We start from the raw sequence: 71,176 nt of genomic DNA, 5'->3' as shown, positions 1-71,176 counted from the left end.
GGGCGCAGAGTAGTCCGTCCAGACGCTCAAAACAAATAAACCTGGGCCTTGTTCACTTTGCAATTTTTTTTAAACCCGATGAATAGTATCACTTTTGTCTTATTTGGTAAATATTGTCCAATCATAGACCAACTAAGTTCAAAAGATTCATCTCGTGATTTCCAACTAAACTGTATAATTAGTTATTTTTTTTACCTACATTTAATACTCCATGCAAACGACTAAAAATTGATGTGATGAAGAGAGAGTGAAAAAACTTAGAATTTGAATGGCTTCTAAACAAGGCCCTCATGGCTTGTGGTTTAAAAAAACACGGGCGCACGGAGAGGTCCTCTGTCCGGACATCCGTTCCTAGCATTACCGTAAATAATAATGTATATTTGTGTGGGTGTGCCTAAGACCTGATTTTAGATAATAAATTCAACATGTAATCTGATCCCGACTAAAGTTTCTAGATCCGAACGTTTCCGTTGAATTTTTGTCCATATTTGTTCATTTCATTACCTCCGCATATTCGGCTCTTCGGGACCCGATCCTCGGCCTGTTCGCTGGGTCGTAAATGATCGTAAATTTTCAGCCAGAACAATATTTTTCTCACACCAAACCAGCCAGCAGTAATAATCCACGATCGTATATGATCGTTTCAGCACCAGCCGAATAGGCTGCCTGTCTCCGCCAGAAAATATAGAAACGGTCCGCCCGTTTCCATCCGTTTTGCCGCGTGGATCAGGTGTCTGAGTTGCCGCGGTTGCAATGGTTGTAAGAAATGCTACGGCCTACGGCCAAGCAAACAGCAGTTCCTGGTCCAACACAACTGTTCACAGAGCACCGGTGGTGACCTGCATCAGTACCAGCAAGATGCACTGGAAACTGCAAGAGCCGGCAATTTAACCAGCAAATGCACTGCTAATGATGATTAGGGGTAACATCAGATACGAGGGAACTCCAACAAAAGGAAAAAAAAAAGATGAACCATCAAATATGGTGGCAGCTTAGCAGGGTTTAGGCAAATTAAAAGAGCACAAACTTATGCACAAATCTGTGGAACTATTTCTTTGCCCTGTGAGAGCAGATGCGCAGTCCCAATTCAACAATTTGCGGGAGTGGCTCAGTGATACAGTGCACGCTACAACAGTTGGAGCTTTTGCTAAACTGAACAATAACCAGCCCGGTGCATCAATCTTACTCTGTGTGTGCGTGTGGTGGTGGTGGTGGGGGGGGGGGGGGAGGGGGGCATATTGCTTCTTTTTGTTCCCTCACACTGAACCAGATAGCCTACATTCAACCATAGATTTCATCAAAAGTTAGTTAACAATATGAAAGTGATAAGGCTAAGATATGTTCAGCTTGCCATGACGACTCTCGTGTGGTGTTACCTAACTAAAGATTGCAAGATCAGAGTGAGCTACCATCCGGATTTTGTCAGCCTACTCGTCCTCCTCCGACAATACACTCCAGATCATCCTGGAGACAAACAACCAAGTGGCAATTATTAGTTTCTCGTTTGGTAGATGCAGACTTGCAGTGACTATCAAATAATCGAGGTATCCATAGCGAACTTACCAGAACAAGGACAGGAAGAGGAGAACTATGAGACTAACTATCTTAAAAAGGCGGCGCTTCTTCTCACGGCCAAGTTGATTAAATATCTCTGTCACATCTACCAGATGTTGCCGCCGCTGGTACCTACAAAAGCCATAAAACATATAAACTTATCCATGGCCAGTGCTGAAAGGAAACTAGAGTTGCTTGTTTCCAACTTTCCAAGTAGTTTAATTTTAATAACTAATTGATGGTTACTGTCTGAACAAGAAAAGGTTCTGAAAAGTGAAACTGGACAGCTTAGTGGCCATAAATAGCAAATTATCGAGGAGGAGAAACTACAGTAACGATAGCAAAGTTAATAACCACTGACATGGTACTCTCTGTTTGTTGCAGTTGTTATTTCCTTTTTATGTGGTTGAGGAGAATGAAAAAGGAACTTTCTAAGCTTGACAAGTCTAGCAAGGTAAGGTATAACCCAAAGCAGCCAGAAGAAGAAAGGTATCCAGCCAGCTCCCGGTTATAGTATCAACTGATAAGGTTGAGCTTTAACCACCAGCTATAGAAACCTAATGGTACCAATTTTGAAAAACGGTCAGGTCATATCTGCCACTCTTCGTTCTTCCTTCAACATTGAAAAAAACAGAAAGACTAGGAATGTTTTGACCAACATTTCAATGACATAATTAGAAGCTGTGTAACTCCTCTAAAGTTCCATGTCCTGTGATAGGTACTTCTTGCTTATATTCACTAACATCAACATGTGTACAGCTGTGCCATACTGATCACTAACTAAGTTTGGTATTAAGAATATGGTGATTTGGTTCAATAAAATTAGAAATTAGCTGCATCAGTACTTATGTAACCACCAAGGTCACACAACACATATGAGCAGAGACAGCAAAAGATAAGGGTACAGATTGTGGCCTTATGTTGGCTGCAAAAGAGATATTCTTTTCTTCTCAGATGAACTACTCTATTTTAAGTTAGAATACAAGTTATGCTTCCTGAATAGTTTACAGAACAAGATGGTTTTGCAGATACTTTTGTTTCACCCAATTGTGTGATATTTATAGGTTGTTCGTTTAATGTGTTTTAGAACCTTGTCTGCTTGACTAAAAAAAGGTAGACATAGACTGTCTATTCGATCACTCACCAAGCACACCCAGCGTAAATTTAACGAGAACAGCACAACAACACAAAGCACCTAAACAGAAGTGAATAATTAATTAATTAACTATGTAAAACTGTGTCCCTACTCCCTACACACGTCCAATGCTGATGAGATGTTAAGTTTGTAGCAATTCGAGCCAGCTTGTGAGCATATATGAGTAGCATTTGTGTTAGAAAAATATAAGAAAAAGATCTGCTATATATTATACCCCATTAATCATGTAACCATATTCAGTATGTCGTGTGTAAAGTACCAAACAAAGAGTTAAAAGCAGGAGACACAAGGCCCTTAACATATGATTATTTCAATCCAACAATTTGTGACCCAAAAGCTCAAAAACAGTTAAACTCAGTTCCGAGTACATATTTCCTCCTTTTCTTTTGATTCTTAGTACGAGTAGCCAGCACAGTACACTTTCCAACTTTCAATTGCATGTTTACTCTATCCATATTAGATCAATAATTTAGCAACAATGCAGAATCAACAAGCTGCCAATCCCATGACATCAAATTAGTTAAGAGCCTACAGGATCATATTCCTAGTTGCTTTAAAAGGTAGTTACAAGACAAGCGACACTTACAGCGTATAATTGTAGTACACCAATGGGAGAGAAAGTAAGAACATCGCCCAATGGCCAGATAAGAGGAACAGTACGCTGAGAAGCGCTTGTAACACAAATTCCGGCATCACGACTTTATTTATTCGAGAGGATGAATCAAATGGGTTGATATAGTCAAACTCTAGATCTGCCAAGCACATCAGCTGCAAAGAGAAACGGAAGAACTAGATTATCAGTAACAGTTTAAGGCCAAGTATGCTTATATCAGTTAAAATATGAGGAAAAAGCATCCAAATTCCTCCAAAAGGTAGCAACTGCGAGGCTAGAAAGACAAGTAAATTTGATCCTGGTGTGAATTCTTAGCAAAGGTCACAAATTTACAATGTATAAAAGGCACAAAACAAAACAAAATGCATCGGGCATCAAACACTACACATCCACCACCAACTAGTTGAAACATTCACTAGAACGCAGCATCGCAACCAAATCCTGAGTCCTTCTCCACCAGCCAGACAAATAGACACCTCCAGGCCTAAAATTTCTCGGATTAACTACTCGCTCTAGACCCCAGACCACTGAGGATTGGACCGAGAAACAACGTGTGAATCCGGAACCCAATCCTTGAAACACAGCACGAGCCGCATCAAATTTGGCGGGGAATCGGCCACAGTAAGATCCTACCGAGCCCAGCGCGGCTAGGGATTATTTCGGAGCACGGGGACCGGCGCTGACCTGGTAGATGACGAGCACAATGAGCGCGACGACGAGGAAGAACGCGGTGAGCCACACGAACACCATCTCCGTCTTGGCCCCTCCGGGCGGCCCGGTTGCCCCGCTCTCGCTTTCGTTAGGGGGCGGAGGGAGGCGCCGCGGGAACCCTAGCCGAGCACCGTGGCGCCGCTGCGGCCGCCGGCGAGGTGGTCGTCGGGGGGCGGTGAGCTGGAAGGCGTGGTTGGGAGGCGAGCGGGTGGGGTCAGTCAGATCAGATGCGTAGGAGTAGTTTGTTGCGAGGGGCTCCTTCCAATTCCAGTGACCGCACATGCCCCGTGAAGCGTGAACTGTAAAGTCGTTAACTGATACGATTCATCTCTTTTTAAAGAATTTTCTGATGTGAATTTTATATAAAGTATTAAACTGGTATACAGGGATGCCCCCCATCAACGAGGGAATCTGATGCCAAGAGGATAGGCACCGATTCGACTGTAAATAAATTACAAATGCAATGGACTCAAAGTCATAACAGACGAATGAAGGAGCAACCATTTGTGTTTTATTAGGTAATATTACATTTTTTGTCTTGACAAATTTGATAGGAAAATGTAAAGCGATATAAAGAACTTTCTTCTTTGAATACTCAGTGAGTGAAGGAGTTGCGTTAAATATACAAAGTATCATGTGATGGCCATTTTCAAGAACAGTGTTAAACATTTTGGTTGGGATTTAGATGAGGTGGCATTGATATCACAAGTGACCAACGATATTGTAGATATCTACTCCCTCCAGTCCCATAAAAAATTATAATTATAGGACTAGATGCGTAAACTAATGTAGCTGCCAAATTACAAAAATACCCTTATCCTCAGTCTCTACTTAGTCATCCACGTATTGATATGGCTCCCTCGTACAGTTATGCTGGAAACTAGCCTGTGCTAGTGTGACGTAGCCTTTTGAAAGAAGGTGTGCTACTGTGACAGAGCCTTTTAGAAGAAGGTGGGCACTACGTCCTTGCAGGGCTTGCAGCTGATTTTTTTCTTCAAGTTATGCAACTTTGTTTTTTTACAGGAGAAAAAACAATGGTGGGACACATCTTACGGTCTTATTACAAGTGAGTCCCATAACTTGACACCTAGCATGTATTCTGGATGTGTAATTTCTTTGGGACATAATTTAAACTGTAGAGTTGCGGTTTTGGGATGGAGGGAGTAGTGTCTTAGGTTTTGCGTAACACTAGACTCTAGTAGCCCTAGCCTATACCTCCAGTATCTAAGGCCTCGTTTAGATCCAGCGTGTAAAGTTTTGGGATGTCATATCAGATATTATATGAGGGTGTCGCATGGGGTGTTCGGATACTAATAAAAAAATAAATTATAGAATCTGTCAGTAAACCGCGAGACGAATTTATTAAGACTAATTAAACCATCATTAGCACATGTGTTACTGTAGCACTTTATTGTCAAATTATGGACTAATTAGGCTTAAAAGATTCGTCTCGTAAATTAGTCGTAAACTGTGTAAGTTAGCAGTTTCAGTCAAAATTCATCCAGCCGAACGGGGTCATAACCTCCAGTATCTAAATCATCAGTTGATAGACTTGGAGGGTCTCGGGACTAAGGATACCTTGCAGGCAAACAGCTTCACACCTAGGTGCATTGTGCAAATGTAGAACCTAGTCATACATTCCCCAGGTAAAGCAAAAGTTAGTTTTTAGCTTTAGGTACAGACGATGGAACCTTATTAAAATGAGTAAGTTGTCTTTGCTATGGGAGACTTGTAGCTACAATTTTTCTCTATCTTTGTTGGCTGTAACTACGATGTTGTTATTCTCTGTTGGGCATGCCCTTAATGGTGGTTTGTGGAGATGGCAGGCGAGGTACGTCATAGAAGTTTCTTTCTCTTCTCGTCACATTTCTTGGCGATTTTCTTTTGTTTTGTGGGTGCATGTGTGGGGAGGGTTCAACGCTTGAGGTTTCTATACCCAAAAATTAAGGACATTTCTTCTATTGGCGGTTGATTTTCTGAAAAAAAAATGAGTGTGTAAAATCAAATTACTACTACATTAATATGGCTTGGATTGTAAAGAGAGATGTATCTGTAGTCCTTTTGATCTCAATGTCTGTAGTCCTGGTTAGGTAGTACTTATCAATGCCAACATCTGGAATTATAAAGAGAGATGTATCTGCAATCCTTTCGATGATGAAACTTCTGGCTCTTCTAGGATTACAGATACATGATGTGCAGATGCAGGCTCAGCAACATCAACCATAAGGTGCTCAGACCTGAAGGCAGGGGTGGATCTAGTAAAGGGACATCAGACACTATTTTTTGCAAAAAGTTAGAAGTTGGTAGGCATCGAATAGCCAAATAGCTTGAGGTTAGAGTTTGAGAACTCAATTTAAAAAAAAAGGATTTGAGAACTCAGTTTCGCACAGTAGACACTGGAAGAGAGTGTGGTGTGGGAATACTTGGTGGGCCCTCTTCGCTAATGAAGAGATCGGTGAAGGCCTTGGCACCTAGCATAGGGTGGTGGCGGCGGTAGCCCACCCGGTCGTTGCAGACAGAGAGAGAGAGAGAGAGAGAGAGAGAGCAAGGGAGAGAGTGCACACACGGTGTGAAGATGACAGATGCAGCAGTGGTTGTTGCCACCCAACTAGTTCCTGATATGTGAAGAGGGAGGATCGGTCTGGATTGAGTCATTGTCAGTGGTGTGAGCCAGGCAGCGACAACGTCAGCAGTGGGAAACAGACGAGAGGAGAGCAAGGAGGGAGACAGAAACGAGGGAGGTGGCAAGTAGTTGGGCTTGAGATGGATTTTTTTATTTGCTACTCTTTTGTTCCAAATTGGACTAGAGAGTAATGCACAATAAAAATAGTTAAAGCCTACTAATATAGATACACTTATAAAGACTACATGAACTAAATTGGGCTTGAGAGTAATGCATAATGAAAACAATTAAAGTCCACTGATGTAGGTACACCTATAAAGACTAAATGAGCCATGTATATTGTTATTGGTATTTATCCTCATAACAAGCTAAAAGCTCGGCTTTGCTCATTTGCTACCTCGATTCAGCTCATAATTGGTGAGAAAGGAAAAAATACATAATCAACAATGGAGCATGGTCAAACTAACAACATGATTTTAGAGAAGAATAGAAGGAGCAAGCTAATATGAATCAATATATGCACGTGCACATCTGGATCCATATACAAACTTACATCAAGTGATGAAGTATTGTATATTGAAGTATAAGTGGATTACCCACCTCTTTCTAATGGTTTAAGCTTTTGGGTTCATCTAATTGGTGCATGGAACCTAACATGGTATCAAAGCCAGAGGTCTTGAGTTTGAGTCCCGACAGAGACGTCATTTAAGTCCTCCACTCCTTTTATTTCCATGTTTGAGTGGGAGTGTTGAAGTATAAGTGGATTGTCCATCTCTTCCCATTGGCTTAAGCTTTTGAGTTAATCTGATTGGTGCATGAAACCTAACATGTACATATTGCTCATGGAGGACTTGGTTAGGACTGAGAGTCGGGATAGTGCTAGATTTCAATATTTGGTGGTAGATTGGATCTCAACTGACAATGAATCAATGTACACACACTTGAAAGGTCCTAATATGGCTAGAGGGGGTGAATAGCCTATTTAAAAATCTACAAACCAACTAGAATAATTTGGTTAGTATGACAAACGACAAAATACAAACTTGCTCTAGCTCTACAAGAGTTACAAGCCACCTATCCAACAATTCTAGTTACTATGATCGCTAGGCACACAAGAGGCTATGTTGCTACTCACTAAGAGCTCTCAAACTTGCTATACTAAAGAGCTCCACTAGATGAACTTAAGCTACAAAGCACGCTTTCAAATCTAGCTACACTAAAGAGCTTGCTACAACTAGTTTGCGAAAATATAAAGGAGTGAGCAAGGTGATTATACCGCCACATCGAGGGATGAACCAATCACAATATGATGACAACCAATCACTGGGAGAAATCCAATCACACAAGAGACACAAGATTTTTCTCTCAAGGTTCACGTGCTTGCCGGCACGCTAGTCCTCATTGTGTCGACCAACACTTGGTGGTTTGGTGTAAGAGGTATTGTACGTACCTCATCCACATAATTGGACATCGCAAGAACCTACCCACAAGTGAGGTAACTCAATAACACGAGTAATCCACTAGAGTTACCTTTTGGCTCTCCATCAGGGAAGGTATAAGACCCCTCACAATTACCGAAGTCGGCCACGAACAATCACCAACACATGCCAAAGCTCCTCCGCTGCTCTAAGCCATCCAGGTGGCGGCAACCACCAAGAGAAACAAGAAATCCACACCACAACGATCCACAAGTGCCACTAGATGTAATCACTCAAGCAAATGCACTTGGAATTACTCCCAATCTCACTATGATGATGAATCAATGATGGAGATCAGTGGGAGGTATTTGCTTAGGCTCATAAGGATGTCAAGTATGTTAAAGTGTCAAAAAAGTAAGCCAAGAGCCGGCCAAGACACTTAAATAGGGAGCCTAAACAAATAGAGTCGTTGGCCCCCCTGCTCCATGTTTTCTCGGCCTGACCAAACATGCAGGTGGATCATGACCGGACGCACGCACAAGCATTCGGTCATCCGTAGCCATCCACATGTCATCTTCCTTCAAACCTTAGCAACAGATCTTCAACGGTCAAGTCACAGCGCTTCACGAGTTAAGGGATGATCGGACTCGCTGCAAGAATGACCTAACGCCGCACCACCAGAGTTCGGTCAACTCCAAAGACGATCCAGAGCGAGTAATTAGCGACCAGACGTGTTCGGTCACACAAGACCTAATGCGCCCATGCGTCCGATCAGTACACTCCTTCCCACGCGTAGACCAGGCTAACATCATCGTACGTCACACACCACCTAACCCAAACACCAGCTCTCAACATGTGACCGGACGTGCCGGTCAAGCCTGGCCAGTGTCCGATCGAAACTCAGCACACTCGGCCAACTATGCGCCAAGTTTTAAAATTGACTGGACTCGGCTGGCCAGCACACACCACAATCTCTTTGCCCTTGCTTCTAACATGCTAACCACAAAGTATAGAACTTTGTGTGCACATGTGTTATCATTTTTCAAAGCATTTTACCAGGGTCAAAGTTAGCACACTAGATCCCTAAATGCATATGCAAAAGTCATGTCACCTAATGGTACTCGATAAACCGTTTAGTCAAAGATTTCCCTTATTTATAGTACAGCTATCAATCATAAATCACTTACACCCTCTATGGTGTCTTGAGTGCAAAAAACCTATCTTATACCTTTGCCTTGATCACCTTAGTTTTATTTTTCTCTTTCTTCTTTTCCAAGTTGAGCACTTGATCATCCCCTTCTCTTGAGTGCCACCTTGCTTCATACTTGGATTGCATTAACCTAGCTCATATCATAGCTCATGACAAAGGTTAGTGCATAGATTTCATCAATTATCCAAAACCAAACTAGGGCTTTCAACACTACCATTAGCTAGGCTTGTGGTGGATTTTCGAGTAGTGGCATGTTGTTGCAAGGCGAGTAGCCATTGTGGGAGCATGAAGGAATAAGACGAGGAGGGCAATGGACCTACATGCCATGGGCAATGAATAGGGATGTAGGGAGGCAGCACCGGTTGGAGAGGGGGGAGAGAGGGAGAGAGGGAGGTGGAGGTGATGGTGTTGAGAAAGGAAGTAAGGAAAAGAGAGGTTGAGCCTATTATATGTGAGCTTTTGTTAATGCATGGGCCCAAATTACCTAAAAACCATCAAAATCAGGTTGAGAGGCCAAAATTGAATGGTATGAATAATTGAGTGTAAAATTTACCAGGTTTTATTGTAACACCCTAAAATTTGCCTCTTTTGAAAATAGGTTTAAAATGATTTATTTCTAAATTTTGTGCTCATGAAATATAGGAAAATAAAATTTTTCATTAAATTAAAATTCATCATAAGGTTAAGCAACATGTTTGAGCATACATGCCCTTGCATTTGGTTTATTTGGTTGAGTGGTTGAAAATTTAAAATGATTTGAATTGCGTTTGGAAAGAAATTAAAAAATGGTTGTGAAGGAAAAGAAAAGAAAGAAAAAGAGAATTTGAAAATAAAAGTATTTTTTTAAGTTGTAAAAATTATTTTTGGAACTTACCCAAAATTGTTCATTTTTATTTGAACTGAAAAATGTATTTTAAACCCTATTCCAATTTGACTTGATTCATATTTGAATTTGGTTTGAAAATGGAAAAGGAAAAGAAGAAAATCCTCTCTCTTCTCTTTTGGCCCAGCTGCCTCTTCCCGGCCCAGTTGTTTTTTTCCTGCATGGCCTCTCCCTCTCTTTTTGAGCGACCAGCCGGCCTGCTCCTTCACTCCATCAGCCGAGCTGGCCCACTCTGCCCTGTTCTCTCTAGCGCTGGCTCATTGCCCTCGGCCCATCTTCCGTGCCCGCTCCGCACGGCCAGCAACGCGCACCTTGGCCCAAGTCTGCGCCGCACCCGTGTCCCTTTCCTCTGCCCCGTTGATGCGCTAGGCCTAGCCGTTAGGCACTCCTCCCTCCTCCATGTCGTGCCCAAGTCGGACACCGTCACCACCGTCCGTGTCCGCTTTCCGCTACATCGTGGTGCCATGCCGACCAAGTCCTCGCCCTCATAAATACCGCCCGAGCCGCCTCCCTATCCAACCCCAGCTCTAGCTCCACAACTTCCGCCTTGCCTAAGAGCCCACAACCGCCTAACCTAGTGTCACCGCAAGCTTGGAGTGTCGCCGTTGTTCGTCGAGCGCCGTACCATCCTCCGTTGGTTCACGCCCGCTTATCTTGGGTTCGGTGAGATCCCCATATCCTCCGCTCTCTCCCTGTGTCTTAGGTGAGTTCAACCATGCGCTGTAGGCCGAACACCAAGAACTCCGGTGAGCCAACAATGGCGCCACCGTGCTATCTTTTCTGGCCAGCTGTCGTCTTCTCCCCCCCGGCATGATCTGTTTTGGCTCATTGGATCGGGATATAACGACCGATATTTAATGATACCGGTTCGGATGGCCAATTATGCAAATAGATCCCTCGTGTTTTTAATTATAGAACCCGCCATCCCTAGCATCTTTCTAGTTTCTATTTTCTTCGTTTGAAAGTGTATTTTGGTTCGGTTAGTTTGAAAATATGTTTTCAGTTATTTATATATTTGCCACTGATTTTGTTTTAGCCATAAAATCTCTGTTTTAACTCCGATTTGACCCGTTCAAATTGCGTTAGGTTCGTAATTTCATAATTTACATGCTTATACTACTGTAAGATATGTTTTCAACTTTTAAAATTTGAGGTTAGATTTAATCTATTATTTTATTAAAGGAAATCTTGTTTAAATCATATCTTCTGCGTTTTAGATCCGAATTGACCCATTCAAGTTGTGTTAGATTCATAGCGACAAGATCTACGCGTTAGTAATAGTGTTTATCATGTCACTAATATGGGAATTTTGTGGTTTGAATCATATCTTAAATAACAATTATGCAACTAGATTTTATAAATAAAATATTCTTTGTTTCACTTTAGTTTTATTATTCAAATCTAAACTTGACTTAAATTATAATCTCTATAAAATATCTTATATATGTTTTTATATAATTAAAACACATGAAGCTAATAGTTTTATATTTTCTCCTATGAGCAAATCTTTCGGTAGATATATCTTTTTCACTGTAGCTCCGATTAGAGTGCTTTTCGCATCTGTGTGTTCGTAGCGAGTCGTAGATTCGTTTTATAAACTTTTCATCTTGATTTTATGTTTGGTGTACTGTTCTAATTTAGATCTATTGTTTGCTTCATGTATGATTGTACGAATATTTGTGTGGTGCTTTATGATTATGTCCAGTCGGTGAGATATATGTGGCGATCAAAAAGGAGAAGAAGAAGACGAACGTTGAAGATTAAAGCTTACCGAAAGATCAGTGTTTAAGGCAAGTATAGCATGGGATCTTCCTTGTTGTTCTATACACCTTTAATCATTTAATTCATGCTGCATGTGTCTACCTTGACCGCCACTAAGGATATCCTAGTCTTTTGTACTTGTACCTTGATACATTTGGGTTATTGTATTGGGTAGTATGATGCTAGTGCTCCACTACAATTATGATCTTGTAACTTGACTAATGGAATATGCAATGAACATTAAAAGATGCCTTTTAGCAATATAGAACAAGGGGGCTAGAGTAATGGGCTATTTTTATGGTGCTCTAGATTCCTCTTCCTAAGGACTTATCTGTAAGTGATCATTCGGGACTTATAGTACAACTATGAGGGCTATATAGCTCTGGCTTTAACTCAGTATGAGAACCTTTTCTAGCTTGTTAGTGGTTACCTTTATGGCATAAGAGGGGTGTGTTTTGGGTTGGATATAGTGCGGCCTCTGTCCATCAATGTATAGGATGCGCGTCATTGTGCCTGTCGGAAGGGGAGCTCTACATTTGCAGGCCACAGAAACCTAGCGGCCCTAACTTGTTAGACGAACCTTTAAAAGGCTTCATAGTGAACCCTGCCGACCTTCCTTGGTAGTGGGTCAAGAGGCTGATCACCTCGGGCGAAAGGGTAAATTATGACTCATAATGAAAGTGTACAACCTCTATAGAGTGTAAAACTAGTATATCAGTCGTGCTCATAGTCACAAGCGGCCTTGGAACATTTACAGAATAGATGATCACTAATGGTTAATGATGATGAACACAGATGATACTGATGATGATGATGCTCACTAATGATTCTTGTTTATTCTATACATTATTCATGTTTACCTGATCATGTGTTTATGGGCTTATGATAACTTTATTGCCACCCTATTGCTAAAATCATGACTCAATAAAAGCTGATCACAGTTAAACCAATGTCAACCTTTTGAGACTCATGAACCCCATGTTATATTTGTTGAGTACGACATGTACTTACGCTTGCTTTACTTTTAAATCTTTGGATGAAAATCCCGGATGGGTACTAGATTGCTAGAGTTTGGAGGAATTAGACTTGTGATCAACCAGTCAGTTGTTCCTATAGATTGGAGTCTTCGCCTGAAGATCAGAGTTGTCTTTCCGTTGTCTATACTCTAAGGTTATAATCTTTATACTAATACGCTATGTATTTAAGCATTATCTTTTGATATTACCCTTATTTATAGCTATATGTGAGATTTGACTTCTAGAACTTACATATGGTGTGTATCTAGTTTTGTTCTTAAAACTGGGTGCTACATTTATAGTCTAGGCAAAAAATAGAAAAACAAACAAGAGTTAAGGAGAAACAAATGGGCTTGGTCTAAATAATAATAATGTGTAATTGAGGAACTAGGGATGTTACCCGTCTCACAAGCCACTACATGTCCCTTATCAAACATTTTTTTCTATATATAGAATATTTTTATTTACCCTTCATTGTGGAACATTTATCTTGGTTGGGCATAACTAATTGTTCTAAAAGAAGAAAAAATATTCTACAAAGAGAAAAGAATATCCTCATAGAAGAAAAAAATGTCCAAGGGTGTGACAGGGTTGCGTAAGTGGTAGAAAAACATGAGATGTGGTTGTCATGCTTTAGGATGAAATGGAATATTCTATATTTAGATATTTTGTACTCTCTCCGTCCCAAAAAGAATGTAATCCTAGGTTTCAAATCTTGTCTAAAAAATAATGTAAATGTAGACTTAGAATTAACTTTTCCAATAGGACCCACCTATTAAAAATACTACTACATGTCTAAAAACTATCATATTCTATTCATCTATGAGAAGAACATTCCGGAATGTAACCATTGTTTTTTAGTTTCTAGAATGATAGAGTAGGGGTAAATGCATAATTTGGCACTACACTAATCTTACCTCAAAAAGTGAGATTTACATTTTTTTTGGGACTGAGGGAGTGTGATGGTAAATATCTAGGAAATGAATAAGAATGAGAAAGATTCTATAAATATAGAATGTTATGAGGGTTGCTAAATAGTAACACCATAAAGCCTATAAATACCTATAGGTTCAAATGTCCATTCCATACTTACCAAGCTGTGATAAGTTAGGACCATAAGATAGAGAAGTAGTTCACCATGTTCCTGTGCTAAGCGGCACCAGGTTCATCATTGCATACGCGTGCCCCTCACATGACCATCCACACCTTCTTCTGCACTCATCTATCACGTGACCAAACCCGATAAAACTTGTCTAACCCAACAAAAGTCCAATTTATTAGAACATTGTGCATATTTGTAAGGGAAAAATTAGCCAACCTGAAAAGTCATGAGGTTCTGATGTAAACTAGGCCCGATCTTCCAAAAGGTATGATAGCGTCGATTGGCGGAGACTCGACGTTCATGACCTAGGCTTCGAACCAAGACTAATTCAGATCCTCACAACCATTACACCACTGTTTCGTTGGTTATCAACCACACGAACGCGATTGACCTCGCTGAGAAGGCTTTCCCGCAAGCGAATCGAGAACACAAGCAAGAACGGGATGAACGCAATCTGAAATTACAAATAAATATGAGGCTTATAATAATGAGAAGGAGTTCAATTCTTTATTCGAAAGGACTAATCGCCATAGGTGAACAAGATCAAGAACTAGGGACCTGGTTCACAGCAAGCAGCCTTGGCGACACAGTTGCAGCAAAACGATGTCTGTTTTATGAGAAAATCAAGAATTAAACAAAACCCAAACCCTAAGGAGAGCAACGGCTGCTATTTATAGAGTTTTGGGTGTCACCCCCTGGACACGCCCCCTAATGGGCCAAAACACGATACACGGTATAACAGACCAAAAGACGGTGTCGCAGCACCCAGGTAGATTCTGAATGCTGACTTATTTCAACTATTTCCGTTGATTCCAAAGGTCTTTTGATGTGAAACCACTTGGATTGGCTTCCTTATCAAATTAGCTTTCCAGCCATATATGGATCGTTGAAAACAGAGTCCGGATGCGTCCTCGGTGACCAGTTTAAGGAAGACTAGTTCTGGAACCCGAGATGGGCTCCAACTTCAGTTAGACTGGGCTTCCACCATGAAAAAGATGAATTGAACGTCCACATTAGACCTCCTCCTCTCCTTGGCTTGTATGCGATGAAGTAGTGATGTCCTTATTATCCTCCCTTTCTTGAATTGAAGTCGTCCTCGACTGAAGTAGATCGTCTCCTCCATTGGATGATAGCAACGATGGTTCTAGAAGAAGACGTTCATCTTGGTGCCCCATCCTTCGCAAAGGCGACTGCCATGGTGGCTTCCTTGTTGGGAATTCATCCTCCTTCTCCTGCAAAAGATTAGTACCAACAAGAGGCATAGCACTAGGAGTAGGACCAAGTGGACATATAGACGATGTATAAGTTAGAGCATAACATGGTTCATCATGAATAGGAAGAACAGATTTTAGAGCAAATAAAACTTCTTTCATATTACTTGAAGGTTCATTTAATGGTTTGCTAGAGTCGTTATCAAGGCCTTTCTTTTTCTTTTCAGCAAGTTCCTTTTCATATTGCATAATTTCAGCAGGTGTTAAAGGAAGTAAAGCAATGGTCTTTCGTTTAAACATAAAAGTATATCTATTTTTCCTACCATGATGTACAATATTATTATCATATTGCCAAGGACGGCCTAACAAAAGTGAACAAGCTTGTATAGGCACGACATCAAAATCAGTATAATCATGGTATGACCCGATAGAAAAATGCACACGAGCAGATTGTGTTACCTTTGCCTTACCACTATTGTTGAACCACTAAACATGGTATGAATGTGGAAGAACACGTGTAGATATACCAAGAGTCTTGACAAGCTCAGAACTTACCAAGTTATTGCTGCTCCCTCCATTAATTATGGCACGAACACGGAAATTATTGACAATGAGGAACATTTGAAACAAATTATGGCGTTGTAGCTTGTCTACTGGCTCAACTTGTGTACTCAAAACACGCTGAACAAGGATTGATTTGTAGTCTGTAGTGCATGCCTCACTATCAATTACCTCATCAGGATTTTCAGCACTATTTGCAAATTTATCTGCATAAAGATCAGTTGCAAGTGCAAATTCATTCTCTTCATCACTAGCACTAGCATACCCACCATCATCAGTAGCAATATATGCGCGTTTGCTGGGGCATTTTTTAGCAATATGTCCCATGCCCTTGTAGCGGTGGCACATAACTTTAGAAGAGCTGCTAGAGGAAGGTGTAGCAGATCCACTAGAAGAAGGTGTGATAGAAGAACTCTTCTTTACAGGCGCTGGTGGTGTCTGCACATTAGAAAATTTACTCACCTCAGTTGGATGTGAAGGAATGGATGGAGTCACAGATGGAGTCGTGGATCGCCTAGGTTGTCGTCATTGTACTTCCCTTTCAGCTTTAATAGTATAATGATATAATTAGGAAAATCTAATCCATTCTTTATAGTCAAGAACATCTTGTATTTCACGATGCAAACCTCTAAAAAATCTAGAACACTTATCCATTTTATCCTCTTATATGTTACTACGTGCTAGACCAATTAAAAGCTCCTGATAATATTCCTCAACAGTTTTACTATCTTGATTTAAACGTTGCAGCTTTAATCATAGATCATGCTGATAGTATGGAGGAACAAATCTTGATTTCATGCGTTGTTTAAGTACAGTCTAGGTTTGAGGTATTTGAGCATTAGCATTAGCATTATTGCAAATATCATTCCACCAAAAAAGTGCAAAACTAGTAAACTCACTAGTAGCAAGTCTAACTCTATATTCTTTAGGTACTTGATGGGAGCTAAATTTTTTATCTCCAACCATCTCCCAATCTAAATATGTTTCAGAATCAGCAGAACCAGAAAAAGGAGGTATCTTAAACTTAGTTTTAGAGAAAGGATCATTATTACCTTGGTTGTTACCTCCCATACCACGTCGGTTAAAGTTCAACCGATTATGGTTACGTGCATCCTCAGCACGTCGTTGAGCTTCGGCTTCAGCCTCCACGTCACCATCGTCCTCCTCAGAGAGATCATCATCATCATCTTCTTCAGGACATGGTTCAGGATGTCATTGTTTAACATCTTCAATCCTCTTAGCCAAATTGGTGATTTGTTGAAGGATCTCATTGAACTTGTCATCAAGAATGGCACGAAGCTCATTCTTAGAAACACAGTCATTGAAATCTGTAGGTGCGTCCTCGTTCCCTTGGTCGCTACCTCAGGTTTTTCCTGACATGGTTAGTAGAAAAGAAAAGACAACACAAATAGTATTATTCATACCAACTACTTAGGTTGTGGATGAAGTGACAGTGACGCCTAAGAGAGGGGTGAATTAGGCAACTTAAAATTCTAACTCTAAACTATGGCCTCTTTTTCGTACCCTAGCAAAACCTATGCAATAGATAAACTATCTAGATGTGTAACTATGGTTTTGCTAGTGTATTGCTATCTCTATCGTAAACGTAGTAAAGTAATCAATGTAAATGCGAAAGCTAAAGAGCAAGGTAGAGATATGCAAACTCTCATCGACGACTCCGGTATTTTTACCGAGGTATCGAGAAGCGCGCAAACTTCCCCCTAGTCCTCGTTGGAGCCCCTCGCAAGGAATCCCTCGCAAAGGCTAAGCTCCTAGTCGGGTAACTCTATGGATAGCATCGAGCCTTCCCCACGCGCAAGTGGGTCTCCGATGTGCCTCTCGGCAAGCCTCTCCCGGATGCTTTCCACCGTCTTCACTATTAAGCTTCTGGCCGAAGCACCGCAGGCCTTGTTCCCTTCGGTACACGGTAGCGGCCACACCACAAACGCGGTTGGTGTGATCTTGCAAGACTTCAAGCCCCTCCGATGTACAACACTTGTGCTCGCAAGCACGGGGTGGCAAGAGGTATGCAAACCTCACTAAACACTAAGCATACACCTAGAGCAAGTGCATAAGTGGTGGTCTAATCCCCTAAGCACTTCGCAAAGCACTTATGCTAATCACCTAATAAAATACTAAGCACTATGCATGTGGAGATCACTAAAATGGTATACCAACACCCTTGGTATATTTCCTCAGCTCCACACATGTTAAATGGCCGGTTGGGGGTTGTATTTATAAGCCTCACTGAGAAAGTAGTCGTTGGGGTCGAATTCCTGCGAAACTACTACTGACCAGACGCTGAATCGTCCTGACCGGACGCGTCCGGTCGTCCCGACCATTGAGCCAGCAATATACTGATCGGACGCTGGCCAGCGTCCGGTCACCTGCCACTAGACGCATCCGGTCGCAGATTTGCCGCTCTAGAACCTTACTATAATTGATCGGACGCTGTTGTCCTACGTCCGGTCGGTTGCCACCAGCGTCCGGTCTAGTGTTTGGTCGCCTGTCTACCGAGCCACTCGCCCAGCGTCCGGTCGCAGCATCCGGTTGCTTGTCCAGCGTCCGGTCCTGCATCCGGTCACCATAGTGAGTTCATTTCTTCATGATCTTACATACGGCTTGGTTCCAATCTTCATGCTTAGACTTTGCTTGATCTCTTGGGTCTTCTCTTGTGCTCCTAAGGTCTTGCTTGAGGTGTTGATCATCAGATCATCACATCACCTTCGTCCAAGTTACGTCTTGCACCCTATTGAGCTACAAAACAAACACTTGCAAATTCATTAGTCCAATTTGGTTGTGTTGGTCATCAAACAACAAAATCCAAAGTAAATGGGCCAAGGGTCCATTTTCCTTACAATCTCCCCCTTTTTGGTGATTGATGCCAACAAGACCAAAGCAAGCAAATAATAAGAATTTGGAAGTTAAAAACTACCTACTTGCTAGGATGCAATGCAAAGGGTAAGGTTACATGATACTAATTGACAGATACCAATTAAAACTTTACTTAAAAGCTTGTCTTCTCCTTGCAAATGTCCCCATGTGATATTGTGGATTAAAGCCTAGCTTTCTAAAAAAAATTCTCCCATTACTTAGACTAATCCATAAATCACTTTCCTCCCTTTCTCGGACCATTACCACTTATAGACATCAACTTGATGCTTGCCTTTAGTCCTTTAAATTCTCCCCCTTTAGCATCAAACACCAAAAAGGAAGACATTAGTAGCACAAGGGAGGGTCAAAATTCGTGATCCTTTGTGAATAGAGTGAGATGGATCACAAAATTTTACTCTCACATTATATAGACTAAGCTCCCCCTAAATATATGCATGCATATAGTAGAAAGCAAAGCATATGCATAATTAGCAATTTATTTGTCGGATACCGTGAGAAGGGGTACCCTAAGCAAGATCCAAAAAACGACTGCTTAGACTTCGTAAAGATCGAAACCAGCCAAACGCTGCTGGCCTCGGCCGATCCTCTGACTCGCCCGAGGCCCCATCGCCGCGGGCCTCGGCCGATTCTCCGATTCGCCCGAGGCCCCATCGCCGCGGGCCTCGGCCGATTCTCCGCCAAAGGCCTCGGCCGGGCCACCGACCCTCTGTCTCGCGCAAGGCGGGCTCGGCAGCACTCTGCTACCTCCTCCTTCTCCCGTCCCTCCGGCAAAACGTCGTGTCACGTCAACTCAGCCAACTGCTGCCCCTGACAACAGCCGCACGCCCGGCACAGTACAGCAGAATGGCCGATGGGACAGGAGGCAGGACTGGGCAGGGGTTACCCGCCACTGTACTAACCACCATGACGCCCATGCCTCACTATGCTGCCAACTCCTGCACCGAGGACAATGCAGCGTGGGGAGCCACATCTGGGCTACTGTAGCCTCGGAATCAGTACCCAAGGCCAATAACTCCCCCCAAGGCCTCGACAGTTTGCTTCACGGGCTCGGCAGCCTGAGGGTCCATGACCACCGAGCTCCCCACGATGGCTCGGCCTCGGCATCTGCAGAGCCGCTGCCCCCTACGACGTCATTACACGGCAACCCGCACGTCGCCCGCCATGTCCTGCATCAAGCCGTACTGGAGCCCCACGACGCACAAGACCGAGTACGACCAGCATGTCACTTCCGCACGTCCCATCGAGGCACTCAACCACTCCGACAAATCACACGACGGCGCAGTGCAGCGACGTGGCAGACCAGACGTCCGTCACGTCAGCACCCTGCCATCCACGACGGGACTGTGCAAGGGTTACCGACTACTGTGCTGCCTAAACTCCTGCACCAAGGACGGACACGACGTGGGGAGTCAGAACCGGGTTCCTGTGACCTCGGGACCAGCGAACCGACCGCTCCGCCCCGCTCGAGACCCCCGATGAGCCTCGGACGAACTAACCGAGTTCCGCCTCGCCCGAGACTCCCGGTAGGGCCTTGGGCGAACTGGCCATGCTCCGCCTCGCCCGAGGCTGGGCTCGTCCCGCAATCTCGTCACCTCCGCCTCAAAAGTCACTCTGGCAGGCTATCGCATCCAATTAATGCACCCAGCTGCCCTCACTACGTAAGCCACGATCGGCAGTATGCCGCGACAGGACAACGGTCAAAATCGCCTTTTTACCATCCCTTACTGACGATACAGGGCACCGTATCCTGTAGACACATGTTCGGCACTGTTCCGCCTAAATCAACTATCGACGATGGCCGCCCAGACCTCACATTGCCACCCGCTAAAGGCCTCGGCACAGCAGGCCTCAGCACAGCGGGTCTCGGCCTCAGCGCGATAGGTCTCGACACAGCCTACTACAGCAGCCACCAGGCCTCGGCACTTCACCAAGTCAACAAAAGTACAAGAGCGCAGCATGTCGTCAGCCTTGAAGACCATACCGACTAGACATCGATGGGAACTCCCACGACGCCATACTGCTTCTGGGAGCGGAATACGTCAGCAAATAGTAGCCTTCTCATGTACCTCTCGCTTCCTCCTTGTAACTATAAAAGGAGGTAGCCAGGGCCATTTCCGGGGGGGCGGAAAGACAAACACACCGATAGAACCACGCACTTCCACGCTGCTTGGGAGCAACGTCCCAAGCAGTTCGCACCACCCTCGCCGAGACCTGGGGCTAGCTCCCTCTCTCACTCAGCTTGTAACCCCCTACTACGAGCACTCCGGTGCAAGGAATACAAGATCAATCTCTCAGACTAGACGTAGGGCCTCGATTGCCCGAACCAGTATAAACCTTGTGTCTCTTTGCATCACCATCCGAGATTAGGGACACGCAGTACAAATTCACTCGTTGGTTGAGGGCCCCCCGGTTCCAAAACACCGACATTATTATACAAGAGAGTTTAATCTATATAATACATGGAGAAAGCATATAAATATGAAATGAAAACAACATGATGATGTCAATTGAAGAATGATGCTTAACTCTGGGGACTCCAAATTCGTTACAATGAGACTACTACACATGTGATATGTTTGAAAAAAAATGATACCATTTGAAAAAGTGTTAGTCTCAAAGCATCCAATCTTGTAGATTAACCTCCCCCTAAATTTGTGCACACAAGTATTGAATACTTGTAAAATTTGTGCACATTGATTTAGGTATCAAAATACCACTTGAAAGATAATATTTGGGAGAGATTATCTACAATTTGGTCTTTGGCACATATTAGATAAATAATTGTAAAACAAGCTATGTGTCGTGCTCCTAAACAGTTTTAAACCATGTAGGTTTGCTCCAAGGGTTGATAATGAAACCGAGCAAGCCTACCATATGATATACCTATTAAATGCATGACAAAAGGTTTAAGCATGTAAATGCAAACATAGGCATGAAAGATAACTAGATGCTTTAAGAGTATATCAATTGAAAAATAAACAATTGAAATGAAAACTAATTGAAAGTAATGACATCTAGTTACCTAACATGGAAAGGGGAATTTGGGTCCATAGTATCTACTAACCTACTTGGCAATTACTTTGTCTATTATGATGCACCCCATGAAATGCACCCATACTTTGCCAACTCTCCAAATTCCCCATTGTCCGATGGACTTCTTACTTCCCTTTTAGGATCCAAACCTTCTTGGTGCTCTTCATGTTTGAAATGATTTCCTTTGGCACCCAAAAGCATTTGACCCCATTATTGGTTTGCTTGTTCACCTTGATGGCCACCACCTTGTCATTTTTCTTCTTCTTCAAGAGATAAGGTGTGGAGGCCTTCTTGTCCACCTTGTTGGTGTAGGTGTTGGAGAGCTTGCTTGTTTGCTTTTTCTCCTTCTTCTTTGCTCCTCCCCCATTCTTCACCTTGCACTCATAGAACTTGTGACCTTCCTTGTGGCATACATAACAAACCACGGTTTGTCCTTCATCAAGCTTCTTCACTCCCTTGATGGTGTTATCTTGATGAAGTTGGGTTTGCTTTGCCTTGCCTTTTACTTGAGTCAAGTCCTTGGTGAGGCGAGCTACTTCTTGCTTAAGTTGCTCATTCTCCTTTGCAACCTCTTGTGTGCATGTATCTATAATAACTTTCTCAACACAAACTTGGTTGTACAAATGTGAGTCTAAACATAAATCATTACAAGAAGTAGAGGCATCCTTTTTAGATAAGTTAAAGATAGAACTTTTCCTTTTAGATACCTTGATGGGGTTGCGCTAACGACTTCAAAATTAGCAACTTTATTAGTTAGCTCATCACAATGTTTACACATGGTTTCCATTTTAGCAAGCAAACTATTATATGCTTCTTGTGAGCTAGCTAACTTTTCTTTTAATTTTTCATTTTTCTTTAAGAGTTGCTCATCATTGATTGTGCATGCATTTGTTGTTGCACTAGTCTCAAGTTTCTCAATTTGAGTAGATAGTTCAACATTGAGATTAGTAAAGTTCTCATATTGTTCAAGCAAGGTTTTGTATGCTTTTTGTGAACTATCTAGCTTTTCTTTTAAACTTTTGAGCTTCTTTTATTGACTAGTGCAAGCTTTAGCATAATTAAGATTTTTTTGCACAAGTTCATGATAAGAAGGCATATCATCATCACTATCACTCTCATTAGAGGAAGAGCTTTCATTACCTCATGCCATAAGGCACACACGAGAAGAGCTTGATGATGAGTGCTTGCAGCCTCGCCTCTTGTGATGGGGTTCTTCTTCACTTGAAAAATCATCCCATGATTTTATTGATGTGAGGGCTTGGTTCTTGCATGCCTTATTCTTTGTCTTGGGTGTGGGCTTGTTTGGAAAAACTTCTACAAAGTGCCCCAACTCGCTACATCCATAGCATCCTCTCTTTCTTTGCTTGTTTCTTTGATTAGTGAAAACGAGGTCTTGAATTTGGATGGGCGCACCCTTGACATTGAGCCTTACGATCATTTTCTCCACCTTTTTGATAAGTTTGATTGATTCTTCATTAAGGTTGGAGCTGGAGCAGAAAGATTGATCATCATCACTTGATTCTTGTTTATCATCATCATCATCCTCATCTTCTTCTTCACTTGAGGAGCTTGAGCTTGACTCAACTTTCTTGCCCTTCATCTTTTTCTTCTCGCTACAAGCGAGAGCTTTGCCTTTACTTGATGAAGATGCTTCTCCTTGACCCATCTTACATGACATTTTAAATGCCACTAGCTTGCCAATGACAATGCCCAGGGTCATAGTGCTCAAGTTCTCCATGTTGTGAAGGATGGTGATGATGCTTGCATATTTCTTTTGTGGTAGAACGGAGATGATCTTCCTCATAATGTTCGCATCATCTAGCTTTAATAATCCTATTGAATGGAGCTCATTGATGATTAGATTCAATCGAGAATACATATCACGAATAAGCTCATCATCATTCATAGCAAAGGAATCATAATTTTGCTTAGCTAGACAATATTTTTGCTCACGGACATTACTTGTGCCATCATGGAGCTCTTGGAGTTTTAACCAAATTTCATGTGCCATATTTAAGGTGAACACTTGGTTAAACACATCCATGCTAAAAGATTCAAACAAGCAGTTCTTAGCTCTAGCATTAAAATGCATTTTTTTGTCACTCTTTGTGGGCTTTTTGGGATTCTTAATGGGTTTTATCCCATCACGAGTTACTCTCCATACACCTAAATCAACCGCCTCAAGGTGGCAAGCCATTCTAGCTTTATAGCAAAGAAAGTTAGTGCCATCAAATTGTGGAGGCCTAGCGGTATCCATCCCAACCACTCTACAATAGCATCGGCTCAATGGCGGTTTAAGCCAAAGGTCCAAATATGAGCCAACCGGCTCTGATACTAATTGAAGTGACCATAGCGCCTAAGAGGGGGTGAATTAGGCAACTTAAAATTCTAACTCTAAACTATGGCATCTTTTTCTTACCCTAGCAAAACCTATGCAATAGATAAACTATCTAGATGTGCAACTATAATTTTGCTAGTGTATTGCTATCTCTACCGTAAACGTAGTAAAGTAATCAATGTAAATACGGAAGCTAAAGAGCAAGATAGAGATATGCAAACTCCCGTCGATGACTCTGGTATTTTTACCGAGGTATCGAGAAGCACGCAAGCTTCCCCCTAGTCCTCGTTAGAGCCCCTACAAGGAATCCCTTGCAAAGGTCAAGCTCCTAGTCGGGTAACTCCGTGGATAGCATCGGACCTTCCCCATATGTAAGTGGGTCTCCGATGTGCCTCTCGGCAAGCCTCTCCCGGATGCTTCCCACCGTCTTCACTATCAAGCTTCCTGCCGAAGCGCCACGGGCCTTGTTCCCTTCGGTACACGGTGGCGACCACACTACAAACGCGGTTGGTGTGATCTCGCAAGACTTCAAGCCCCTTCGATGTACAACACTTGTGCTCACAAGCATGGGGTGGCAAGAGGTATGCAAACCTCACTAAACACTAGGCATACACCTAGAGCAAGCGCATAAGCGGTGGTCTAATCAACCTAAGCACTTCGCAAAGCACTTATGCTAATCACCTAATAAAACACTAAGCACTATGCATGTGGAGATCACTAAAATGGTGTACCAACACCCTTGATATGTTTCCTCAGCTCCACATACGTCAAATGGCCGGTTGGCTGGCAATATACTGATCAGACGCTGGCCAGTGTCCGGTTGCCTGCCACCAGACACGTCCGATCGTAGATTTACCGCTCTAGAACCTTACTATAATCGATCAAATGCTGCTGTCATGCGTCCGATCGATTGCCGCCAGCGTCTGGTCCAGTGTTCGATCGCCTGTCTGCTGAGCCACTCGCCCAGCGTTTGGTCGCAGCGTTCGGTTGCTTGTCCAGCGTTCGATCCTGCATCTGGTCACCACAGTGAGCTCATTTCTTCGCGATCTTGCATACGGCTTGGTTCCAATCTTTATGCTTGGACTTTGCTTGATCTCTTGGGTCTTCTCTTATGCTCCTAAGGTCGTGCTTGAGGTGTTGATCATCGGATCATCACATCACCTTCGTCCAAGTTACGTCTTGCACCCTATTGAGCTACAAAACAAACACTTACAAATTCATTAGTCCAATTTAGTTGTGTTGGTCATCAAACACCAAAATCCAAAGTAAATGGGCCAAGGATCCATTTTCCTTACAGTGGACAAGGAAAAATAAGGCACTCAACTCTTAAGCGTCTTACCATGGTCTTACAAGTATTTTTACCAAAGCAACAGACGGTGCAATTGATCGGTGACTGTGATACCGTTGTAGCTTGAGTGTAACAGTTGCAAGGCGAACCTATACTTGGTTAGAAAAAAGTGAAGCTTGGACAGGCACAATATAGTAGTAAGGAATAGCAAAATTCGCAACTGAATAGCAAAGCTGAATAAGTATCCCAAGTACTTGTCTTAGTTGTCGGCCTACTCATGTTTCAAGTACCAGATGTATCAAGTGATGTGAACAGCAAGAATATGATTTGGGACAAGGTAGAAATCAACACACGTAAACACAGCTCAAATGGTGCTCTCTATGTGCTCCTCTAGATATTATTCCTCTTTTGCCCCTCTTTTTTCTACATTTTTGGGTTGTCGTTGTTTTTTTGAGAAATTTTGACTTTTTATTTTTATTTTTTTGATATTTTTTCTTTACTTAGGAGCACAAAAGAAGTAACCATAGAAAAATATGAGCTTAAACAAGTGAAAGACGTGGCCTGTGGAATTTTCAGAAGATGTGCTCGAAATCGACAAAAACCTTATGACCACGAAAAGAGGATCTTGTGACCACTTTTTGACCAAAATAAAAATCTCCAACCCCGACAAAGCGGGGATGGATGGATCTGAATTTTTTTTATCAATTTTGATATATGAAACGTCAAAATCTAAGTTCGTATATGAAAACTAGACCAATTTAAGGAAGACTGGTCCTGGAACCCGAGATGGGCTCCAACTTCAGTTGGACTGGGCTTCCACCATGAAAAAGATGAATTAGATGCCCACGCTGGACCTCCTCCTCTCCTTGGCTTGTATGCAACGAAGTAGTGATGTCCTCATCAGGTTCCATATACGGATTTCTCCGTCTTCTCACCGAGTGATGATTAAAAGGGTCAGGATAAAAGCAAATAGTTAAAACATTGCTTTCATGGCTTAGTATCTGAATACAACTCTTTGTTTGATAGTTCTAGACCTAATGCACATATTTGAACTATATTAAATTTTGTTGTTACAACAATGAAAATTATGTAGCAGGGTTAGTGTGATGTAAACCCTCCTTGTATCTAATCCCCATATGAGTGGGGTTAATGTATGGAGATTGTTTTTTCTCTATGTAATACAAAGAAGGGCAGCTCCTGCGTTTTTGAAAAAAAAAAACTACAAAAAAATATATACTAAAACAAAAAAAAAATAAACCTTAGTAGTACTGCCATCAGATCCTGTGATCATATATTGCTTGTTAAAACTTAACACTCCGTGAAGAAATCAAACGAATTAACTGATTTTGCATGTGCATCAAGAGTAAAAGTTGGAGTTTGAGACTCCACACATGGATAAATATAGGGGTATTTACCTGTATGCCATTATAAAAGTTCGAAATGAGCTATGTACCATTGAAATTTTGAAAAGTTTCTCAGTACCCTTACCCAAAGTTTCTTTTACCTACGTGCCACTTTCATTAGTTTTCTGGGTAACAGCAGTTAACGTCCAGTGGAAAAGACGATTTTGCCCTCAGTTATAGAATGCATCAAAATTTTCATTCTTTCCTCAGGTGCCACTGTAACTTCCTGTGATTCAAAAAACTTCACTTTTTTCTCTGTACCATTATGAAAAAAATCATGGTAACAGCTTGTACGTGTGCATGTGAAAAACTTTAATAATTATAATAAATTCGATATGCATCCAAAATATTCGATAATTGTGACAACCACAATAAGTATTTTAACTAAACACATTCAGACATAAACGAGGTCCAAATTTATCATGAATGTGTTTAGTTAAAATACTTATTGTGGTTGTCGCAATTATCGAATATTTTGGATGCATTTCGAATTTATTATAATTATTAAAGTTTTTCACATGCACACGTACAAGCTGTTACCATGATTTTTTTTTCATAATGGTACAGAGAAAAAAGTGAAGTTTTTTGAATCACAGGAAGTTACAGTGGTACCTGAGGAAAGAATGAAAATTTTGATGCATTCTATAACTGAGGGCAAAATCGTCTTTTCCGCTGGACGTTAACTGATGTTACCCAGAAAACTAACGAAAGTGGCACGTAGGTAAAAGAAACTTCGGGCAAGGGTACTGAGAAACTTTTCAAAATTTCAATGGTGCGTAGCTCATTTCGAACTTTTATAATGGCATACAGGTAAATACCCCATAAATATATAGGTCTGCATCAACCCCAATCTAATTTTTCATGTCACAATCTTTGCTGAAAAAACTGAAAACAAGGTAGACACTTAAAGGATATATAATCCCGTATGACGACACACACTAGGTCTTTTTTTGAAAGCACCACTTTATACGGCCTTCACAGGATTGTTTACCACGAATCATAATCCATATAGGGTTTAGGGGATGCAAAGAATCATAAAAATAGTTGAATGAGTAAAACTGTTTATGAGCTACAAAATTGTTTCCTAATTCATTGAGAATTTTAACAACAGATGTACTGTGTAAAAGAGCCATAAAGAATCGACATTATAGGAGAAAGCAAGTGGTTAATCGATGACTGCAGCATGCATGCATGTAGACATGCAGCCGCCACTCATATTTTTGATAATGCAGACATGAAGGATTAGTATTGATGCTCCTCAAAATTTTGTCCAGGTAGGGAGGGCCAGAGTCAGTATGTCCCTCACGTGGCTCCGCTAGTGTCTCGGCGGTCGACGCCTTTGGCTAAACTAGAAGGAGGATTATGGCATCGCCGGAGACGAAGACAGGGAGTTGGGGGCAGAGGTCGGCGCCTCTGTCTGAACTGGAAGGAGGATTACAGCATCATCGGCTGAGGGTAGAGGAAGACAGGGAGTTGGGGGCAAGGATCGGGGAGCTAGGGTTTGGTGGCTGACTGGCTGCAAAGCCCGATGTTTGCCACCGAAGAACTAGATCATAAACAGAAAAGGATGAAAACACAAGAGAGGTGATGGTAGTCTTATGGTGGAGGCGACAGGTGCGGGTCCTCGATTTCTGTTACCATGGCGAGTCGGCGACAGGGCTCGCCGGGCTCTCCGAGGACTGGGTCCATCTCCATCCTGCGTCGCCTCCAGCGGCGACATGTCTCCACCGCGGCACCACCAAACATGTGAGCGGGATTTGCAGCAATGCGGGTGGCGAAGACCGATGGTCGGGCGGTGGTCGGACTCCCGTGTCCCGACCTCAACTCCAAATTAAATCAATTTCTAGAGTAACATTTGTGTTAAGTCAAACTGGTTTAAATTGAACTAAATTTATAGAAAGAGCATCAATATTAATAATAATTAAATTATATATCATGAAATGTATTTTTATAATGTATTTGTTTTATGTCATAGATATTGTTAACTTTTTTCTAAAATAGGATACTTTAACTTAAATTGATTTGGAAAAGTTCAAATTACTACTCCAAATATCCCTTATGTTCAGATAACCTTTCATCCAACATTTGCTTCGGTTTACTTCCTTTAACTATTTTATTAGTCGGTCCAATTTACCTCTTATCAATATTTCTCTACGTACAAGTACAAGTTGAATTTTAATTTTAAATTTTGTGAGGTTATAGTGGACACCATAAACCATTTTTAAAAATACATTACCAATTTTATATAGTATATTTAATATAATTTTATATTTCTAATATTAATTTATTATTATATGTCTGACCTATCAACATAATGATGATAAAAATTATGACATTTTTAAACATATAAATTATGGTGCTAAATATCCCCTCAAAAAATAAATTAAAAATAAAAAAATTAACTGGAATGTGGAGAGAAAAGACAAATCTTTGTTGATGTGTAAATTGGAGCAATTGAAGTGACTGAGGGGACTAAACTGAACCAAACATAGTATTTTGGACCTTTTTCTAATTAACTTATTTTGGAACAGAGTATATATTAGTTATTTCGAATCACTTTAGGATAACGGGATTTGCACGAATATAGATCGTAAGTTGTAACGACGCGTCTTGCGTACATGCTCTGGTTTCTTCAGCAACTCTGGTCATGTGTCCTTGATTTTTTTTGACACGATCTCCTTGAAAAATTCTATAAAAAATTAAATAGGCTTTTGTTTTTAAAGAAAAGATGAATAATGATATGAAAGATTTAGAGTATGTTTGGTTCAAGGCCGGCCAGGTAGCGGGATTCATCGGGTCCGAACGTTCAGACCCGACCCTCCGACGAAAAGACTTTCCTACGCGCTGGAAACAAGGATCAACGAAGCGACGACGTGCGGGAACAAGGGCGCGACACCCAAGCGCGGGAATCGACGACTAGGAGCGACCCAAGTCAGTTACGTTGGTTTCTTTTTGTTTTTTTCTTATTCTTCTTATTTCTTTCTTTTCTTTTCTTTTTTCTTTCTCTTTTTTCTTTTCGTGCTTCATTTTTTTATTTTCTTTTATGTTTTATGTGATTTTTTTATTATTCTTTTCATTTTTTTATTTTGTATGTTTTTAATTTCTTTTTCCTTTCCTTTTCTTTTCTTATTATGTTTTTATTTCTTTTCTTCAATTTATCTTTTATTTTTTGTTTCATGATATTTTTCATTATTATTTTTATTTTTTATTTTGTATGTTCTACCACACGTATTTTCCTTTTCAACTGCTTATTTTCTTCTTAGTTTTTCTTTTTTATTTCTTATATTTATTTTTTCCTTTTCCTTTTTATTTACTTATTTTCTATTCTGTGTTATTTTTCCTTAATTATTTTTATGTACATATTTATTTCTTATTTTCCTATATATTTTTTTATTTGTTATTCATGTTTTATGTGTGTTTTCTCTACTTTGCTATTCTTTTATTTTTTATATTATAATTTTTTACTATAATTATTTATTTTGTTTACTTTATTTTACTTTATTTTTATATTTTACTTTTATTTTGTATTTCTTTCTTTTCTCTTTTGTCTTTATGTTTTCTATATATTTTTCTATTTTTAACCTAGTTAATTACTTTTTCATGTTTAATTTTTTTATTTTCTATATTTCATGAGATGCTATGTTCATACAATATAAATATGATGTTCTATGATGTATTTTGCGATGTTCGCGGGGAATATAATGTCATGTTCTATTATTTTTTTGTGATGTTTATGTATTCTATGATTTTTTATGATGTTCACGTGTTATATATGTGATGTTCTATATTTTTTTTGTATTCACGTGGTATACATGTGATGTTCTATGATGTTTTTATGATCTTCGCGTAGTATACATGTGATGTTCTCATAGTATATAGGTGGTGTTCTATGATATTTTTTGTGATATTCTCGTAATATACAGGTGATGTTCTATGATGGTTTTTGTGATGTTCACGTAAATACATGTGATGTTCTATGATTTTTTATGTTCATGTGGTATACATGTGATGTTCTATTAATGTTTTTTATGATGTTCGCGTAATATACATATGATGTTCTCGTAGTATACATGTGATGTTCTATGATGTTTTTTGGTGATGTTCACGCAGTGTACATATGATGTTCTATGGTGTATTTAGTGATGTTCATGTAATATATGTGTGTGTGATGTTCAATAATGTTTTTAGTGGTGTTCTATGGTGTTTTAGTGATGTTCACTTAGTATACATCTTATGTTCTATAATGTATTTTAGGATGTCTGAAGAGTATCCATGTGATATTCTTTTAAATTTTTCTCTATTACGTGTTTTTTTATTTTTTTTCCTTAAGCATTGCTCTAGATTTTATTATTTTATTTATGTTATGTATTTATCCATTTTAATGTATATTATAATACCAGATTCATGAATCTAAAACTAGAATATTATTCTTCTAAACAGAAAATATTTTCTTATAAAGATAGAACATTGTTTTTTGAACCTAGAACATCTTATCTATTCAGCGCGTGTTTAATTTCAGGAAGTTGGAATTTGGGGCTACTGTAGCACTTTTCATTTTTATTTGACAATTAGTGTTCAATCATGAACTAATTAGGCTCAAAACGTTCGTCTCGTAATTTCCCACCAAACTGTGCAATTAGTTTTTTTTCGTCTATATTTAATGCTCCATGCACGGGTCGTAAACATTCGATGTGACAGGTACTGTAGCACTTTTTGGGAATTTGGGGTGGAACTAAACAAGGCCTCAATACAAAAATGTTCTATTTGTATAAGATAAATGTTCTTATTAAAATTTTATCTAAATGTATCCATGTGGATCTTGTTTTGAAAGATTTATTGTACAAAATGCGATAGTATAATTGGAATTTAATTTGGATCTTTGGTTTAACTGATATTACTTTTATTAGTATGTTGAAAGTTATGGGCATGCGTGAGCGGAGCTGACTGGTGAAGTGGGCCATGCTCCGGGACCAGCATGCGCCCAGGCCAGCATCCACCTGCGCACGGGAAATTTTGGCGCCCCCTTCCACCAGCGCGGTACCGGCCAGGCCACCTGCGCGCGGGAAATTTTGGCGCCCTTCCGCCGGCGCGGGGTACCGTCCGATTGGGTGGACTCTAGCAGCCCCCGCCAGGCAGACCACCTCTCATGCAACAATCTTAGCCGTTAGACGATCAAAATTGACGGCCTGAGATAGCTGCCGGACCACACAACTCTGCCCAGGCATGAAACCAAACATACTCTTTTTTAGATAAAAAATTCCAATTGGTTTGAATAGAACGACTCGCTTGAACCCTGTGTCATCTAAAAAAAATTGGCGCCAGGAGAGAACGGGGGCGCCCCTCCGATTTTTGGAGACGAGCTTTTATCCCGAATCTAGGGAACAACTCCATCCCTATTTCTCAAAACCAAACAGCGAGACAAAATGAGATCTCATTTCACCCATGTTCTGTTACCAAACCAAACACCACCTGAGTTTCTAAGGGCGAAAGGGTTTACAATTTCAAATCTGAAAAAGGTATCTATACAAATGAAAGGAATCACATACAATACATAACTATAATTTACACATTTCAAATATCTTCCTAGAAGAATTACAAACATGCCAAATGTACCGTGAAGCCAGGACATTTGTCATAGAAAAATCCAACCACAAACTGCGAGGAAACAATATAAAGCCATCATTGGACAACATGTCAACATTCCAAGCTAATCCCAGCACTGCAGCAATCACATTATCAAGTACATGCTAACACTATTAGCACTTCCATCGCAAACTATATGTCCATACATAGTTATCTAGAACGAAATTAATCTAGAACGAAGGGAGTACCAGTTACCCTTGTCACCTTCCAGAGTAGATAGCTACATGTTGCTGTTTCCAATACCGTTGTCTCATGCAATAGCTCGATAGCCACCTTCATCCCGTGCCTTGTCAACGAAACAAGCAAAAGCTAGATTGTTGGCAGTGGCACAGTACCTAGCACATGCACCCTAAGTGACAGGTCACCCTCTTCCTCTTCCTCGAACATGAAAGCACACACGTGTCCTGCTTCGATACGGTGGTTCTTGACGAAGAGGGGCCATCCACCAAGAAGCCTTAGTTCTCCATGGACCATTGAGAAGTTGAGCTTACTACCGAACAAGTCTCTGCCTGCAAAAACTTTGGTCTCAGACCCATAGGTACCCAGACGAGCGAATATGTATCGCTTACTAAACTGTCTTGAGAATGCCTACAAAACAATACCAGAGGAGGCATAGACAATCAGCACCAGGTCATGTTTTGGCATGCTTAGGTGTCGCACACAATGACACAACGTACCATCTGTCTCTTGACAACATTAGACTTCTTCATGGTGCAAATGTATGCTGGAATGCCAGAGCCACAGGTACTTGACAAACCAAGTGCAGCTTCTTTTTGCTTCGGCGCAAGTCTTGTGCGGTCACCATACCATAGCTTGGGTTCCACAACTACAAAGTCAAAGGTGAGATCAGTTCTGCATGTGCATAGTCTACTGTCCTCTTGTTTCTTTATATAGATATGGAATAAATATTAAAACCAAACCTAGGTCCTTTTTTTTTTGGAAAAAGTCTAAATTACTCCCCTGCATAGGGAAGTTGTCTGGATTACCCCTACACAATTTTGTGTTCAATTTACCCCTACAAATCTTTTACTTGATCCAATCTATACCTTAATAAGATTTGTCTTTTTTGTTTCTCCCATAAAAGTTGATCTTTTAGTTCAAAAATTTTATAGGGTGATAGCAAATATCATAACTTATGTTACAAAATACATTATAAATTTTTCATCATAATGTTTTCGTATAGTTTTGTATCAATAGAAGGGCAGGCCTGGTGCAGTGGTGAGAGCTGTCTCACTTCGAAGCAGCCTCTCCGCAGATTTTGCGGGGGGAAGGTTTGCCTCGGTTTTTCCCTTCCCCAGACCCCACTCATGTGGGAGCCTCCGGCACTAGGTCTGCCCCCCTTTTTTTTTGTATCAGTAGAGTAAATTTATTACTAAGCTATCCAAAACAATGATGAAAATTTCATAATGCATTTTCTAACATAAATTATGATATTCTATCAGCCTACAAAATTTGAGCTCGAAACTCAAACTTATACATGGAGAAAAAAGAAAGAGAATTGGGTAGGTTGCACCAACTGAAACATCCGGAGAGGTAAAAAGAACACAAAATTAGTTTAGGGGTTATCCGGACAACTTTCCTGTGAGGAGTAATTCCTTCTCTTTTTTTTGCATCTAAACTATATGATGAAGCTGAATTAAATTCTTTAACATCAAGAAATTCACTGTCACTCTCTAAGCAAACAATTAATTATGTTCTGTTTGTTGACACCTTCATTCAGAATCAAGCTCTAATGGCCTACTGGGCTTAGCAAATTTTTGAACTACAATTGTTCAAGTGCATTTGCGCTTTACTCAATCACCATAATCATTCACCATTTCGACTCAAACCATCTCACAAAGGCATTCAATTTTGTTGACTGCAGTAAAACTGATCAGTGGTCACTTTCTCTTACTTATTTCTCCGTTACATATTGCATTCTAAATTATCATGGAGTTCAAATAATCCAGTTGTGAGTCAAGACACTAAGGGGGTGTTTGGTTGAGGAGTCACCTCATCCTATATAAGGTGGTGCATGGTGCATCACGACTTCATGAGTTCATCCCATGGTTTTGGTTGAATGACCTCCATTTGTCATAGTTATACTAATTATTAGCTTGTGAGGGATAAGCGGGGGAGGGGGGGGGGGGGGGGGGGGGGGTCAACCCATTCTAGTCCACAAACCAAACAAAAGGGTGAGTGAGAAGGTGATGGATCACCCCATTAGTCAAACCAAACACACCCTAAGTCTATTCTACACCCTAGGTCACCTCATTGGCTCAGACTACTTGCCCTTGGAATCTACAATAAGTCATCCTTTAACTAAAGCATTGAACTAATCAGGCAGAAAGGACTTAATAACAAAAACTGATCCACTAATTATCACTGACCTTGTGCAAAGCCAGTACTACTTTGGGCTTCCATCACTCTTCCTTGTCCGCTGATCTCCCTGACCCACAAATTTTATCAAGAGCAAAGGCTTCAATAAGAGGCTACAATACAAATCTTTTTATTGACAGGAGCAAAGGCACCCATCAGAAACACAAAGTCCAGAAATGGGATAAGCACCTCGGTAATTTTTCTCAGGTTCATAATCTCAGTCAGCGATACTCACGTCTAGGATTGGCACAGCTACAGGTACGGCTTCTTCTGCTCCTGAAGCCCAACCGCCCCCTACTTCTCCATGAATACACACATAAAGTTAATTAAAAAATGGAACAAACATTAAATCTAAAGAGAGCAACTCGTAACCAAGGTTCTTATATTTCACAGTAACAGAGCATCCCTAGAGAGTAGTTATTCTAGAGTGTGACATAAACATGCAATGAAGACAAAAAGGGATTCCGGGTACTTAGGTTTGGACGGTCAAGCAATCTTCCAAGTTCATAAGTGCAGCCCAGCTCAACCGCAAGGTGGTCTACAAACTAGTCACGAATAGGTAATGCCCACAGCAACGTGGACAGTCACGCTTACAACAAGAAAAAAGCATAGAAGAAAATAAGACTGCAACATTGGAAGCTCAGCAACAATATTTTAATCTCCTTTGGAATGATGAATCAAACCAATCAACTGGGAGAACAAGGCGTTCAATTTGATACACAAGAACTACCAATTAGCAACAACACCATCACCCCAGAACCCTATTTAGAAGCCTGCTACAAAACCCACCAACAATTTGAATCACCTATTCTAACAGATCAAATCAAGAAAAGAAATCAATTTCAGAACTGTAGGTCTGTAGCAACATCAAGATGCTCCCATTGGAATATTAAAAGATACAGTCCCCAACATTCTGAATCACCTAATGCAACAAACCGACTCAAAGAAAGAAACCAATTCCAAGATTTCCATCATAACACTAAGGTATAGCCTAACATTTTGAGTGACCTACTGCACCAAAGTCTCCCTGGAAAGAAAAACCAATTCCAAGATTTAAGCACACAATCCTCGGCATTCGATATCACCTATTGCAAGGCTATTGCAACATTTAAGCACACAATCCTCGGCATTCGATATCACCTATTGCAAGAAAAAAAAAATTGGCACACAAGTTTTCTTTTCTCGAAAACACAGGAGAGCTGCCCATCATTATATTAAGAAGAAAGAAAGGGGCTAGAGCCCTACAACACACGCCACACACACCCCTCAACTCAGAATTACATTCGCACCTGACAGTGGCAGACCAGCAGTGCACCAGAGTGGCGACTTGGGTTGCCCTGTGCAGCCCTCACAGCATGCTGGTCTCCGTGACTGTTACCCAATCTTTTGGCCACTTTTTGGCATGCTGTCCTCCATGGCTATTCCCCAATCCTTTGGCCACTATCTGGCCCTCCGGTACTGGTGAAAATGCTCAGTGCTGTACCCCTTGACCAGATCCAGACTGGGGAGGGCTGCTAGAGTTTAGAGAGAGAGAGAGCACGCCATTGTTCCCTGAAGCTTGCAAGGGTTCCCAACGAAGATTCTTTGCAGGGGATTGAACTGCTACTGGCGGAGCTTGTCGATTTTTACGCCGGGCCACTATCACAACATATATACTGCCTGCACTAGGTTAAGGTACCGCTCACAGATTTTTTTTTTTTAGAATCGCTCACACAGAGTCTAAACTGAGTCTAATACCGAAAGATAACAAAACTAGCTTATAAATAGCAGAGAACTGGTTGTATAATTGACATAGGAGCAGGAGGAAAAAAAAGGATTTTAGTCCTCTTCATTGTGCAACTCTATAAAAATCGATCTAATCAAATAATCATTCAACAATTCTTATATCGGGAAGAGTTCAACATTAACATAGAACTTAGATTCAAGAACTGAGAATGGGAAAAATTACCAAGACTCAGAAATCACAACAGTTGGTAGGAGACCAGGAGAGGGAGAGCAGACGAGACCCCCACGCGAACACACGGCCACGCTTGCCGGGCGCGGAGCCGCGGACACCAGGTCGCCGGCCGGCGGTCGCAGCTCGCGCTCGCCCAGCCAATGCAGGCCGCCGGCCGCGGCCAGGCGCCGGACGACAGGAGCAGACGAGCAGGATGGCGGCCGGCGGGGACGCGGGGAGCCGCTGAGCCAGGGGCGCGGTCACGCGTGGTAGAGGACCGTGGCGGTCGGCGGGAGGGCGCCAGGGCGGACCGGTGGCTGGATAGGGTTAGCACTCGGCGCTCGCGAGTCGCGACGGAGTTCGGAGAGGAAGCGGAGCGAACGAAGACCAGCCGAACAGCCGAACAGGGACGAGCGCTCGCGTTTTTATGTAGATAGGGTTAGTAGGTAAAAAAAATGTATAGATTTTTTTGTTTAGAAAAATAGATTAGGTAGATGAGCCCTCGTTTAGTTCGCGAAAAGTTTTCTCAAAAAGTGTTATGGTACTCATTATTACGATGCGTGCATGGAGCATTAAATGTAGACGAAAAAAAACTAATTACACAGTTTGATTGAAAATTACGAGACGAATGTTTTAAACCTAATTAATCAATAATTAAACACTAATTATTAAATAAAAACAAAAGTGCTACGCTAGTCAAATTTTTAACTTTTCGCCAGGGCTGAGAAGAGAAATCAAACTATCGTAAAAAATGATTGATGGGTTTAGAAGGACCTTTTCAACTATGCCAGCAGCGGAGAAGAGGGTCCAAGAGATGGCCGAGTTGGGCCAAGAAAGTGAGATGGGCCGACGTTGGGTTTTGGTCCAAAATTATGCACGTGATTTGACGTTCTATTTAAAATTTCCAGTATTCAAAAACTAGGTTCGATTTCCATTCAAAACCGATCTGAGGCCTGTTCGAACACTAGGCCTGTTTTGAGTGGAAATCAATCCATTCAAAATCGATCAAAATCGAACCAAGTGTGCGGCCGCCTAACAACCGGGAATACAAAAAAGCCTGTCACGCCGTCGTCACGGCTCACGCGATCCAGGGACCGCCGAGCGAGACCACCCACACACTTGTCATCAGAAGAGGTTTGGGATCAGAACAAACAGCCAGACACTAGCTGCCGGCTGCCGCTGCTGCACGACGGAGTGACGGAGGTCCTCCCAAAGTCCCGTCCCACTCGTCGGTGCTGCCGCCTGCCGGTGCCTGGCGGCGTATTCGCTCAGCTTCGATATGTCTACTGACAAGGTTCCGCCACACCACGCGCGACCATCGTCGTTTAGTACACGTACGCACGCGCGCGGGCAGGCAGGCTGCTGCCATGCCCACAAAGTCCTACTGCTTGCAGGTCCATACGAGACAAGGTGACGCCAAACGAGAGCCATGGCCAATTGGCCATGCCACTGATGCCAAGACAGACGCGTTTCACGACCAGCGTGAGCCAAGCAGCAGAATTCACATGACGTGACGAGATATCCACATCCATTTCTCTACACGAGTATACAGGTTTACAGAGGCAGATCAAGATGCGTTGCGTCGTCAACCTGAAAACCTGATGGGCGTAGCCTTTTGGATGCGTGCTATACATACTACTGCTCTGCTCTTCCTACGACAGGGTGAGCGTCCGACGGACGATGATCCAACGAAGCAAGCTCGATCAGCTCAAGCCGCAGCCGCAGATCTCCGCGCGCAGAGGAAGAAGTTGCGAGAGCCCAGGTCCAGCACCTTCTCCTCCGGCCTCAAACCTGACAGAATTCCAAAGAAATCGACCGATCGTTAGTTGCCATACGATACGATACGATACGATGCAATGAAACTCCATTCTTCAGAGACGATGCAAGGGAAGCAAGAAAGGCGCCATGCCGCGTGCAAGCAAAGCAGAGGAAGCAGAACAGAGTCTAGGTTGGTGCACGTACTCTCGAGCGAGTACTTGTTGAGATGCAGCTCGAAGCCGTCCGCCGCGGAGGCGGCCGTCCCGGTCTGGAGCGGCGGGCGGCGGCCCTCGCGGACGTAGGCGGCGACGGCGGCGCGCACGAGGTCGGCGACGGTGGCGTCGGCGTCCAGCACGAGGTGGACGGGCCACAGGCTGCGGTCCACCGTCACGTTCACCAGCAGCTTCGTCAGCCGCCTGTCCCTGTCCGTCGGCGCCGGGCGAAACAGCGGCGCCATGCGCTGCAGCAGCAGGCGGTGGGGCTGTGTCTCTGGCTCGCCGCCGCCTCGGTGCATCGGCGCCACCAGCGCCTTGGTGGAGCCGCTGCTGCCGGTCGGCATGGCGGGCTGGCTCGCTTTTGTAGGTGGTGTTGAGAACGCGCGGTCGATGGAGGTGAGTTCGTGCGTGCATGTGCGGCGGCGGTGTGGGGGGTGGTGGATGGAGACGGCGAGCGGGCGGGCGGGAAGATATAGGAGATACACCGAGTACTTGGTCGCCGCGGCGAGCGCGATTGTTAGGCAGGGCAGGGCAGGGCACGCCTGCACCGGGTGACACTGACACGGCTAGTGTATCTGGACCACGTGTGGCTGGTTGCAGGGCATCACGTATGGCATAGCTGTGTGTTCGTGGCCAAACGAGTAATGGATTCCTACGACCACCACTGCTGCTGCATGCGCTGATGGGAAACAAGTTGACGGCCACAGAGTGCAGGCAGATAGGTGCTGTGGTGGTGCTCGATCGAGGGCCGCGCGAAGGCGAAGAGGCGAGACGGGAGTGGAGGAGTGCAGAGGTGTCGCTTCGCGGGTGGACGCGACGCGACGCGACGCGGCTCGGCACGGCGCGGCGCGGCGCTGGGCCTGCTGCACGCCACGTTCCGATCCAAGACAAGACGACTACCGGCACCAGTAGCCGTCGTGTCCGCTGCTTTCGTCGAGTGCTAACCGGGGGAGGCGGTTGGCGCTGCCCTGCCGTCTGCCTACGTCGGCGAGTCGCGCTCGCGCGGACGACGAGACGCCGAACGGGTCTTGTCGTCTGGTCTGTCCCGTTCCGAGTCCGGCCGTTCGCCGCCTCATCCTCGGCGCGGCGCGATGACCGATCCGAGTGCCTGCCCCGCCGGGCAACGGAATGGATGCCGTCGTTTTTCGTTTCCCCGTCCCGGCTCCGGCGGATCTGCCGTGGTTTGGACGGGTCGGCCGGCCGCCGTCCGAATCTGGTATGACGCCAGGGCTGCTTTCGCCGAGCAGCGGAGATGGGATTGGATGGAATCCCGGTTCTGCACCGGGGCACCACAGTCCACAGTCCACGTGTGCTCGTGTAGTGTACTCCTTGCCTTGGTGTTGGCCGCGCAGGGGCGAGTCGTGCATGGCATCTGCTCTGGCCAAACTCCACGGGGGCACGGGACCGAAACGGCCTGCTCGGCAGTGATTTTCTACCGGTGTTCCGGCTGCAAGCCTACAGCTGCAAGCTAGTATGCTACCTGCTATATGCTACGTTAAATTGCTATATTCGGCTCCGCAACCCGCTGCTGCAGCGCAAGCCACAGCAAAGTTGCACCGGAGCACGCTGAAATTATAGAATTTTTTATTTTTTTAGTATACTTATTTAATACAATTTTCATAACAGTACCATATATAAACAAATGCCTTGGGTTTACAAGATTATCGAGAAATCGCCTTCTCGGTACTACACTTCCTTAGTTCTGAATTACAACTTGTTTTAACTTTGTTTAAAGTACAATACCAATTAGTGCCTGAATTCTCTATGGGACATGTGCTCATAATAGAATTATTTGAACTCGTAAATATTAATATTTTAAAAAAATCGCTAACTAAGTTTGACTTGTACATAGCTGAAGCTAAATATCGTTTGAAGTACATAATTTTACTCTTTCCAAAAAAATGAACTTCTGAATTTTCTACGTCAATTTTTTTAAGTTAAGCCAAATTTATTGAAAAAACATCGGTAGCTATAAAACAAATTAATCCAATTAGATATATCATGAAATATATCATTGTAAATAGTTTGACTAAAGACAAGTCTCGTTTACTTTGGGTTAGACATATTTTGTGCCAACTCATCAAACGGTACAATAGAGCGTTATTTTTTTGAAAAAATGTTTGTGAATTCACTTTTTTTTAAAAAAGATCTGTATGAAACGAAAGTGTATTAACAAATAAAGAAATAAGAAAACTCCACGGCTCGGTTTGATCTGATCTTGTGCCGGCCCAAATGTTTGTGTATACCGGTGTTGGTTATGGGCCGAAAACCTGAAAAGTCTACAATCCCTCACCGGTCGGGCCCATATATTTTTCTTCCTTTCCCTGCTCCCCCCTCTCCATTCCAACCGACCTTACCTTCTCCAACTTTACAAAGCCGGCCCAGCCCAGCCCAGGTCGAAGAGGCAACACGCGCTCTGCCTCTCGAATCTCTCCGACCCCGAGGGGCACCGGTCGGTCGCCGCCGGCGCTGCGGCCGCGAGGAACTTGCGTGGTGCGACACGCCCGGCTGCTTGGGCAACTCGGCGGAGCAGGCGGGCAGGCTACCGCCGGCTGCTCTTCTAAGTTGGAACCTCTTCCGACGGGGGGTCAGGTCTCAGCTTATTGGGGATCCGGCACCGCATCGCCAGGAGGGGACAGTCAGCCATGGCAGCGAGGCAGCCGCCGCCTTCGTCCGCCTCCGCGCCCGCGGCGGGGCTCTCCATGAAGGAGTACCTCAAGAGGTACCAGTCGGGCCCGGACGCTGACGGCGACCAGAAGAAGGCGAAGAAGAAGACGAAGAAGAAGCCCAAGCCAGCCGCCGGCGGAGGCGGGGTGCTCATTGTCGACGAGGACCCCGTGTGGCAGAAGCCCGTGCAGGTGGACGAGGAGCCCGCGTCGTCAGGTGCGTTGCCCTCTTGAACCCCCGAAACCCTAAATCGTAGCGCGAGTTCTGGATGGATTGGTGGTGAGATTTCTGAATTGCGGTCGCTCTCGTGGTTGCAGGTGACGAGAAGCCTCTGGTTGACGAGGATATCGAGGTCAAGCGGATGCGTCGCCTGGAGGCAATACGCGCGGCGAGGCCATACAATGCTATTGCCGAGGACGGCAGCGGGTGGGTTACCGTGGCCGCCCCGGAGGAGCAGGGCGGTGGGTCCACCTGCCAGCGCAGGAACGACACGCCGTCGCCAGAGCGGAGAGGTGCTACGAGGGAGGACCTTTCTCCTGTGCGGCGGAGGCAGCGGCGTGACACACCCTCGCCTGTGCAGGGTGATGCCGCTGGCAAGGATTTTTCACCACCGAGGCAGAGGCGGAGGCGCCAGGACACGCCATCACCAAAGGGCAGTGGTGCAGGGGACCAGGATGATATGTCACCACCACGGAAGTCTAGGCGGAAAAAAGACCCTTCGCCGCCAAGGAAGGGTGCTCGTCATATATCTGAGGAGCCCCAGGACACCTCGCCACCCAGGAGGCGCACGAGACATGATTCAGAGGAGCCCCATGGACATCTCGCCACCAAGGAGGCGTGTGAGACATGATTCGATGGAGTCTGAAGACATTTCTCCACCTCGGCGACGGACACAGCATGACTCAGAGGAGCCCGAAGACATCTCACCACCACGGAGGAGGAAGCACCAGGACCAGCACCAGGACCCTGATGATGATTTGTCACCCCCAAGAAGAAATAATTTGGGGCAAAGTCGCAAATCTGCATCAGATGAGTTATCTCCACGTAAGAAGAGAGACATTTCTCCCTCAAGGAAGAGTAAAAAGGAAGGAGCCTCAAAACAGGTGAGGAAAGCTGGACTGATGACAGCAGAGGAAGTTAAAGAGGACATAAGAAAGATTAAGGAGGCTGAGATGGTTAAGTGAGTGACAACTTCACATCTTGGAACAGAGATGCTTGCCCATTGATTTAGATTTGTAATATATTTATTTGTCATTTTGTTATTAGGTTTGCGTCACAGGATCCTTCGCTGGTTGGGAAAGGGGCAAAAGCAGTATTCAGAGATAAGGAAGGTAGGATGAGTGCATTATGCACATTGTACAGCTTGTATTGGCTGTTTACCCATATAACCATTCTAGTTTCTTATGCTACCATTGTTTTATTGTTTTCCAGGAAGACGGATAAGTGAAGAAGAAATGCGCAAGGCAAAGGAACCTGAGAAGCCAAAGGTAGATAGATATTCTTCTTGATTTTCTATTTTCTAGTCTTATGTTTCTTGTCCTCTCTCCTCTGAAATATTCTGTAGTTAGTTGAATTGCAATTCGCAAATATGGCTCAGTTTATAGATTGGAAACAACTTCTTCTGCAACTTATTTATCTTGAACCCTGACATTGTGTAAATTAGGACATAGTTCTTGTTTTTTTTTCCTGAAAATTAATTAATAAGTATGTCATGAAACTTCTTTCTTTCTGCTTGTGTCGTGAAGTGGAATTTTCTCTAAGCACCAAATGGTCAACTTTCATACGAGTAGGATGTATAACAATCAACAGGACACCAAATTACTGACCAATTAGCTTATTGTCAACAGCTACCCACACTTATAGTACCTATTAGTGTTAACAGTCAAAACAGATTGAAGGCTTATGACTGCAAATTTACCCTCTCTGGTACTTGTATTGTAACTATCTGTCCAAAAGCTCCTTTTAGCTAATGGCCCATGTTGCTAATGGCCCATGTTGTACTTATTGGCAGGAAATACATATAGAATGGGGTAAAGGGTTGGTTCAGAAACGAGAAGCTGAGGCTAGATTAAAAGAGATTGAAGCTGAGAAGAAAAAACCTTTTGCTCGAACAAGGTACCTAGGATATGGTGCCTATTTTTCTTTCCTCTACTCTTTGTCCAATTGAATGTGAATCTGTCTAACCTTCTCTTGCGTGTATTTGATGTTGAACTTTTTCTGCTTGCAGGGATGACCCTGAGCTTGACGATATGCTAAAAGAAAGAATCCGATGGGGTGATCCTATGGCTCATCTAGTCAAGGTAACTGCACTGCTGCAGTATTTGATTTTGAGTGGCTTGGTTCAATCTGTCAACACTTCGTCTATTTGTTTGTGGATAATGGCTGATATGTGTGCTAATGCATTGCAGCAGGAAAGATCCAGAATTTATTTTGGAAGACTTGGGAGATGATGAAAAGATGAAAGAATCTGGCTTCATAGTACCCCAAAATGTACCTCCTCACAGCTGGCTGAAACGTGGAGTGGATGCTCCTCCAAACCGCTATGGCATAAAACCTGGTCGTCATTGGGACGGCGTGGATCGCAGTAATGGTACGTTCCTTGCAATGTCACTACCAACTTTATCTTATAGCCTCATGCAGCATGTGAGTGGTAAAAGAAGATTACTGGGGTTTGAATATCACTACCGTGTGTATATGTAGGCTTGTATCACAGTAGTTTAGGATTCACGTTGTGCTTCTGTGGAGATTTTGCATGATGTTTCTTTTAAGAGATTGTAGTGTATTGGTTGCATATATAGATTAGGCCTGTTCAACCATGGTTTAAGCTGGCTTTGGGGACCAGCGCCGATCAAACCGTTTGTTGCCGGGTTAGATGGTTGGTTTTGCGGGTTGAACAGTTTAAGCCCAGTCGTCTCCTTCCTCGAGCACATGCACGGGCTGTCGCACGATGCTGACTGTCCCAGAGGTCACTGTTGGCTTCTCTGTGCAGTGTGGTGGCTTCGCGCTCTGGCTGGGCTTGAACACTGGTCATCACCAATTTCTGGTCGGCACCGCAGAAAAGCAGCTGCAATTAATGAGTCCAAAAGGCTTCGCTTCTTGTTCCTGCACTTTGCTGCGATGCCCCTTTCCTCACTATGGCAGTCGCAAGTAGTTAACAAACTCCTTCCCACTGTTGTTTTGATCCTCTATAGGCCTTCATTAATTCCTCCCAGTTTGTGTTTCGGCGATCATTGTGTGTTCAGAGATGGAGGGCATGGTTTCGTTGGTTCACTTGCAAACCAGGCAAACCCGTACGAAACTGTACATATGGTTTGGTCTGGGCTCTGGACTGGTTCTGCAGGTTGAGCGGTTTCGCACCAAACTGCGAACAGGGCTAATATGGATTAGTCATTTGTCTGTGACAAAAGGAGAAAGCTCATCGTTTTAACCTGCCCAACAACTAATAGTCATGTGCCTGGTTTCTGTTTCCTCACGCGATTAATCAGTTTGTTCATTTTCATATCAACTAGCTTGTTTAATTGTATATCCACTGGGTTTTTCTGAGCTTGGCAGAATATGCCATCTAGCCATGTGTCCATATAAGAAATGTGGTTTCGAGCTTAACACAATGTGCATTCTCATTAGTGCGAATTTCATTGGGTAGAGTAACCTGAGAGCCCGTTTACAATTGTTGGCAGAATATTAAATTTCAAGCAAGAAATGTCTGGATGAACATGGTTGGGAAGCATAAGATAAACTCTGAAAATACTTGCTATCAGTTTGCAGGGCATATCTTGCTTGTGTGCTTTCAAAATTTTTATCCTTCTGGACAGTTTGTAAATCTGGTAGCTGGTTATAATTTCACATTTTCACCTCCATTTTTTGTCTCCAGGATTTGAGAGGGACATGTTCAAGCTGAAGAACGAGAAGCAAGCAATGGAGCAAGAAGCCTATCTTTGGTCTGTCTCAGATATGTGAGCCCAACTGCTGTTCCTTACGAGAGGACTACTGTGCTCTAAAGGAAGAACCAATGGAGACCTTTCACACGATTTTTTTTTCTTACACCAAATGACATCATTAGTTAACGTGCTGGTAGCTTGAATATTTTTTCCCCTGGAAAGCTCGATAAAGCTGCATTACGTATTTGTTGGAAATCTCAAATCTGTTACTGCTTGTACCCTTTGTCATCCTTCACATTTTGTAATATAGACGAACGTACTGCAAAAGCGCAGGTTTTTGGAGCCCTGTTTGACTGATGGTTTCTGCAGCTGATAAGCTGGTGATGTTTTTTATTATGAGAGAAAAATATGTACCGTGGCTAATAAGTAGGTGATAATTCACGAATAGGGTGATAGGACTGATAATAAGTTCAGTGTACCGTCACTTTTCTGGTTTCATGTTATAGCTTGTTGAGCAGCTGTCGCTGAGTCACTGTTTAAATTATGGAATACTGAATATATGCCCATGGGGGGCTGATTTTTTTTTGATTAAACCAGATGCGGACGCGTGAGCACTGAGGACTTCGTATTAGACATATGGACACATTCGGGTATAAACCACGCGGAGTGGACACTGAGCTTGTATGACTTGTGTAACACGGCCACATGGATCGGAATTAGCAGGACGTGGATACATTTGAGGATTGTATCAGACACGTACGCGTGAGATGAGATTGGTAATATCCGGATGATATGATTTTAGAGCGTGTACTAGATAAATGCGTTGCGGAAAAAAGTGTCACAATAATGTGTAATTATGAACGAGTGTGTTTTACTGATATCCAAGAAAAGAAGAAGCGCGTACCGTGTGGTGGCCCGTTCCGTAGCCGGCTGCCAGCAGCGAGGCGACCTAAAATCGTTCAAAGGAGGGCGACGACGCACGGGAGCAGATGATTCAAGTCCCTCCTCGAGTGCTCGTGGAGCTCATCGCGACGATGACCGCTGCGCCACCGAACACGCGCTCCTCCTGCTCAAGCGCCCGTGCAAGTGCCCGGAGGGCCTATTCGTCTGCGGAGCACGCGCTGGCACTGCATGTCGGGCCTCGCTAATAGCTAGATGATGAGCGGCGGCGTGATGAAGCTGCTGGCGGGGTTGGACGCCGGCCTCCATGCCCGCTTGTTCTTGTCGCTTTTTTGCCGACGAGTTTGCGCCGATATGTCGATCCCAACGTTTGATGATGTTTGCAGTGGGCATGCACACGGTACGGTCTCCGCTTCGTACTGCATGTTAGCATGTACAAGTTGTACAAGTCTTCCAATGCGTGAGGTGCATATTTGTATGGGGTTCCGTCTTGCTTCGTATTGTATGTGGACATGCACGGTTCAGTTTCGTATTTCATGCTCGGGATCAACGGAGCGGGGCGGGGGGCAGGAAGAGATTAAACTGATCAGCCCAGCCCGTACGTGAGGCTGCCGACCGTCCTGACGAGGCTGTTGAGTGCTGACCGTTTTGGATGCGAAGTCGCAAACTGTGTAGAATTGGCTCCGACGCGTACTCCGTAGAACTGGGCGCGATTTTGGATTTCAGACTCGGCGCGGCCGGATAGTGTACGTATTTAGCTGGATAATATACGTATTTGGTACGACTTTGGATTTGTGGTGCAGAGGAACGGCGGCCGGATAGTGTACGTATTTGGTCAGTTAGATAGTATACGTATTTGGTACAATTTTTTTTAGTCTAGAGAAAATTTTTAGGTGTAGATAGATAGATAAATATAGATAATGATATAGATAGATAGATATAGAAATAGATTTGAGAGTCCCTTCCAAAAGCACGAAACAACAAAGGTTAGTACTACCAAGAACACTTTTAACTAAATATATAAAAAAATATTAATATTTATGATGTACAGTTATTATCATCAGATAAATTGCTAAATATATTTTTATAATTTAAAATTATTTAGAGATACAAATGTTACTTATATTTTTTATAGACCTAGTTAAACTTAAAATTGGCCCGCATAAATCCTATCCTATAACGACAATAACTAACATCAACAGAGACCAACAGAGAAACGTTTTCCGAGAAAAGAGTACAACCGCCGAACAAGCCGAACAATTCCATATCAGATGGGCTCCAAACATTGTGTGTATACGAGCTGATCCGTCCAGTTGCAACTCCGTCTATCGCCGATCGCCATGAGAGACGTCGACTGGATCGCCGCCATAAAAGAAGCCAAGAGAGAAGGCGACCGTGCCCCCGAGCTTCCGGAGCTGGGGCCTCGCTACCCCGACTGGATCATCCTCGCGAGGCGCGCCTTCATCTCCGACCTCCAGAACGCGGCCGTCGCGGTCGCAGGGTGCACCAGCGACGGAAACCCCATCGAGGTGTTCCTCTTCGCGGCCGACCCGCCGGCCGTCTCCCACCTCCGAGTGCACTGCCCCGGCAGGAACGACCAGTTCAGCAGCCACAACCCCTTGGTCATCTTCTCCCGGGACGACCTCATCCTCTTCGAGGTCTGCTTGGACCGCGGCCGCGTCAGCGACTATTTCATCTACCGCGCCCACCCGAGGCACCCTTCGCTCCTCCTGATCCCGGATCCCGGCGAGCCCTGCAGCTCGGGCCTCTGCAACACCGGGATAGTGCGCTGCGGCGCCGACCACTTCGCCGTGGCTGCTCTCTACTGGGACTCCGGGATGTTCAATTTGACTGTCTTCTCCTCCAGGACTGGGGCGTGGACAACGAGGGTGGCGCCGGTGGAGCCATCTGAATGGGTTACTAAGAACCACCTCAACGTTCTAAGCTTCAAACCAACCAAGGTGATCCCGCTGAAAGGTTCACTCTTGGGCTGGGTCGATTTGTGGGGAGGCATCATGTTCTGCGATATCCTTTCTGATGACCCCAGGCTTCACTATATCCCAATGCCTGAACCGATGCCGGGCAATCTTCAACATAAAGGTGACTCAGCATTCTTCAGGGATGTCATTGGCTGTGGTGAGGTGATCAAATTTGTTGAGGTAGAGTATGCTGCTGATGATGATGATGAGGATGAGGATGAGGATGAACTTGTGTACAAATGGATTGCTGTGACAAGGAGCAGGAAGCTTGATTCGATGGAGTGGGGAAGGGCACACGACGTCAGCAGTGAGGATGTAACAGTCTCTGAAGATTTTTATGGGTGGTCTGATCTGTTGCCTGATAGGCTATGTGTCAATGGCAAACCAAACTTGAAGAAAATGCCGGTGGGCCTCCCAACTTTGTGTGAGTTTAACAGCGTTATGTACTTGATGTGCAAGCTCATGTTTTGGCACACCAAGGGTTGGGTGCTTGCTGTTGACACAGAATCGAAGAAGTTGGAATCTGTTGCCAGTTTTTCTGCAGTGAGCTTCCTTGGTTTCATCACAGCCTATCCAAGTTCCTTCTCAAAATATCTTAATGAAAACAGTACAGGTATTTGTGCTGATATGTATCACTGCCTCCAACTTGGATGATAATGATGATTCTCATGCTTTTGTCTTTCTGGAGTTATATATAATATAAACGGAGTTAAAATACCGTGAAATATTTTTACCATGTTAAGTTTGATGAACTATGTGCAAGATGTGTTCAATTCTTGGTTTACTTGGAATGGCAGCTAGAGGCTGAGCTCAGTTGATTTCTTTAGAAATGGGTCATAAAGTGTTTTTTATCACGATTCGTTATACTTGTTTGATATGTAATCTTACCTTGAAATAAGAATAGGTCTAATTTTGTTTTTTTCCCCACAAATTGAGCTAGTGCATCCAGCTTCTGATGTCAATGTGCAGGGAAGATTTGATCTTTAGAGCAATTTCAGTCCTTCACTGAGATACGGTAAGCATGTCTTATATCTTCCCTGCAACCATGGAATTATCAGAAGATCCATGGATACCTTCATCCTTTTCCATATGGATGAGTTGATTAGAACAAGTTTTCTCCGGTTACAACAACAAATAAGCATCTCTGGTCCAAAATGAAATACCAAAAACTGCTGCATGCATTAGAAAATCATCGAGACAGGTAAGCATGTACTAACAAGTTACCTGAGATTTTTGTGAAGAGGTCTTTTTTATGTTCTCAAAATACATAGAAGAGCTTTCACAATCCAGGTGAACAAGAAAGCTTATGTCCTCCTGAATATAGATCGTTGGAGAATACCGCAACATGCCCCCACGTCGCCTCCCACGTGGGCGACTCGGGTGACCTCCGAAACCTATCGGCTGCCCCCTCCGTCTCCTCCCTCTCCCGCCGCGCCGCTGCTGGAGCACGCCGGCGGCAAGGCTGGCGGGGCATGGCTGCGACCGAGCGACGTGGGGCTCGGCGAGGCTGCTCGGCCGCGGCTATGGCGGCGCCGGCCAGAGCCTGGGCAGGCGCAGGGCGGCGGCGGCGGTGGGATCCTCCTTCTTCTCCCCCCTCTGTCGTCCCATTCTTCCTGCATGGTAGCACCAACCTGGGCTGGTCCAGAGCAAGGGCAGATTGATCCAGTGTCCTGGTTGCCGGATCCGATCGCCCCCAGGCGGGGGGAGGGGGGGGGAGTGGGCGGCGGCGCCGGCTTAGGGGCGCTAGGTTCTCTACCCTAGCGGCTGGATCCGGTGCCCCTTGGGCTGGGGCGGTGCCCACGGTGGTGGGCCGACATTCGTGCACGGCGGCAGCTATGCGGTTGTTCAACAGCGTTGGCTACGGGTGCCAGAGCCGGAGAAGACGGACGACAATGGCTTCGGCATGCGACATGGTGACGCGCACAGCAGGGTAAGCCCGTTTCCGAGTGTTGCCAGGCCGAAGGTTGCGACCGACGCACCTATGCGGCTGCTGCGTGCAGCTGGCGCGTAGATGCCCCTCTGGAAGGGTCTCTGTGGGATGGCGGGGCAGCAACGACGACTATGAGAGCAAGCTAGGGTCCAGTGTCTTGGCTCGACATTGTGTTGGGGGACTCCGTGGGCGAAAGCTTTGGCAACGGAGATGCCTGTGGGCCCCGCTCATCGTGTTCACCGGCACTGCCTTCCACGGGTGAAAACCCGGTCCATCTTGGACGAGCGACGATGGTGTTCTCGACAACCCTTCCTGAAGGCGTTGCTGTTGGAATTCGTCTCGACAACTCTTCGCTTCTCGGTGACTAAAGTTCCCCCGGTTATCCGGGAACTCAAATGTGATGAAAATACTAGTTCCAGGAGGCTAGTACGCAGATTTATTACATCAAATAGTTCTCAGAGTAGCAGTTCAAACGGAAGCAGACACTTAAACCATGCCAAAATAAAGATACAGATGGATCCAAAGATCCACACAAACCAAGCACGCTAATATTTGACGATCCCATGCCATAGGCTAGCTGGGTGCAGACACGACCTCACTCGAACGTAGCGTCTGGGACGAAGTTCGGGTCTTCTTCTATACAACAAAGCAAGGGTGAGTACAAATTACTTAGCAAATCCAACCCTACCCTATGGAGTGGGGGTATAAATACATGCATATGTATATATCAAGGACAAGACTTTGGTTGATTTGCATAAAGCTATATTTTGACACATGCAAGGGTTTGGTTTTGTAAACATTTTTGCAAAACTAATTTTCCATATATAGAGTATTTCCAAAAAAGGGTTTGTCATATTTTAAGTGTCGCTGAACACTTTGTTCCCACAACACATGGTATGTCACCGTTCATTTCTGAAATCACCATCACTCATGTTTTCACTCATCCCAACCCAACTAGTTGTTGAAACCAAACCATAACTCGTCCAAGACCATGGACACGGCTATCCCGATAGATTTTACAGTCTGCAGAGGTTGTACACTTTCACCACAAGTAGGGTATCATAACTTAACACCGTAGTGTAAGCACGGATCCATCAAAGCCATTACCCTCCATAGCTAAGTACTAGCTCTCACCACGGGAACACTAAGGCAAGGTTCTCATATTTCAGTATTTCATAGAGCTCATTATAATTCATATACCATTATTCAAATGCTACATAAATCTCTTAGTGTCTCGTTGCACACCTGCCTCCAAGTGATTGCCATACCAACTAGTGGAATTTAGACTAAGCCTTTCCCATGCAAGGTCGAGTGGTTGTACAATAATTGAGTTAGGAAAGATGAATCATCAACTTGGTCCTTAATCACGACAAGGCGGACATCTTCATGCTTAACCACAAAAGGTACAAGCCACAACTCCTAGGCATCTCCCACATGAGACACCGATCCACCCCATCTTTAGGGTAATCACCAACTATAACTTGTTCATTAACCATTATATGTAACCCACATCACTTATCCTCACAACTCACACCATTTTACTTGAAATCATTGAACTTGAGAAAAATATAGTGGTATGAGTATCAGGTCCTAAGCATACTAGATAATGATATTTCATCATAGCACAACAATAATCCTTAAGTTTGAGCAAGGCAATCAAGTTAACACAAATCAAGGATGGCTATCCAACCGGGTTTAGCTATGTCGCTAAAATACATTTTATGCAATAAAATGGCTTCTACGGGTTGTGTTTGAAAATGGGATCAACATGCATCAAGGTGGGAATAGGTTGGACTTGCCTTCGTCGGTGTCCTCGGCAAATTCCTGCTCATGGTTAGTGTAAGAGCAATCAATCCCTAATGTGGGTTTTGGTGATAATGACAACACAATTAAGGGGCTAACGAGATTTATCGAGATGACAAGCAGGTAAAATCAAAAGGAGGATTATACACACGATGGTGAAGCCCCCAATTACAAAAGAATGCAACATCCAACTCAAAGGCATCTATAATTCTTTTTTATTTTGAATTTGAGTTTAGGAAAAGCCGTATTACAAAGGGGATGCAATGTGCAAGTTTCAACGTGCAACTAAGTGCTAAAATTCCACCAAACATCCTCTTTTACCTTGCCTAGTCAGCATGTGAAACAATTTTCAATTCGGAGCTGACAGGCCACTACTGCTCTGCGGGCAGCACTGCTGTGACTTAAAATCTGACCTTTGGAAGAAGGGGTATTTCCTTCACCCCCTTTCTCTCCCAACGGTCACCCACGACTATTTGCATCTCAGAACCACCAGAGTACTCCTCTCTTCTCCATTGAAGGCTCCCAAACACTCTCCCTTTGATTCCCTTTCAAATCTTTGAGAGATTGGGCCTCCAAACTTCATTAGAGAGTTGCTCCAACTGTTTTTCATCGTCAAAAGCACTTGGTTCGCGTTCAAGCTAGCGGATTGCATTTGTTACTCTTGGAGCTCGCTCCTAGCCGGCTAGCGCGTCACCCGTGGAGCTTGCCAACTTGTGTGGCAGCCCCGAGAGGTTTATAATCACCCCAATCATCTAGTGGAATCGCCCCTCATCTCAAGAGTTCACTCTCTTGACTTAAGAACGAGGATAGGGTTTCATGAAACCCAGGCCTTGGTGGCTTCCTTAACAATGTGGACTTAGACAAGCCTTAGTGGCGAGCTAAACCATGGGATAAATCAGTGTCTCACTTGTGTTCTTGTGATTTGCATTGCTACACTTGTGTTTGTGGTGATTTTAGGGTTTGGTCCCGATCTACTCGTGTGTGCACTTTACCCAACTTTCAAGTGGTGAAACAGGTTCAATACTACCCCTGGAACATCAGGAATTTACTCGATCTAATTTTTGTTGGGCAATTTTTGAATTATAGTCTCAGGTATCCTCCAGAGCAGCAGTGCTGTGCATAGAGCAGCACTACTGCACAAAGTTCTCACATTTGTTTGAGCTGAATTTTTTATAGGCCTATTCACCCCCTTCTAGTCTAACCAGAGATCCTACAAGTGGTATCTGAGCCGGTTACCTCATTGACGCTTCACCGCATGAGGTATGCAGCCAGGAGGAGGATCCAGGGTTATGAAACCCATACATGTCGATCCGAAGGACATGGGTTTACATGACACGGACAACAGCGAGCTGAGTGCTTCAACAACACCACCCACACTTCCACAAATCGCGCTGTCCGATGAGGAAAAGGCACAAAAAGAAGAAGAAAAGAAGCAAAGAAAAAGAAAAGAAGCAAAGAAAAGAAGTAAGAAGATTGAAAAGAGAAGAAAGGCAAAGGAAGAAAGAAGCGCAGCAAAGACTAGCTGAGAAGATGCAAAGAAAAAAGGAACGGAAATTGAAGAGAGAAGCAAGGAGGAAAAGAAGAGAAGACAAGAAGAAGAAGGAGGAAGAAGCCAAGGCAAGCAACACTTCATCAAGTGAGATCTCCAGTAGCACCGAAGATGGAGATGATGATGAGTCTTACCAAGTATCCAAGGGTGGCAAGAAGGAGACCAAGGCAAAGGGCGGTGACAACAACAAATATGCAGCCATATCCTACAATTATTCTTCTATGTCTATGCCTAACCATGATCATAGATCTTTTATCAATGTGCCCACGGGCAAGTTGCCTCGTTTTGATGGGACCAACTTTGCCAAGTGGAAGCACTTGATAAGGGCTTATCTTGTAGGTCTTCATCTAGGCATTTGGGAGATTGTGCATAATGGTGTTGAGCCACCGGTTGACCCCAAAAATCCAACTCCAACCAAAATTTGCAACATTCATCTCAATTGTCATGCTACAAGTGTGTTGCTAAGTGCTTTGGATGGTGGTGAGTACAATAGAGTGATGGGAGTTGATGTTGCCAAGCAAATTTGGGATACTCTACACCTTGCACATGAAGGGGTTGACAAAGTAAGGAAGGCAAGAATTGATTTGTTGATGGCTAAGCTCAACCAGTTTGTGATCTTGGATGGAGAAAGGCCACAAGAGATGTTTGATAGGTTAATGGTGATTGTTGGAAAAATTAGAGGCTATGGTGGTGATGAGCTTGATGATCACAAGGTTGTCAAAATCATGTTAGAAGCTTATTCACCTAGAAATGAGACCATTGTGACACTCATTAAAGACAAGAAGAAGTTTGAGTACTTCACCCCAAATGATGTACTTGGGAGTATCTTGACCTTTGACATGCAAAGAGAGGAAGCACTTGAAAGAAGGAAGCTTGGTGAGTTGCAAGCACAGCTAGATGGCATAAAGATCAAAGATGTAGCTCTCAAAGCCAACAAGTCAACCAAGCAGCCCTCTACAAGCAAGTCAAACAGGAAGTAGAGACAACACCATCATCAAGTGAAGATGAAAGTGATAGTAAACAATATGAGAAAGTGAAAGATGTTGCTCTCTTTTTGAGAAGATATCAAAAGGGGCTAAAAAGCAAGGCTACAAGGTAGTGAAGAGGAAGTTCCCAAACAATAAGAATAGGCCATGCTACAATTGTGGGAGCACCGAACATTTCATTGCTCATTGTCCCCATGAAATTAAAGACAACAATTATAAGAGAGACAAGAAAGAGAGAAACACCGACTACAAAAAGAGCAGAAGGCACATGAGAGAGGCTCACATTGGACATGAATGGGATTCAACCAAAGAAAGCACAAGTGAAGAGGATGAGAAGGTTGCAACCATCGCTATTCACAAGCCATCCTCTACACCAAGGCACTTCAACAACATGTTTGATGATGACTACTACTCCCCTCACATTTGTCTCATGGCAAAGGGTGAGAAGGTAAAACCCAAATCGAGATCCAAACCTCCTACCCCTAGTGACATCTCTAGTAGTGATACAAGTGATTACTTTAGTGATGATGTATCTAGTGATGAAGAAAATGATGAATTAACTAAAAATTTGGATAGCAAGACCAAACTATTCATCACTAAACTAATGGAGGATTTAGAGAGTGTTTAAGCCGAGCTAGCATCTAGAGAGGATGTTGTGACACCCCAGGTGTCAGCTTAAAGTTAAGCAGTGGATTAAGTCTAACCAAAACAAGTCAGAGGATGATTATGAGTTTTAATTTGACACTTTGCAAAGTGGTAACAGAGGTGGAATTAAGCTCTTTCAAACGAGATCTAACTTTAACCTTTTTAATGATAGAGGCAAACCTCTTTGGATGACTTACTAACATTTTCAAAATATGCATGGTTAGTGTTGATCATGTTCCTTCCAATTGAGTTAATAGAACCTTGACCATGATCATCATCAAGTATAATCATCAAGCCATGTGTCATTTATGCATTTCATGTTTCAAGTATAGCATGTATATGTTGCATATGTTTTGTTATATGTGTGCATGAAATGTTGACAATAATATTGATTAAGATACTTTATGATTTTATGGTTTGTAATTTCCTTAAACAAATAAAATTTTGTCAATATAAGATTTGAAGTGCAAAGTGTGTTATTTAATATGGAATCAAAGTTTGTTTGTGTTTCCAAGTCAAATATATTAAATTTGAGCTTCAAAAATTGAATTCAATAACTGTTTTTCCTCGCTTGGCATTTTGGCTTAGTTATGAAAAACAGTAATCAAGTTCAATATTTGGCAAATTATTAAATCAATTTTCATAAATAAAATTTGTGCAACTTTGCTTCTATGAATTGGTAAGAAGTTTGTACTTTGATACTATGCTATTTTTTGGATTGTTTGGAAGTGTTTTGTCCACTAATTAATTACCTAAAAATGCTTAATCAAATCTGTTATGGAAGCACTGAAGCTGAATTCAGTTTTTAGTTTCCATGTACATGTTTTCAAAACTCAAAATCTTTCAAATCAGTGAGAGTTTCATGTTGATCCTTTAAGCAAAGTTGTTGCGCTCATGCAGCTCTACAACCTGGGGAAATTGGTTTGATATTTTGTCGCTTGTATCGGTAGATAGAGAGGAGCCAAGGCAGGGGTTTCAGTCGGTGAACAGTAACCAACAGCAGCTCGCCTGCCTCCCTCACCGCCGCTCGCCGCCCGCCATCTGCCCCCTTCGTGATGTTTCCCGCGCTTGGACACGATCCTACCTGCATGGCCGCCTCGAGCAGGAGCTGGTGAAGTTGGAGTTCGCATCCTCGTCGTTAAAATGCCAAGCCGTCGACGTTCTCACTCTCTTTTCCCTCTCTGCGCCGTCGTCAGGTCCTCTCGCAGAAAGCACCTCCTCCTCCTTGATCTCCTCCCTAGACCAGTTTCTTGATCCCTCATCGCCGGAATCATCCTCAGTGCCGGTTCCCGCCATGGCCGTCTGCCATGGCCACCGCGACCTCCTTGTCGTGGTCAGCTCACTCCGGTTGATCTCCCTCCTTCCTCTCCCTTGAGCTGTGTTCCTTGTGCCGCCGTGGTGCTCATCGGCTCACCCCCTTCGCTGTTTGTCCATAGGATCCACCAGAATCAGCACCGACGAGCGCCTCCTCTACTTCATTCACGACCAGGGACCTCGCGCAGCAATAGTAACTTTTCTAGGGGTCTAAGTGCACAAACCGTGACTCAGGTAAATAGTGCGCTACAGGGTTTTTCCTTTTCTTTTATGTGTTTTCAGCTGAAACTTTAGAATTTCATAGTAAATTGTAGAAAAATTATAAAAAGAAAAATGAAGATGTTTTGGAATCCTTGTGAGTAGATCTAGGTAGTGGATGTATAATCTTGTATGTTTTAGTAGAAAGTTTTTGATATAGGATTATATCTATGCTATTTATGGTTTTCTATGGCTAAATTCATATCTGCAATTGTATTGCTCCAATTGATGTGGAATTTTTATGGTAGGCTTCTCATGTTATGCTAAATGTGTAGTAAAAATTTCAGCCTTATTGGAGCATGTATGAGTGATTTTTTGATTTACCTATGTTAATGCTTGTTTTGTGTGCAATTTCTGTTGAGGAACTATTTTTATAGTGAAAATTATCTTTTTCTGTGTTTGTGATATATACAAAAGTTGTAGGTAACTTGCTGATCTTGGTTGTACTAAAATTTCATGATTTTAGTCCAACAGGTTTGGGAGTTTTGAATTTTAGAAATTACCTATCACATTCTATCCATGTTTGTACAAAAATGTTTCCTTGTGTTGTTTGACCTTGATAACTGTTGAATCATCTTAAGATGATAATAAGAAAGTTGTAGACAATTTCATAAGCTTTCGATAAAGTCTATGAACACTTTTGTTGAATACCTACAACTCCAGTTATGATCAAAACAAGTGACTGTTGTGCTGTAGTCCAGAACTTGCCTCGCTTAAGTTGATTGCTTTCACTTGATGGTTGATATGGTTGCTAGTGTGACTCATGCCTTTGATGATATTGAGTTAATCTACCTGAGACCTTGTGTAACCTTGTGACCCATTCAACTAATAAATAGTTTAGTATACATGTTCAACATTGTCGGTGTTTCGAATCATCGGCTAGTAAATTTATAGTTTGCGTGTCTAGCCCGGATGGTGTGCTCAGAAGACACAAGGATTTATACTGGTTTAGGCAGAATATCCCTACGTTCAGTCTGCTGCTGCTCATATTACCGGCACTTGATTTGTAGTAGGGGTTACAAATAGGCGAGAGAGGGAGAATGTCCCAAGTCTCTAGTGAAAAGAGTGTGTCTGGTTGTGTTCTTGCCTGTCTGTGTGTGAGCGTCCAGCTTCACCTTTTATAAATGAAGGGGAAGGCGCTGGTTACATGAGCAAGAGAGAGAGAAAGAGGAAGAGAATCGAGGAGAAGAAGTCCTCCAGGATCGCCACGTCCTTCTTCTCCCTCATGCGGGTCCCATCGACGCTGTAGATGATGACAGGGATGGCTCCACGTCGTGCTCCTGTTCACCACTGGCGCTATACCTTGACGTCATCAGCGGGTCATGGCTCTCCATCTCATCCCAGCGGATGGCATGGTGGACTGATGTTCCTGTCAGCGGTCATACGGTATTAGGCAGCACAGCGCCCACACACCTATCACTGTTGGCGATGCAATCCTCTAGGTGTGGCCTGACGTGGCCACGGGTCACGTCAAGGCATGACCATGTCCTTTCTGGTGTTAGAGGATTGACCCAGGGCCCACATGCTTGGACCTGTAGTGGTTGGGGGCAATACTAACCCCGTCGAGTGAGACGGAGTCTTCTCCCGAGAGATCGGGTGAGGCGGAGCTCGCTCCCTTGGGGTTGGGCGATATGGAACCCGTGCCCTTGGGGTCGGGCGAGACGGAGCTCGCGCTCGAGGGGTCTGGCGACACGGAGCCTGCACCCTCAGGGTCAGGCGAGGCTGGGCACATTCCCTCGAGGGCGGGTGACGCTAGAATACACTTGACTGTCGGGGCCAAAATTGTGTGTTGTTGTGTTGGAAGATCACAGAAATAATATAGTTCAAGAGAAAGACAACAATGCAAATAGAGTTGATGAAATGGCTTCTATGTTGAGGAATACCATAGTATCATGAGAAAGCAAGCATATTTGGCAAATGTTAAAAGAGACATGAGTTGATGATTTTGGATTGGTCTCAATAATGGCTTGCTTTGCACGAACAAGAAGAGTTTGATAGTGGATTAGCTTTGATCAAGAATTAAAGGATGAGTCAAGAATGCATAAGTGAAGAAATACCAAGCAAAGGTTTAAATGATAAAGGACACAACTCATATTGGATATAAGCCGGTCTCTATGTTGGTTTGGTTGTATGGATAAAGATTTGGAAAATTACTTTACATTGCTTTGATCAAGCTAGAAGTATGAAGATAGATATTGAAGTGAGTATTAGGAGTGTTAAGCCAAGATAAAGAGGATATAAGGAATCATGAATTGGCTTGATCATATTAATGTTGATTCATATGTCTTTATGTGAATCAAACTAAAGCTTGATTGATCTCAACATTCATATTTAGAAGATATTCAAGCAAGGATCATACCATTGAAAAAATGGGTTTTCAATGGATGCTTAATATGATGTGACTTATGTATGGCTTGATAAGGTGAAGATAGCAAGGAAAGGGCTTTGAGGGACTAAGCGAAGGTGAAGGGCAAGCGATGGCTTGAGTACCAAGGTACCATGGCTAAGGTGAAGAAGAGAGTACTTGCATTGAGTCGAGGAACTAATCAAGCTATAAGGAGTCATAATGTGTTGAGGATCAAATCATTAGTAGAAGTGACTTAAAGCCATGAGGTGAACTTGTATGTATGGAAATGGTTCAAGTCACATGCTCAAGATATGTTTGCTCAAAGAAATGAGACAAAGATGTTTGCAAAACCTTTATGAAGTCATATTGAGAAAGAGGATAATACATGCGATGGTGGAAACCCCCAATTATAAAACGATGCAGTGACCAACTCAAAGGTGTTTTAATTCTTTGATGTTTCGAATTTGAGTTTAGGAAAAGCCATACTATAAAGGGGGATACAATGCACAAGCTTTAATGTGCAACCAAGCGCTCATTTACCCACCAAATAACCTTAAAGCCTTAGCCAAGACTGCAAGCTTTGCAATCCTATCTTTTGTGCTGCCTGGCAGGTGAGACACTACCGCACCTAAAGAGAGGCACTGCCGCACTTGAGGAGTGGCACTACCATGACTCAAGTGATCATTAGGGCTGGAGGGTATTTATACCCTTCCTCTTCCTCCCCAATAGCTCTCTTGAACCTCCTGCTCATTCTGGCTCGTCCAAAACAGAAAAGAGCTGCTCTCTCTCTCATTCACCATTGGAGCCCCTCAAGCTTCTCCCTTTGATTCCCTTCCAAATCCAAGAGAGTTTGAGCCTCCAAACTACATTAGAGAGCAACCCCAACTGTCCTTCATCTCCTAGAGCACATGGTTCGGGTTCAAGCCGGTGAATTGTGTTTGTTACTATTGGAGCTTGCTCCTAGTCGGCAAGAGCGTCGCCCATGGAGCTTGCCAACTTGTGTGGCAGCCCCGGGAGGTTTGTAATCACCCTAATCATCTAGTGAAATCATCCCTCATCTCAAGAGTTCATTCTCTTGACTTGAGAATGAGAATAAGGTTGAAAGAGACCAAATCCTTTATGGCTACCTCAACAACGTGGACATAGGCAAGCCTTAGTGGTGAGCTGAACCACGGGATAAATCGGTGTCACTTGTGTTCTTGTGATTTGCATTGCTATACTTGTATTTGTGGTGATTCTAGGGTTTGATCCTGATCTACTTGCTCATGCACTTCTGCCAACATCTTGGTGGTGGAATAGGCTCTACACTACCCTAGGAACATCAGTAATTTGCTTGATCTACTTTTCCTTGGGCAATTTTTGAATTGTAGTTTGAGCTTGTCTACAGGAGCAGCAGTGCCGCACTTTAGTGAGGCAGTGCGGCAGTGCTGCACCTTAGGAGCAGAAGTGCCACACCTAGAATTTAATTTCCACTGTGAGTTTGTTTTAAATAGGCCTATTCACCCCCCTCTGGGTGACATCAAGGCCCTTTTAGTTGCCAAGCAAATTTGGGACACTTTGCACCTAGCACATGAAGGGGTTGACAAAGTGAGAAAGACAAGGATTGATTTGTTGATATCAAATCTCAACCGATTTATAATCTTGGATGGAGAGGGGCCATAAGAGATGTTTGATAGATTGATGACAATGGTGGGCAAAATTAGAGGCTATGGTTGTGATGAGCTAGATGATCACAAGGTTGTCAAGATTATGTTGGAGGTATATTCACATAGAAATGAGACCGTAGTCACTCTAATTAGAGATAAGAAGTTTGAGTACTTCACACCAAATGATGTACTTGGGAGGATCTTGACCTTTGATATGCAAAGAGAAGAAGCAAATGAGAGGAAGAAGCTTGGAGAGTTGCAAGCAAAGCTAGAGGGCATCAAGATCAAAGATGTAGCTCTCAAGGCCAACAAATCAAGCAAGCAAGGCTCTACAAGCAAGTCTAAGATCAACCAACAAGCTTCAACTAGCAAGCCCAAAGCAAGCAAGCAAGTTCAAGAGAGTAGAAACCACATCATCTTCAAATGAAAATAAAAATGATGATGATCAATATGAGAAGATTGATGATGTTGCTCTCTTTATGAAGAGATTTTACAAGGGGCTAAACAAGCAAGGCTACAAGGTAGTGAAGAGAAGCTTTCCAAACAAGAAAAAGAGGACATACTACAATTGTGGAAGCACCGATCACTTTATTGCCAAGTGTCCTTATGAGATCAAGGACAACAAATACAAGAAGGACAAGAAAGAGGACAAGGCTGACCGTAGGAGAAGCAAGAAGAACATGGGAGAGGCTCACATTGGGCATGAGTGGGACTCAACTAAAGAGAGCTCAAGTGAAGAGGATGAGAAGGTTCCAACCATTGCTATTTATAAGTCATCCCCTACACCAAGGCTCTTCAACAACATGTTCGATGATGACTACTACTCCCCTCACATTTGTCTTATGGCAAAGCATGAGAAGGTAAAATCCAAATCAAAGACCAAATCTCCTCCGCCTCCTAGTGATATCTCTAGTAGTGATATTAGTGATAGCTCTAGTGATGATGAATCTAGTGATGAAGAAATAAACATGATAACTAAAAAAATGGATGGAAAGACCAAATTATTCATCACTAAGCTAATGGAGGATTTAGAGAGTGTCCAAACCAAGCTAGAATCTAGAGATGAGACTCTTATCCAACAAGAGCATCTCTACATTGCTAGCAAAGAAGTTCTTGTATTAGAGAGAAGTGAGGTAGAATCCTTGCGCAAGGCCTTGACCAAAGAGCAAGAGGACCATGCTATCACAAAGAAAGCAAATAAAGCTCTCAAGAAAAAAGTATTGTGATTGGATGAAAAGCACAAAGAACTTGAGATGCAATATAGCATTGTTTGGGATAGCAACTCACATCTCTCTAAGGCAAAGGAAACCACTACTCTCTCCACTAGTCAAGGTTGTGAAAAATGTTTTAATCTTGATTTGAAGGCTTATTCCACTAACCTTGCAAACATAGAGGCTATGAGAAAAGAGATTGCTAGGCTCAATGAAGTCATTGGAAAAGGGTGGATGGGTGAGACCCAATCCAATGACAAGAAGGATGATGAATCAAAAGGGCCACAATTCAAGCAAGGAAGGCATCCCTCAATCAAGCATGGGCTTGGCCACATAAAAAGGAGCCAAGACAAATGGAAGAAGGACAGTGAATGGCTATGAGTATGTGCAGTTTGAGAGGAAGGGTAAAATTGGTATAGATCAGCCTACACAGACCGCGGTAGTGCCGCGCCCCGCAAAAATAGGAAGGCTACCAATTCTGCTCCTGATCAAACTAAGCCCAAGAAGAAGGTGTACCAGCAGAAACAAATTTTCCAGAAGCCTAAGGAATCAATGTGGGGCACCAAGAACAAGTATTCTTATCAATCTAAAAATTATGCACCTCGACAAAGCTTGACATCATGCTTTGTTTTGAAGAACAATAGCAGTGGAAAAGTGGTTGCAAAATATGTTGGAAAGAAAACCAACATATATAGAAATACTTCTATTTGGGTTCCTAAGATTCTTGTGACTAACATGCAAGGCCCTAAGTCAAATTGGGGACCTAAACCTAGCAACTAAACTTATTTTGTAGGCATACTCCTCTGGTGGTTTAAGTTGGGTACTTGATAGTGGATGTACAAATCATATGACTAGAGAAAGGAGTATGTTCTCATCATATTCCCCGATGATGCACTCAAATGAAAATATTGTCTTTGGAGACATTTCAAAGGGGGATGTGATTGGTCTTAGTAAAGTTGCTATAACCCTTGAGCATTCAATTACAAATGTATTACATGTTGATTCATTGAGTTACAATTTGTTGTCCGTTTCTCAATTGTGTGAGATGATCTACAATTGTCTCTTTACAGATAAGGGTATGGAAGTCTTTAGAATGGAGGATTTCTCTATTGTCTTTACAGGTCAATTAAAGAACAAGCTTTACTTAGTTGATTTCAACAAAAGTAAAGCTAAGCTTGAGACTTGTTTAGTGGTAAAATCTAGCATGGGTTGGCTTTGGCATTGCCGACTAGCCCATGTTGGGATGAGGAACTTGGCCAAACTTCTAAAAGATGAACACATCCTTGGACTAATAAATGTTCACTTTGAGAGTAGCGCTTGTCAAGCCGGAAAGCAAGTTGGAGCACCTCACCCACCAAAGAGCATCATGACCACCAAGCAACCATTGGAGCTAATACATATGGATCTCTTTGGACCGGTCGCATACCTAAGTATTGGAGGTAACAAATATGGTCTTGTTATTGTTGATGACTATTCCCGTTTCACTTGGGTATTTTCTTGCATGACAAGTGCCAAGTTCAAGAGAAGGTGAAGATATTTGTTAGAAGAGCTCAAAAGGAGTTCAGTCTTCCCATCAAGAAAGTGAGAAGTGACAATGGGACCGAATTCAAGAATACTCAAGTTGAGGAGTTTCTTGATGAAGAAGGCATCAAGCATGAGTTTTTAACTCCATACACCCCTCAACAAAATGGTGTAGTAGAGAGGACGAACCATACACTCATTGATATGGCAATAACAATGCTAGATGAGTACAAGACGCTAGACATCTTTTGGTGTGACGCCATCAACACCGTTTGCCATGCCATCAACCGTCTCTACCTACACAAGAAGTTGAAGAAAACTTCATATGAGCTTCTAACCGGTAACAAGCCTAAGGTGTCTTACTTTAGAGTGTTTGGGTGCAAGTGTTTCATACTTAACAAGAAACCCAAAATCTCTAAGTTTGCGCCTAAAGTTGATGAAGGTTTTCTTCTTGGTTATGGATCAAATGAGCATGCCTACCGTGTCTTCAACAAAACCTCTGGGAGAGTTGAGATTGTGGTAGACGTGACATTTGATGAATCTAATGGCTCTCAAGTGGAGCAAGTTGATTCAAGTGTTGTAGGAAAGGAGGATCCACCATGTGAAGCAATCAAGCAATTGGCTATTGGTAATATTAGACCACAAGAAGAAGAAGTCACTAAAGTGGAGGTTCCTCAAGTTGCTGCTGCAACTATTTCCACTGACGTACCTGATGCTACACTGCAGCAAACAACTGCTACAACTTCAGAGCATGGCAGTGCCGCACTTGAGGGCGATAGTGCCGCAAATACATAGTCAGCAGCAGCTGATTCAACTCTAGCTCATGGACAAAACCTACAACCCATATTTAAGCAAGAGGATGATGAAGATTCAGAAGATGAACAAGAGGCCATTGAGCATCCAAGGCTAAGGCAAACAATTCAACGGGATCATCCCGTTGGCAACATTCTTGGGAGTCTTTGAAAGGGGGTAACAACTCGTTCACACTTAGCAAACTTTTACTAATTTTACTCGTTTGTTTTCTCTTTGGAGCCTCTTAAGGTAGAACAAGCACTTGGAGACCCAGATTGGGTGATGGCCATGCAAGAAGAGCTCAACAACTTTGAAAAAAAACAAGTGTGGACTTTGGTGGAACGACCCAATACCAATGTCATTGGCCCCAAGTGGGTCTTCCACAACAAGCAAGATAAAAATGGAGTGGTGACAAGAAACAAGGCAAGGTTGGTTGCTCAAGGTTTCACTCAAGTAGAGGGCTTGTACTTTGAAGAAACATATGCATCGGTGGCAAGACTTGAAGCAATTCGAATGCTTCTAGCTTATGCTGCTCATCACAACTTCAAGCTATATCAAATGGATATGAAGAGTGCATTTCTCAACGACCCTATTCAAGAACTTATCTATGTTGAGCTACCACCGGGCTTTGAAGATCACAAGTTTCCCAACCATGTCTACAAAGTCCAAAAGGCGCTCTATGGGCTTAAGCAAGCACCAAAAGCATGGTATGAATGCCTTAAGGAATTCTTGCTTAAATAAGGCTTTGAAATAGGCAAAGCCGATCCTACCCTTTTCACTCACAAAGTTGGCAAAGATATATTTGTGTGCCAAATATATGTCGATGACGTAATATTTGGTAGTACTAATCATTCTTTTTGTGAGGAGTTTAGTAGGATCATGACCAAGAGATTTGAGATGTCCATGATGGGTGAATTGAAGTCCTTCCTTGGATTTCAAATCAAGCAAGTGAAGGATGGAACTTTCATTAGCCAAACAAAGTACACCCATGATATGCTCAAGAAATTTGACATGGTGAATGCCAAGCCTATCAAAACTCCCATGCCAACCAATGGACATCTAGATCTTAATGAAGAAGGGAAAGCCATGGATACTAAGGTATATCGCTCCATGATCGGCTCTCTATTTTATTTATGCACATCTAGGCCCGACATTATGCTTAGTGTGTGCATGTGTGCTAGATTTCAAGCTAACCCGAAAGAGTGTCACTTAGTGGTTGACTGGCCATTAAGAGAATCTTGAGATATTTAGTACACACTCCTAACTTTGGCTTGTGGTATCCTAAGGGCTTTAGGTTTGATTTACTTGGGTATTCAGATTCCAATTATGCCGGTTGCAAAGTAGATCAAAAAAGCACTTCGGGGACATGTCAATTTCTTGGACGGTCCCTAGTGTCTTGGAGTTCTAAAAAGCAAAATTGTGTAGCCCTTTCCACTACCGAGGCTGAGTATGTTGCAGCCGGTGCATGTTGTGCTCAACTACTTTGGATGAGGCAAACCCTTCAAGATTTCGGATGTCACTTCACTAAAATCCCACTCGTGTGACAACGAAAGTGCCATAAAGTTAGCCAACAATCCTGTGAGCCACTCAAGAACCAAACATATAGACATCCAACATCATTTCTGGAGAGACCACGAAACCAAAGGAGATATCGAAATTCGTCATGTGAGCACTGAAAAGCAACTAGCCGATATCTTCACTAAGCCTCTAGATGAGTTAAGGTTTTGTGCTTTGCGTAGTGAGCTAAATATACTTGACTTTCATAACGTGGTTTGAAATTTAGCACATCTTTGTTTGATGAACTAGTATCTAGGAAAAGGTTTGTGAAAACTTAAATTATTGTGCTTAAAAATTGATTTTAAAAGAGCACTTGCATATTTTTTTGGTCATTGCTTGTAATGTTTATTTGTTTCTGCCCAAAATATAGCAAGAGTATATGTCCATATTCATCTATATAGAGAGGAAATAGGAATTAAATCTGAACTGTTGCAGTAGAGAGCAGTAGTGTCGCTTGGGACAACAACACTATTGCGCGAGCAGCAGTGCTCCACGCCCAAGCAGTAGTGTTGCTCGTGATTTTCAACTGGAAAATCCTCACTACAGTCTTACTGGCTAGGCCCTTTCTATTAATCCTTTTTCCTTGGACCTGCAGTAACCTCTCTCTCCCTTTGTTCCTATCTGAGAGGATGATGACGAGTAGTTGTATCTCTCTTTCTTCTTTTCTCTCTTTTTGGTGCTTGTTGCCAAAGAGGGTGAAGAGATGATTAGAGGGGTACAACAACTTTTTCATCGCTTTTCGTTGATTTTCGTCGATCTGCAGGAGCTTCATGTCCTATCCTTTGAGAGCTGTGAGTTAGTAGTCGATTAGTTGTGAGATGAGAGTTGAGAGTCGCTCAAACTCTATTTTATGTAATATTTGGTACCTATGTACTCTCTATGTTGGTGGATGTGAACATGTACTTTGTGATGTTTATTAGCTTGCCATTTACTGCTTATTAGATGTATATTGTGCTAGCTTTGTGTTGGTGCTTTGCTTCCGCACCTGTGCTGTCAGCAGCAGTGTTGCGCCCTGAGCGGCAGTGCTGCCTCATAGCAGTGTTGTGCTCAGAGCGGGAGTGCTGCTCTGTACAACTGCAGCACATCTATCTGATTTTCATACATGTCATTCGCATCACGATTATCTTTATGACACTGTGTGTTGCACCCCATAGAAGCAATGGATGTGGGGAGAGTCCCATTTCACTCAAATATGTGAATTTTGGCCTCTTATGCCAATTTAGAAATTCAAATTATTATTCACATATTTAGGGGGAGCTCCTATACCCATGGCTCGAAAAATCTCAGTTGTATATTTATATCTTTTGTAAGCTCTAATCGTGTTGTCATCAATCAACAAAAAGGAGGAGATTGTAATTGCAATCAAACCCTAATGTAGGTTTTGGTGATAATGACCACATAATTAGGGGACTAATGAGATTTAACGAGATGACAAGTAGGTAAAATCAAAAGGAGGATTATACACACGATGGTGGAGCCCCCAATTACAAAAGAATGCGGCATCCAACTCAAAGTCATCTATAATTCTTTTTTATTTTGAATTTGAATTTAGGAAAAGCCATACTACAAAGGGGATGCAATGCGCAAGCTTCAACGTGCATCTAAGTGCTAAAATTCCAACAAGCATTCTCTTTTATCTTGCCTAGTCAGCATGTGATACAGTTTTCAATTTGGAGCTGACAGGCCACTGCTGCTCTGCGAGCAGCACTGCTGCGACTTAAAATCTGACTGTTGGAAGAAGGGGTATTTCCTTCATCCCCTTTCTCTCCCAACGGTCACCCCCGACCATTTGCATCTTAGAACCACTAGAGCATTCCTCTCTTCTCCATTGAAGGCTCCCAAGCACTCTCCCTTTGAGTCCCTTGCAAATCTTTGAGAGATTGGGTCTCCAAACTTCATTAGAGAGTTGCTCCAACTGTTTTTCATCGTCAAAAGCACTTGGTTCGCGTTCAAGCCGGCGGATTGCATTTGTTACTCTTGGAGCTAGCTCCTAGCCGGCTAGCGTGTCGCCCGTGGAGCTTGCCAACTTGTGTGGCAGCTCCGGAAGGTTTATAATCACCTCAATCATCTAGTGAAATCACCCCTCATCTCAAGAGTTCAATCTCTTGACTTTAAAACGAGGATAGGGTTCCGCGAAACCCAAGCCTAGTGGCTTCCTCAACAACGTGGACTTAGGCAAGCCTTAGTGGCGAGCTGAACCACGGGATAAATCGGTGCCTCACTTGTGTTCTTGTGATTTGCATTGCTACATTTGTGTTGTGGTGATTCTAGGGTTTGGTTCCGATCTACTCGTGTGTGTACTTTTCTCAACTTCCAAGTGGTGAAACAGGTTCAATACTACCCTAGGAACATCAGGAATTTACTCGATCTAATTTTCGTTGGACAATTTTTGAATTATAGTCTCAGGTATCCTCCAGAGCAGCGGTGCTGCACGCAGAGCAACAGTGTTGTGCACAGATCAGCACTGCTGCGTAGATTTCTCACATTTATTTAAGCTAAATTTTTTATAGGTCTATTCACCCCTCTAGGCTAACCAGCCATCTTAGGATCTTGGGATACAGGCTCAAACTCGTGGAACTGTCCTTTAAACTCCTCCTGACCTCCAAGTTCCTCGTGCTCCTCCTCGATTACTCCGTTCGCTAGAACGCGCAAACAAACAGACATAAAATAAAATAAATTCAAATGAGCCCTAAAAATGAAGAAATTGATATGGATGGGTAGAACAATATTTTAGAGGAATTTAGGAAGAAGAATCAATGGAATCGGATTTGGCATTTGGCTTTGCGACATGGCCGAAATTTAATCACGCAGAAAATGACTAATGCGCGATTAAGGGAGGTGATTAGTGCATGGTGTTCACGTGATGGTTTTTCCACGTGAGTTGGAGTGGTGCATGGGCTTTTCGACATGCACATGGTCGTGGGCCACTTTGCTGCTGTTGTGGATTGGTGGAATAAATTAGCAAGGAGAGAGAAGCAAATAAGCCACTGAACGGAGAGAGCACACGCTCGTGCTTGTAGCTCTGTCCGCCATAGCTCGACAACTGAGCTCTGGGAAACTTGGTGTATGCTGAGGAAAAGGGAAATGCTGCTTGGGGAAGATGAAGGGCCGGGGGTGCTCACCGAGTCACCGTCGAGCTGCTATGCTTGGACTTATCAGCAAACTTCCTTCCGTGCAAGACACCACCCCAGCCAAGTTTTTCCTTCTCTGTACGAACGCTTATGTTCTTAACGAGACATGACCAAACCGTCAACTACACAAGCTGCTAACCACCGTGTCCAGCAGCAACCAGACCTCTGAGACCCATGGCGCCTGCCAGCATCCAGTGATCGGCCTCATCTTGTGCAAAGAGAAGCGTCGATCCAATCTGGGCGAGACACCATTGAACAATATGGGCGTGATTGGTTGCCCGAACCGGGCCGTCATTTAGCCCATCCCGTATCCTTTGGTGCATTCCGCTGTGTTTGGTTGCCCTACTCGCATGTTTCCCCTGCTTTCTCCCGTGCAGATTCGCTCCTCCATCTCGGCCGCCGCCGTCTTCTCGATCCCCACTTCCCTCTCGGTGCAGGCTCGCTCGGTGCTTGGCGGGAACCTTCACGCCGAGCGCGGGAGATGAGGCCGTCCGGGCCATAAAGCGCGTGCGCGGGTCTCGGCTAGGGTTACCACCCTCACTCTTCGCCTCTCCTTCCGCCATAGCTCCGGTGCGAACTTCCGTCTTGCTCCCCCTCGACCTCGGTAACCCTACCTAGGCGACCCTCACCGGCGAATTTCTCTCAGTCCTCCGGCGCTTGGACGGTATATATATGCCACCTGCGCTCTTCCCCTCCTCTTCTTCACTGTTGATTTTTTTTTTGATTTGTTGGTGGATTTTGCTTGAAATGCCAAGAAATCAGGGTTCTTGGTTTGACATCCTCAGATCTGTACGATGCTATACCTGATTTATCTTTTCCTAGCTCAGATCTATACATGATGCTTCATTTTTTGTTTATACCTCATGTTTTGTGTAGATCTTGTACATGATGATGCCTATTTTGTTGTACGCACTGAGCAAAGTGCCTAGAGGTCAATGATGTTGATTAGTTAACAGTATACGCTGGAGGAGCACCCTTTGGTGTGGCAGCCGCGTCTTTCATTGTTCATTTTGTCTGATTTTTTGCTTGCTAAGCAGTACATACCCATGTTGCATGCTCGCTTTCTAATGTTGCCCTCCATCCTGTTGTGGTAGCCATGGCGTTTGAAGCTAGGCGAAGGGTTGCCGCTGCTGTGGTTGTTGCAGTGACGGTTTGGTTTTTTATGTGGTTTAGGAGGAGAGTTGAAGATTAGCACTCAGTCACCTATGATCCTACTAGAAATCCTTTCATCTATGACGTTTTGGGTATGACGATCCCAAATTTGGTCACTGAACAAGGTTCATCAATGACGAAATTTTGTTATTCGTCATGGATGACCGGTTTGGGCGTCAACCCCTTTGTTCAACTGTGACAAAGTAGAAGAAATCATCATAGAAATGTTGTGAACTTCGTCATAGAAGTGAAGCTCAGTAGTTTCACCGTTGAGGTCCCACCTGTCAGCCGAAATTTTTGTCATAAAAGTGAAATTAAAAAAATGTGCGGTGCCTAGGAATCGAACCCAGGACCTGCACTTCCCAAGCAAGATGGCTTACCATCACACTATGAATTCAGACGTGTTACATAGTGGGAACATTAATTTATTATCTGTTTGAATAATTCATATATTAAAAAATGTGCGGTGCCTGGGAATCGAACCCAGCACCCTTCACTCAGAGTCAAGCTGCCTTACCATCAGAACATGACGTTGGTCATGCTCAGAGATGAATTTTTTTCTTATTCGTTTATTGAATCAGTTCTATGACTCAAACCTAATCCAATCGTGCTGCCCCCAGATCCAAACCCAACCCAAATCCGGCAGAGGGCGGGAGTAGGTTCTCCGCTGGCGGCGAGCCTCTCCGACGGCCAGCTCCGGCGAACCGCTCTAGCAGCCTAGCTGGTACGGGATGCGCTGGCGGGCAACTGCTCTGGCGGTGTAGCGGGCTGCTCCGGCGGGCACCTGCTGCAGAGTAGGTTCTCCGCCGGCTGCGTGCCTCTCGGGCATCTACGGCGAGCCTCTCCGGCGGACAGCTCCGGCGAACCGCTCTAGCAGCCTAGCTGGTACGGGATGCGCTGGCGGGCAGCTCCTCTGGCGGCGTAGCTGGCTGCTCCGGTGGGCACCTGCTGCAGCGTAGCTGCTTCGGTGTGCACTAGCGGCGTGCTAGGGTGGCTACTTCAGCTACTTAGAGGTATTGTCCCCTCCCATTGCTTGCAATTTGTAGAGCAGTAGATGTTTAGACAAGGATTGGTAGAGCAGTTCATGGCTTTTGTTCAGCTACTTAGGCCTAATTTTTTTTTGCATTCAGAAGATGGACAGAACATGGATTCTTGCTACTCGGTTCAGCGATGAGTTCACTGTAGGTGTTGATCAGTTTATGTCTTTTGTTTCGAGATAGATTT

At 43.4% G+C, this 71,176-nt stretch overlaps 5 protein-coding genes and 1 pseudogene across 8 annotated transcripts in view; 3 read left to right on the top strand and 3 right to left on the bottom strand.

The window, feature by feature from the left end:
- Positions 1-1,001: 1,001 nt before the first annotated feature.
- Positions 1,002-4,214, bottom strand: LOC136528958 (protein cornichon homolog 1). Its single transcript, XM_066521965.1, has 5 exons — positions 4,008-4,214; positions 3,297-3,478; positions 1,564-1,686; positions 1,377-1,464; positions 1,002-1,275 (listed from the first exon to the last, which is right to left on the bottom strand). The coding sequence occupies exons 1-4, from the start codon at positions 4,071-4,073 to the stop codon at positions 1,428-1,430; spliced, it is 408 nt and encodes a 135-aa protein (XP_066378062.1). The 5' UTR covers positions 4,074-4,214; the 3' UTR covers positions 1,002-1,275; positions 1,377-1,427.
- A 28,001-nt stretch (positions 4,215-32,215) lies between these two features.
- Positions 32,216-37,096, bottom strand: LOC136528816 (uncharacterized). 4 transcript variants are annotated; one of them, XM_066521801.1, is made up of 5 exons: positions 36,726-37,096; positions 34,967-35,077; positions 34,789-34,847; positions 33,097-33,245; positions 32,219-33,007 (listed from the first exon to the last, which is right to left on the bottom strand). In XM_066521801.1, exons 3-5 carry the CDS (start codon positions 34,820-34,822, stop codon positions 32,729-32,731), a joined length of 462 nt encoding a protein of 153 aa, XP_066377898.1. In that variant the 5' UTR covers positions 34,823-34,847; positions 34,967-35,077; positions 36,726-37,096; the 3' UTR covers positions 32,219-32,728. The 4 variants fall into 4 exon arrangements, with proteins under 4 accessions (XP_066377899.1, XP_066377898.1, XP_066377896.1 ...); XM_066521799.1 differs by having other exon boundaries at positions 34,967-35,074; XM_066521798.1 differs by having other exon boundaries at positions 34,967-35,071.
- A 1,120-nt stretch (positions 37,097-38,216) lies between these two features.
- On the bottom strand, positions 38,217-39,350 carry LOC136528590 (uncharacterized protein At4g22758-like). The gene is made up of 2 exons (XM_066521553.1): positions 38,676-39,350; positions 38,217-38,504 (listed from the first exon to the last, which is right to left on the bottom strand). The coding sequence occupies exons 1-2, from the start codon at positions 39,028-39,030 to the stop codon at positions 38,422-38,424; spliced, it is 438 nt and encodes a 145-aa protein (XP_066377650.1). The 5' UTR covers positions 39,031-39,350; the 3' UTR covers positions 38,217-38,421.
- Positions 39,351-41,083: 1,733 nt separating this feature from the next.
- Positions 41,084-45,568, top strand: LOC136528587 (uncharacterized; annotated as a pseudogene).
- Positions 45,569-47,453: 1,885 nt separating this feature from the next.
- On the top strand, positions 47,454-48,789 carry LOC136528588 (uncharacterized). The gene has a single exon (XM_066521552.1). The coding sequence runs from the start codon at positions 47,472-47,474 to the stop codon at positions 48,762-48,764; it is 1,293 nt and encodes a 430-aa protein (XP_066377649.1). The 5' UTR covers positions 47,454-47,471; the 3' UTR covers positions 48,765-48,789.
- A 12,278-nt stretch (positions 48,790-61,067) lies between these two features.
- Positions 61,068-71,176, top strand: part of LOC136525538 (uncharacterized) — a 13,700-nt gene continuing 3,591 nt past the window's right edge. Inside the window, exons 1-2 of the mRNA XM_066518488.1 lie at positions 61,068-61,448; positions 71,083-71,133. Coding sequence (XP_066374585.1) covers positions 61,068-61,448; positions 71,083-71,133 — 432 coding nt within the window. The remainder of the gene's footprint in view (positions 61,449-71,082; positions 71,134-71,176) is intronic.

This window comes from Miscanthus floridulus, chromosome 19 (genome assembly GCF_019320115.1).
Source record: "Miscanthus floridulus cultivar M001 chromosome 19, ASM1932011v1, whole genome shotgun sequence".
Classification (NCBI taxonomy): Eukaryota; Viridiplantae; Streptophyta; class Magnoliopsida; order Poales; family Poaceae; genus Miscanthus; species Miscanthus floridulus.
The sequence above is the reverse complement of the archived record's forward strand: the minus strand, read 5'-3'. Positions and strand labels throughout refer to the sequence as shown.

Bases quoted from the DNA above. Each gene is read 5' to 3' on its own strand.
- LOC136528958 (XM_066521965.1), bottom strand. From the start codon at position 4,073: ATGGTGTTCGTGTGGCTCACCGCGTTCTTCCTCGTCGTCGCGCTCATT. The intron at 3,479-4,007 runs GTCAGCGCCGGT...TTCTCTTTGCAG, and splicing joins TTGTGCTCGTCATCTACCAG to CTGATGTGCTTGGCAGATCT. The intron at 1,465-1,563 runs GTAAGTTCGCTA...GTTTGTCTCCAG, and splicing joins CTCTTCCTGTCCTTGTTCTG to GATGATCTGGAGTGTATTGT.
- LOC136528816 (XM_066521801.1), bottom strand. From the start codon at position 34,822: ATGGAAGCCCAAAGTAGTACTGGCTTTGCACAAG. The intron at 33,246-34,788 runs GTCAGTGATAAT...TTGACTTTGTAG, and splicing joins TAGTACTGGCTTTGCACAAG to TTGTGGAACCCAAGCTATGG. The intron at 33,008-33,096 runs GTACGTTGTGTC...ATTGTTTTGTAG, and splicing joins ATGTTGTCAAGAGACAGATG to GCATTCTCAAGACAGTTTAG.
- LOC136528590 (XM_066521553.1), bottom strand. From the start codon at position 39,030: ATGCCGACCGGCAGCAGCGGCTCCACCAAGGCGCTGGTGGCGCCGATG. The intron at 38,505-38,675 runs GTACGTGCACCA...GAATTCTGTCAG, and splicing joins CAACAAGTACTCGCTCGAGA to GTTTGAGGCCGGAGGAGAAG.
- LOC136528588 (XM_066521552.1), top strand. From the start codon at position 47,472: ATGAGAGACGTCGACTGGATCGCCGCCATAAAAGAAGCCAAGAGAGAA.